Here is a 70,707-nt window from a genome sequence, read left to right as displayed (position 1 = left end):
TTAGAGTGTAGGGGTGACAGGTAGACTGGTGGTTAGAGTGTAGGGGCGGCAGGTAGACTAGCGGTTAGAGTGTAGGGGCGACAGGTAGCCTAGTGGTTAGAGTGTAGGGGCGACAGGTAGACTAGTGGTTAGAGTGTAGGGGCGACAGGTAGACTAGTGGTTAGAGTGTAGGGGTGACAGGTAGCCTAGTGGTTAGAGTGTAGGGGTGACAGGTAGCCTAGTGGTTAGAGTGTAGGGGCGGCAGGTAGCCTAGTGGTTAGAGTGTAGGGGCGGCAGGTAGACTAGTGCTTAAAGTGTAGGGGCGGCAGGTAGACTAGTGCTTAGAGTGTAGGGGCGGCAGGTAGACTGGTGGTTAGAGTGTAGGGGCGACAGGTAGACTGGTGGTTAGAGTGTAGGGGCGACAGGTAGACTGGTGGTTAGAGTGTAGGGGCGACAGGTAGACTGGTGGTTAGAGTGTAGGGGCGACAGGTAGACTGGTGGTTAGAGTGTAGGGGCGACAGGTAGACTGGTGGTTAGAGTGTAGGGGCGACAGGTAGACTGGTGGTTAGAGTGTAGGGGCGACAGGTAGACTGGTGGTTAGAGTGTAGGGGTGACAGGTAGACTGGTGGTTAGAGTGTAGGGGCGGCAGGTAGACTAGTGGTTAGAGTGTAGGGGTGACTGGTAGACTGGTGGTTAGAGTGTAGGGGCGACAGGTAGCCTAGTGGTTAGAGTGTAGGGGCGACAGGTAGCCTGGTGGTTAGAGTGTAGGGGTGACAGGTAGCCTAGTGGTTAGAGTGTAGGGGCGACAGGTAGCCTAGTGGTTAGAGTGTAGGGGTGACAGGTAGCCTAGTGGTTAGAGTGTAGGGGTGACAGGTAGCCTGGTGGTTAGAGTGTAGGGGCGACAGGTAGCCTAGTGGTTAGAGTGTAGGGGCGACAGGTAGCCTAGTGGTTAGAGTGTAGGGGTGACAGGTAGACTGGTGGTTAGAGTGTAGGGGTGACAGGTAGCCTAGTGGTTAGAGTGTAGGGGCGACAGGTAGCCTAGTGGTTAGAGTGTAGGGGTGACAGGTAGCCTCGTGGTTAGAGTGCAGGGGTGACAGGTAGACTAGTGGTTAAAATTTTGTGGCGGCAGGTAGACTGGTGGTTAGAGTGTAGGGGCGACAGGTAGCCTAGTGGTTAGAGTGTAGGGTTGACAGGTAGCCTGGTGGTTAGAGTGTAGGGGCGACAGGTAGACTGGTGGTTAGAGTGTAGGGGCGACAATTAGACTGGTGGTTAGAGTGTAGGGGTGACAGGTAGCCTAGTGGTTAGAGTGTAGGGGCGACAGGTAGACTAGTGGTTAGAATGTAGGGGCGACAGGTAGACTGGTGGTTAGAGTGTAGGGGCGACAGGTAGACTGGTGGTTAGAGTGTAGGGGCGACAGGTAGACTATTGGTTAGAGTGTAGGGGCGACAGGTAGACTAGTGGTTAGAGTGTAGGGGTGACAGGTAGCCTAGTGGTTAGAGTGTAGGGGCGGCAGGTAGCCTAGTGGTTAGAGTGTAGGGGCGGCAGGTAGACTAGTGCTTAGAGTGTAGAGGCGGCAGGTAGACTAGTGCTTAGAGTGTAGGGGTGGCAGGTAGACTAGTGGTTAGAGTGTAGGGGCGACAGGTAGACTGGTGGTTAGAGTGTAGGGGCGACAGGTAGACTGGTGGTTAGAGTGTAGGGGCGACAGGTAGACTGGTGGTTAGAGTGTAGGGGCGACAGGTAGACTGGTGGTTAGAGTGTAGGGGCGACAGGTAGACTGGTGGTTAGAGTGTAGGGGCGACAGGTAGACTGGTGGTTAGAGTGTAGGGGCGACAGGTAGACTGGTGGTTAGAGTGTAGGGGCGACAGATAGACTGGTGGTTAGAGTGTAGGGGTGACAGGTAGACTGGTGGTTAGAGTGTAGGGGCGACAGGTAGACTAGTGGTTAGAGTGTAGGGGTGACAGGTAGCCTAGTGGTTAGAGTGTAGGGGTGACAGGTAGCCTAGTGGTTAGAGTGTAGGGGCGGCAGGTAGCCTAGTGGTTAGAGTGTAGGGGCGGCAGGTAGACTAGTGCTTAGAGTGTAGAGGCGGCAGGTAGACTAGTGGTTAGAGTGTAGGGGCGACAGGTAGACTGGTGGTTAGAGTGTAGGGGCGACAGGTAGACTGGTGGTTAGAGTGTAGGGGCGACAGGTAGACTGGTGGTTAGAGTGTAGGGGCGACAGGTAGACTGGTGGTTAGAGTGTAGGGGCGACAGGTAGACTGGTGGTTAGAGTGTAGGGGCGACAGGTAGACTGGTGGTTAGAGTGTAGGGGCGACAGGTAGACTGGTGGTTAGAGTGTAGGGGCGACAGATAGACTGGTGGTTAGAGTGTAGGGGTGACAGGTAGACTGGTGGTTAGAGTGTAGGGGCGGCAGGTAGACTAGTGGTTAGAGTGTAGGGTCGACTGGTAGACTAGTGGTTAGAGTGTAGGGGCGACAGGTAGCCTAGTGGTTAGAGTGTAGGGGCGACAGGTAGCCTGGTGGTTAGAGTGTAGGGGTGACAGGTAGCCTGGTGGTTAGAGTGTAGGGGCGACAGGTAGCCTAGTGGTTAGAGTGTAGGGGTGACAGGTAGCCTAGTGGTTAGAGTGTAGGGGTGACAGGTAGCCTGGTGGTTAGAGTGTAGGGGCGACAGGTAACCTAGTGGTTAGAGTGTAGGGGCGACAGGTAGCCTAGTGGTTAGAGTGTAGGGGTGACAGGTAGACTGGTGGTTAGAGTGTAGGGGTGACAGGTAGCCTAGTGGTTAGAGTGTAGGGGCGACAGGTAGCCTAGTGGTTAGAGTGTAGGGGTGACAGGTAGACTGGTGGTTAGAGTGTAGGGGCGGCAGGTAGACTAGCGGTTAGAGTGTAGGGGTGACAGGTAGCCTAGTGGTTAGAGTGTAGGGGCGACAGGTAGCCTGGTGGTTAGAGTGTAGGGGCGACAGGTAGACTGGTGGTTAGAGTGTAGGGGCGACAATTAGACTGGTGGTTAGAGTGTAGGGGCGACAGGTAGCCTAGTGGTTAGAGTGTAGGGGTGACAGGTAGACTAGTGGTTAGAGTGTAGGGGCGACAGGTAGACTGGTGGTTAGAGTGTAGGGGCGACAGGTAGACTGGTGGTTAGAGTGTAGGGGCGACAGGTAGACTATTGGTTAGAGTGTAGGGGCGACAGGTAGACTAGTGCTTAGAGTGTAGGGGTGACAGGTAGCCTAGTGGTTAGAGTGTAGGGGTGACAGGTAGCCTAGTGGTTAGAGTGTAGGGGCGGCAGGTAGCCTAGTGGTTAGAGTGTAGGGGCGGCAGGTAGACTAGTGCTTAGAGTGTAGAGGCGGCAGGTAGACTAGTGCTTAGAGTGTAGGGGTGGCAGGTAGACTAGTGGTTAGAGTGTAGGGGCGACAGGTAGACTGGTGGTTAGAGTGTAGGGGTGACAGGTAGACTGGTGGTTAGAGTGTAGGGGCGACAGGTAGACTGGTGGTTAGAGTGTAGGGGCGACAGGTAGACTGGTGGTTAGAGTGTAGGGGCGACAGGTAGACTGGTGGTTAGAGTGTAGGGGCGACAGGTAGACTGGTGGTTAGAGTGTAGGGGCGACAGGTAGACTGGTGGTTAGAGTGTAGGGGCGACAGATAGACAGGTGGTTAGAGTGTAGGGGTGACAGGTAGACTGGTGGTTAGAGTGTAGGGGCGGCAGGTAGACTAGTGGTTAGAGTGTAGGGTCGACTGGTAGACTAGTGGTTAGAGTGTAGGGGCGACAGATAGCCTAGTGGTTAGAGTGTAGGGGCGACAGGTAGCCTGGTGGTTAGAGTGTAGGGGTGACAGGTAGACTGGTGGTTAGAGTGTAGGGGCGGCAGGTAGCCTAGTGGTTAGAGTGTAGGGGCGACAGGTAGCCTGGTGGTTAGAGTGTAGGGGTGACAGGTAGCCTAGTGGTTAGAGTGTAGGGGCGACAGGTAGCCTAGTGGTTAGAGTGTAGGGGTGACAGGTAGCCTAGTGGTTAGAGTGTAGGGGTGACAGGTAGCCTGGTGGTTAGAGTGTAGGGGCGACAGGTAGCCTAGTGGTTAGAGTGTAGGGGCGACAGGTACCCTAGTGGTTAGAGTGTAGGGGTGACAGGTAGCCTAGTGGTTAGAGTGTAGGGGTGACAGGTAGCCTGGTGGTTAGAGTGTAGGGGCGACAGGTAGCCTAGTGGTTAGAGTGTAGGGGCGACAGGTACCCTAGTGGTTAGAGTGTAGGGGTGACAGGTAGACTGGTGGTTAGAGTGTAGGGGTGACAGGTAGCCTAGTGGTTAGAGTGTAGGGGCGACAGGTAGCCTAGTGGTTAGAGTGTAGGGGTGACAGGTAGCCTCGTGGTTAGAGTGTAGGGGTGACAGGTAGACTAGTGGTTAGAGTGTAGGGGCGGCAGGTAGACTGGTGGTTAGAGTGTAGGGGCGACAGGTAGCCTAGTGGTTAGAGTGTAGGGGTGACAGGTAGACTGGTGGTTAGAGTGTAGGGGTGGCAGGTAGACTGGTGGTTAGAGTGTAGGGGCGACAGGTAGACTAGTGGTTAGAGTGTAGGGGTGACAGGTAGCCTAGTGGTTAGAGTGTAGGGGTGACAGGTAGCCTAGTGGTTAGAGTGTAGGGGCGGCAGGTAGCCTAGTGGTTAGAGTGTAGGGGCGGCAGGTAGACTAGTGCTTAGAGTGTAGAGGCGGCAGGTAGACTAGTGGTTAGAGTGTAGGGGCGACAGGTAGACTGGTGGTTAGAGTGTAGGGGCGACAGGTAGACTGGTGGTTAGAGTGTAGGGGCGACAGGTAGACTGGTGGTTAGAGTGTAGGGGCGACAGGTAGACTGGTGGTTAGAGTGTAGGGGCGACAGGTAGACTGGTGGTTAGAGTGTAGGGGCGACAGGTAGACTGGTGGTTAGAGTGTAGGGGCGACAGGTAGACTGGTGGTTAGAGTGTAGGGGCGACAGATAGACTGGTGGTTAGAGTGTAGGGGTGACAGGTAGACTGGTGGTTAGAGTGTAGGGGCGGCAGGTAGACTAGTGGTTAGAGTGTAGGGTCGACTGGTAGACTAGTGGTTAGAGTGTAGGGGCGACAGGTAGCCTAGTGGTTAGAGTGTAGGGGCGACAGGTAGCCTGGTGGTTAGAGTGTAGGGGTGACAGGTAGCCTGGTGGTTAGAGTGTAGGGGCGACAGGTAGCCTGGTGGTTAGAGTGTAGGGGTGACAGGTAGCCTAGTGGTTAGAGTGTAGGGGTGACAGGTAGCCTGGTGGTTAGAGTGTAGGGGCGACAGGTAACCTAGTGGTTAGAGTGTAGGGGCGACAGGTAGCCTAGTGGTTAGAGTGTAGGGGTGACAGGTAGACTGGTGGTTAGAGTGTAGGGGTGACAGGTAGCCTAGTGGTTAGAGTGTAGGGGCGACAGGTAGCCTAGTGGTTAGAGTGTAGGGGTGACAGGTAGACTGGTGGTTAGAGTGTAGGGGCGGCAGGTAGACTAGCGGTTAGAGTGTAGGGGTGACAGGTAGCCTAGTGGTTAGAGTGTAGGGGCGACAGGTAGCCTGGTGGTTAGAGTGTAGGGGCGACAGGTAGACTGGTGGTTAGAGTGTAGGGGCGACAATTAGACTGGTGGTTAGAGTGTAGGGGCGACAGGTAGCCTAGTGGTTAGAGTGTAGGGGCGACAGGTAGACTAGTGGTTAGAGTGTAGGGGCGACAGGTAGACTGGTGGTTAGAGTGTAGGGGCGACAGGTAGACTGGTGGTTAGAGTGTAGGGGCGACAGGTAGACTATTGGTTAGAGTGTAGGGGCGACAGGTAGACTAGTGGTTAGAGTGTAGGGGTGACAGGTAGCCTAGTGGTTAGAGTGTAGGGGTGACAGGTAGCCTAGTGGTTAGAGTGTAGGGGCGGCAGGTAGCCTAGTGGTTAGAGTGTAGGGGCGGCAGGTAGACTAGTGCTTAGAGTGTAGAGGCGGCAGGTAGACTAGTGCTTAGAGTGTAGGGGTGGCAGGTAGACTAGTGGTTAGAGTGTAGGGGCGACAGGTAGCCTGGTGGTTAGAGTGTAGGGGTGACAGGTAGACTGGTGGTTAGAGTGTAGGGGCGGCAGGTAGCCTAGTGGTTAGAGTGTAGGGGCGACAGGTAGACTGGTGGTTAGAGTGTAGGGGTGACAGGTAGCCTAGTGGTTAGAGTGTAGGGGCGACAGGTAGCCTAGTGGTTAGAGTGTAGGGGTGACAGGTAGCCTAGTGGTTAGAGTGTAGGGGTGACAGGTAGCCTGGTGGTTAGAGTGTAGGGGCGACAGGTAGCCTAGTGGTTAGAGTGTAGGGGCGACAGGTACCCTAGTGGTTAGAGTGTAGGGGTGACAGGTAGCCTAGTGGTTAGAGTGTAGGGGTGACAGGTAGCCTGGTGGTTAGAGTGTAGGGGCGACAGGTAGCCTAGTGGTTAGAGTGTAGGGGCGACAGGTACCCTAGTGGTTAGAGTGTAGGGGTGACAGGTAGACTGGTGGTTAGAGTGTAGGGGTGACAGGTAGCCTAGTGGTTAGAGTGTAGGGGCGACAGGTAGCCTAGTGGTTAGAGTGTAGGGGTGACAGGTAGCCTCGTGGTTAGAGTGTAGGGGTGACAGGTAGACTAGTGGTTAGAGTGTAGGGGCGGCAGGTAGACTGGTGGTTAGAGTGTAGGGGCGACAGGTAGCCTAGTGGTTAGAGTGTAGGGGTGACAGGTAGCCTAGTGGTTAGAGTGTAGGAGCGACAGGTAGCCTGGTGGTTAGAGTGTAGGGGCGACAGGTAGACTGGTGGTTAGAGTGTAGGGGCGACAGGTAGCCTAGTGGTTAGAGTGTAGGGGCGACAGGTAGACTAGTGGTTAGAGTGTAGGGGCGACAGGTAGCCTAGTGGTTAGAGTGTAGGGGCGACAGGTAGACTAGTGGTTAGAGTGTAGGGGCGACAGGTAGACTGGTGGTTAGAGTGTAGGGGCGACAGGTAGACTGGTGGTTAGAGTGTAGGGGCGACAGGTAGACTGGTGGTTAGAGTGTAGGGGCGACAGGTAGACTGGTGGTTAGAGTGTAGGGGCGACAGGTAGACTGGTGGTTAGAGTGTAGGGGCGACAGGTAGACTGGTGGTTAGAGTGTAGGGGCGACAGGTAGACTGGTGGTTAGAGTGTAGGGGCGACAGGTAGACTATTGGTTAGAGTGTAGGGGCGACAGGTAGACTAGTGCTTAGAGTGTAGGGGTGACAGGTAGCCTAGTGGTTAGAGTGTAGGGGTGACAGGTAGCCTAGTGGTTAGAGTGTAGGGGCGGCAGGTAGCCTAGTGGTTAGAGTGTAGGGGCGGCAGGTAGACTAGTGCTTAGAGTGTAGAGGCGGCAGGTAGACTAGTGCTTAGAGTGTAGGGGTGGCAGGTAGACTAGTGGTTAGAGTGTAGGGGCGACAGGTAGACTGGTGGTTAGAGTGTAGGGGTGACAGGTAGACTGGTGGTTAGAGTGTAGGGGCGACAGGTAGACTGGTGGTTAGAGTGTAGGGGCGACAGGTAGACTGGTGGTTAGAGTGTAGGGGCGACAGGTAGACTGGTGGTTAGAGTGTAGGGGCGACAGGTAGACTGGTGGTTAGAGTGTAGGGGCGACAGGTAGACTGGTGGTTAGAGTGTAGGGGCGACAGATAGACAGGTGGTTAGAGTGTAGGGGTGACAGGTAGACTGGTGGTTAGAGTGTAGGGGCGGCAGGTAGACTAGTGGTTAGAGTGTAGGGTCGACTGGTAGACTAGTGGTTAGAGTGTAGGGGCGACAGATAGCCTAGTGGTTAGAGTGTAGGGGCGACAGGTAGCCTGGTGGTTAGAGTGTAGGGGTGACAGGTAGACTGGTGGTTAGAGTGTAGGGGCGGCAGGTAGCCTAGTGGTTAGAGTGTAGGGGCGACAGGTAGCCTGGTGGTTAGAGTGTAGGGGTGACAGGTAGCCTAGTGGTTAGAGTGTAGGGGCGACAGGTAGCCTAGTGGTTAGAGTGTAGGGGTGACAGGTAGCCTAGTGGTTAGAGTGTAGGGGTGACAGGTAGCCTGGTGGTTAGAGTGTAGGGCGACAGGTAGCCTAGTGGTTAGAGTGTAGGGGCGACAGGTACCCTAGTGGTTAGAGTGTAGGGGTGACAGGTAGCCTAGTGGTTAGAGTGTAGGGGTGACAGGTAGCCTGGTGGTTAGAGTGTAGGGGCGACAGGTAGCCTAGTGGTTAGAGTGTAGGGGCGACAGGTACCCTAGTGGTTAGAGTGTAGGGGTGACAGGTAGACTGGTGGTTAGAGTGTAGGGGTGACAGGTAGCCTAGTGGTTAGAGTGTAGGGGCGACAGGTAGCCTAGTGGTTAGAGTGTAGGGGTGACAGGTAGCCTCGTGGTTAGAGTGTAGGGGTGACAGGTAGACTAGTGGTTAGAGTGTAGGGGCGGCAGGTAGACTGGTGGTTAGAGTGTAGGGGCGACAGGTAGCCTAGTGGTTAGAGTGTAGGGGTGACAGGTAGACTGGTGGTTAGAGTGTAGGGGTGACAGGTAGACTGGTGGTTAGAGTGTAGGGGCGACAGGTAGACTAGTGGTTAGAGTGTAGGGGTGACAGGTAGCCTAGTGGTTAGAGTGTAGGGGTGACAGGTAGCCTAGTGGTTAGAGTGTAGGGGCGGCAGGTAGCCTAGTGGTTAGAGTGTAGGGGCGGCAGGTAGACTAGTGCTTAGAGTGTAGAGGCGGCAGGTAGACTAGTGGTTAGAGTGTAGGGGCGACAGGTAGACTGGTGGTTAGAGTGTAGGGGCGACAGGTAGACTGGTGGTTAGAGTGTAGGGGCGACAGGTAGACTGGTGGTTAGAGTGTAGGGGCGACAGGTAGACTGGTGGTTAGAGTGTAGGGGCGACAGGTAGACTGGTGGTTAGAGTGTAGGGGCGACAGGTAGACTGGTGGTTAGAGTGTAGGGGCGACAGGTAGACTGGTGGTTAGAGTGTAGGGGCGACAGATAGACTGGTGGTTAGAGTGTAGGGGTGACAGGTAGACTGGTGGTTAGAGTGTAGGGGCGGCAGGTAGACTAGTGGTTAGAGTGTAGGGTCGACTGGTAGACTAGTGGTTAGAGTGTAGGGGCGACAGGTAGCCTAGTGGTTAGAGTGTAGGGGCGACAGGTAGCCTGGTGGTTAGAGTGTAGGGGTGACAGGTAGCCTGGTGGTTAGAGTGTAGGGGCGACAGGTAGCCTGGTGGTTAGAGTGTAGGGGTGACAGGTAGCCTAGTGGTTAGAGTGTAGGGGTGACAGGTAGCCTGGTGGTTAGAGTGTAGGGGCGACAGGTAACCTAGTGGTTAGAGTGTAGGGGCGACAGGTAGCCTAGTGGTTAGAGTGTAGGGGTGACAGGTAGACTGGTGGTTAGAGTGTAGGGGTGACAGGTAGCCTAGTGGTTAGAGTGTAGGGGCGACAGGTAGCCTAGTGGTTAGAGTGTAGGGGTGACAGGTAGACTGGTGGTTAGAGTGTAGGGGCGGCAGGTAGACTAGCGGTTAGAGTGTAGGGGTGACAGGTAGCCTAGTGGTTAGAGTGTAGGGGTGACAGGTAGACTGGTGGTTAGAGTGTAGGGGTGACAGGTAGCCTAGTGGTTAGAGTGTAGGGGCGACAGGTAGCCTAGTGGTTAGAGTGTAGGGGTGACAGGTAGACTGGTGGTTAGAGTGTAGGGGCGGCAGGTAGACTAGCGGTTAGAGTGTAGGGGTGACAGGTAGCCTAGTGGTTAGAGTGTAGGGGCGACAGGTAGCCTGGTGGTTAGAGTGTAGGGGCGACAGGTAGACTGGTGGTTAGAGTGTAGGGGCGACAATTAGACTGGTGGTTAGAGTGTAGGGGCGACAGGTAGCCTAGTGGTTAGAGTGTAGGGGCGACAGGTAGACTAGTGGTTAGAGTGTAGGGGCGACAGGTAGACTGGTGGTTAGAGTGTAGGGGCGACAGGTAGACTGGTGGTTAGAGTGTAGGGGCGACAGGTAGACTATTGGTTAGAGTGTAGGGGCGACAGGTAGACTAGTGGTTAGAGTGTAGGGGTGACAGGTAGCCTAGTGGTTAGAGTGTAGGGGTGACAGGTAGCCTAGTGGTTAGAGTGTAGGGGCGGCAGGTAGCCTAGTGGTTAGAGTGTAGGGGCGGCAGGTAGACTAGTGCTTAGAGTGTAGAGGCGGCAGGTAGACTAGTGCTTAGAGTGTAGGGGTGGCAGGTAGACTAGTGGTTAGAGTGTAGGGGCGACAGGTAGCCTGGTGGTTAGAGTGTAGGGGTGACAGGTAGACTGGTGGTTAGAGTGTAGGGGCGGCAGGTAGCCTAGTGGTTAGAGTGTAGGGGCGACAGGTAGACTGGTGGTTAGAGTGTAGGGGTGACAGGTAGCCTAGTGGTTAGAGTGTAGGGGCGACAGGTAGCCTAGTGGTTAGAGTGTAGGGGTGACAGGTAGCCTAGTGGTTAGAGTGTAGGGGTGACAGGTAGCCTGGTGGTTAGAGTGTAGGGGCGACAGGTAGCCTAGTGGTTAGAGTGTAGGGGCGACAGGTACCCTAGTGGTTAGAGTGTAGGGGTGACAGGTAGCCTAGTGGTTAGAGTGTAGGGGTGACAGGTAGCCTGGTGGTTAGAGTGTAGGGGCGACAGGTAGCCTAGTGGTTAGAGTGTAGGGGCGACAGGTACCCTAGTGGTTAGAGTGTAGGGGTGACAGGTAGACTGGTGGTTAGAGTGTAGGGGTGACAGGTAGCCTAGTGGTTAGAGTGTAGGGGCGACAGGTAGCCTAGTGGTTAGAGTGTAGGGGTGACAGGTAGCCTCGTGGTTAGAGTGTAGGGGTGACAGGTAGACTAGTGGTTAGAGTGTAGGGGCGGCAGGTAGACTGGTGGTTAGAGTGTAGGGGCGACAGGTAGCCTAGTGGTTAGAGTGTAGGGGTGACAGGTAGCCTAGTGGTTAGAGTGTAGGAGCGACAGGTAGCCTGGTGGTTAGAGTGTAGGGGCGACAGGTAGACTGGTGGTTAGAGTGTAGGGGCGACAGGTAGCCTAGTGGTTAGAGTGTAGGGGCGACAGGTAGACTAGTGGTTAGAGTGTAGGGGCGACAGGTAGCCTAGTGGTTAGAGTGTAGGGGCGACAGGTAGACTAGTGGTTAGAGTGTAGGGGCGACAGGTAGACTGGTGGTTAGAGTGTAGGGGCGACAGGTAGACTGGTGGTTAGAGTGTAGGGGCGACAGGTAGACTGGTGGTTAGAGTGTAGGGGCGACAGGTAGACTGGTGGTTAGAGTGTAGGGGCGACAGGTAGACTGGTGGTTAGAGTGTAGGGGCGACAGGTAGACTGGTGGTTAGAGTGTAGGGGCGACAGGTAGACTGGTGGTTAGAGTGTAGGGGCGACAGATAGACTGGTGGTTAGAGTGTAGGGGTGACAGGTAGACTGGTGGTTAGAGTGTAGGGGCGACAGGTAGACTAGTGGTTAGAGTGTAGGGGTGACAGGTAGCCTAGTGGTTAGAGTGTAGGGGTGACAGGTAGCCTAGTGGTTAGAGTGTAGGGGCGGCAGGTAGCCTAGTGGTTAGAGTGTAGGGGCGGCAGGTAGACTAGTGCTTAGAGTGTAGAGGCGGCAGGTAGACTAGTGGTTAGAGTGTAGGGGCGACAGGTAGACTGGTGGTTAGAGTGTAGGGGCGACAGGTAGACTGGTGGTTAGAGTGTAGGGGCGACAGGTAGACTGGTGGTTAGAGTGTAGGGGCGACAGGTAGACTGGTGGTTAGAGTGTAGGGGCGACAGGTAGACTGGTGGTTAGAGTGTAGGGGCGACAGGTAGACTGGTGGTTAGAGTGTAGGGGCGACAGGTAGACTGGTGGTTAGAGTGTAGGGGCGACAGATAGACTGGTGGTTAGAGTGTAGGGGTGACAGGTAGACTGGTGGTTAGAGTGTAGGGGCGGCAGGTAGACTAGTGGTTAGAGTGTAGGGTCGACTGGTAGACTAGTGGTTAGAGTGTAGGGGCGACAGGTAGCCTAGTGGTTAGAGTGTAGGGCGACAGGTAGCCTGGTGGTTAGAGTGTAGGGGTGACAGGTATCCTGGTGGTTAGAGTGTAGGGGCGACAGGTAGCCTAGTGGTTAGAGTGTAGGGGTGACAGGTAGCCTAGTGGTTAGAGTGTAGGGGTGACAGGTAGCCTGGTGGTTAGAGTGTAGGGGCGACAGGTAACCTAGTGGTTAGAGTGTAGGGGCGACAGGTAGCCTAGTGGTTAGAGTGTAGGGGTGACAGGTAGACTGGTGGTTAGAGTGTAGGGGTGACAGGTAGCCTAGTGGTTAGAGTGTAGGGGTGACAGGTAGACTGGTGGTTAGAGTGTAGGGGCGGCAGGTAGACTAGCGGTTAGAGTGTAGGGGTGACAGGTAGCCTAGTGGTTAGAGTGTAGGGGCGACAGGTAGCCTGGTGGTTAGAGTGTAGGGGCGACAGGTAGACTGGTGGTTAGAGTGTAGGGGCGACAATTAGACTGGTGGTTAGAGTGTAGGGGCGACAGGTAGCCTAGTGGTTAGAGTGTAGGGGCGACAGGTAGACTAGTGGTTAGAGTGTAGGGGCGACAGGTAGACTGGTGGTTAGAGTGTAGGGGCGACAGGTAGACTGGTGGTTAGAGTGTAGGGGCGACAGGTAGACTATTGGTTAGAGTGTAGGGGCGACAGGTAGACTAGTGGTTAGAGTGTAGGGGTGACAGGTAGCCTAGTGGTTAGAGTGTAGGGGTGACAGGTAGCCTAGTGGTTAGAGTGTAGGGGCGGCAGGTAGCCTAGTGGTTAGAGTGTAGGGGCGGCAGGTAGACTAGTGCTTAGAGTGTAGAGGCGGCAGGTAGACTAGTGCTTAGAGTGTAGGGGTGGCAGGTAGACTAGTGGTTAGAGTGTAGGGGCGACAGGTAGACTGGTGGTTAGAGTGTAGGGGCGACAGGTAGACTGGTGGTTAGAGTGTAGGGGCGACAGGTAGACTGGTGGTTAGAGTGTAGGGGCGACAGGTAGACTGGTGGTTAGAGTGTAGGGGCGACAGGTAGACTGGTGGTTAGAGTGTAGGGGCGACAGGTAGACAGGTGGTTAGAGTGTAGGGGTGACAGGTAGACTGGTGGTTAGAGTGTAGGGGCGGCAGGTAGACTAGTGGTTAGAGTGTAGGGTCGACTGGTAGACTAGTGGTTAGAGTGTAGGGGCGACAGATAGCCTAGTGGTTAGAGTGTAGGGGCGACAGGTAGCCTGGTGGTTAGAGTGTAGGGGTGACAGGTAGACTGGTGGTTAGAGTGTAGGGGCGGCAGGTAGCCTAGTGGTTAGAGTGTAGGGGCGACAGGTAGCCTGGTGGTTAGAGTGTAGGGGTGACAGGTAGCCTAGTGGTTAGAGTGTAGGGGCGACAGGTAGCCTAGTGGTTAGAGTGTAGGGGTGACAGGTAGCCTAGTGGTTAGAGTGTAGGGGTGACAGGTAGCCTGGTGGTTAGAGTGTAGGGGCGACAGGTAGCCTAGTGGTTAGAGTGTAGGGGCGACAGGTACCCTAGTGGTTAGAGTGTAGGGGTGACAGGTAGCCTAGTGGTTAGAGTGTAGGGGTGACAGGTAGCCTGGTGGTTAGAGTGTAGGGGCGACAGGTAGCCTAGTGGTTAGAGTGTAGGGGGCGACAGGTACCCTAGTGGTTAGAGTGTAGGGGTGACAGGTAGACTGGTGGTTAGAGTGTAGGGGTGACAGGTAGCCTAGTGGTTAGAGTGTAGGGGCGACAGGTAGCCTAGTGGTTAGAGTGTAGGGGTGACAGGTAGCCTCGTGGTTAGAGTGTAGGGGTGACAGGTAGACTAGTGGTTAGAGTGTAGGGGCGGCAGGTAGACTGGTGGTTAGAGTGTAGGGGCGACAGGTAGCCTAGTGGTTAGAGTGTAGGGGTGACAGGTAGCCTAGTGGTTAGAGTGTAGGAGCGACAGGTAGCCTGGTGGTTAGAGTGTAGGGGCGACAGGTAGACTGGTGGTTAGAGTGTAGGGGCGACAGGTAGCCTAGTGGTTAGAGTGTAGGGGCGACAGGTAGACTAGTGGTTAGAGTGTAGGGGCGACAGGTAGCCTAGTGGTTAGAGTGTAAGGGCGACAGGTAGACTAGTGGTTAGAGTGTAGGGGCGACAGGTAGACTGGTGGTTAGAGTGTAGGGGCGACAGGTAGACTGGTGGTTAGAGTGTAGGGGCGGCAGGTAGACTAGTGGTTAGAGTGTAGGGGCGACAGGTAGCCTAGTGGTTAGAGTGTAGGGGCGACAGGTAGACTAGTAGTTAGAGTGTAGGGGCGACAGGTAGACTAGTGGTTACAGTGTAGGGGTGACAGGTAGCCTAGTGGTTAGAGTGTAGGGGTGACAGGTAGCCTAGTGGTTAGAGTGTAGGGGCGGCAGGTAGCCTAGTGGTTAGAGTGTAGGGGCGACAGGTAGACTGGTGGTTAGAGTGTAGGGGCGACAGGTAGACTGGTGGTTAGAGTGTAGGGGCGACAGGTAGACTGGTGGTTAGAGTGTAGGGGCGACAGGTAGACTGGTGGTTAGAGTGTAGGGGCGACAGGTAGACTGGTGGTTAGAGTGTAGGGGCGACAGGTAGACTGGTGGTTAGAGTGTAGGGGCGACAGGTAGACTGGTGGTTAGAGTGTAGGGGTGACAGGTAGACTGGTGGTTAGAGTGTAGGGGCGGCAGGTAGACTAGTGGTTAGAGTGTAGGGGTGACTGGTAGACTAGTGGTTAGAGTGTAGGGGCGACAGGTAGCCTAGTGGTTAGAGTGTAGGGGCGACAGGTAGCCTGGTGGTTAGAGTGTAGTGGTGACAGGTAGCCTGGTGGTTAGAGTGTAGGGGCGACAGGTAGCCTAGTGGTTAGAGTGTAGGGGTGACAGGTAGCCTAGTGGTTAGAGTGTAGGGGTGACAGGTAGCCTGGTGGTTAGAGTGTAGGGCGACAGGTAGCCTGGTGGTTAGAGTGTAGGGGCGACAGGTAGCCTAGTGGTTAGAGTGTAGGGGTGACAGGTAGACTGGTGGTTAGAGTGTAGGGGTGACAGGTAGCCTAGTGGTTAGAGTGTAGGGGCGACAGGTAGCCTAGTGGTTAGAGTGTAGGGGTGACAGGTAGACTGGTGGTTAGAGTGTAGGGGCGGCAGGTAGACTAGCGGTTAGAGTGTAGGGGCGACAGGTAGCCTAGTGGTTAGAGTGTAGGGGCGACAGGTAGACTAGTGGTTAGAGTGTAGGGGCGACAGGTAGACTAGTGGTTAGAGTGTAGGGGTGACAGGTAGCCTAGTGGTTAGAGTGTAGGGGCGGCAGGTAGACTAGTGGTTAGAGTGTAGGGGCGGCAGGTAGACTAGTGCTTAGAGTGTAGGGGCGGCAGGTAGACTGGTGGTTAGAGTGTAGGGGCGACAGGTAGACTGGTGGTTAGAGTGTAGGGGCGACAGGTAGACTGGTGGTTAGAGTGTAGGGGCGACAGGTAGACTGGTGGTTAGAGTGTAGGGGCGACAGGTAGACTGGTGGTTAGAGTGTAGGGGCGACAGGTAGACTGGTGGTTAGAGTGTAGGGGCGACAGGTAGACTGGTGGTTAGAGTGTAGGTGTGACAGGTAGACTGGTGGTTAGAGTTTAGGGGTGACAGGTAGCCTAGTGGTTAGAGTGTAGGGGCGACAGGTAGCCTAGTGGTTAGAGTGTAGGGGTGACAGGTAGCCTCGTGGTTAGAGTGCAGGGGTGACAGGTAGACTAGTGGTTAAAATTTTGTGGCGGCAGGTAGACTGGTGGTTAGAGTGTAGGGGCGACAGGTAGCCTAGTAGTTAGAGTGTAGGGTTGACAGGTAGCCTGGTGGTTAGAGTGTAGGGGCGACAGGTAGACTGGTGGTTAGAGTGTAGGGGCGACAATTAGACTGGTGGTTAGAGTGTAGGGGTGACAGGTAGCCTAGTGGTTAGAGTGTAGGGGCGACAGGTAGACTAGTGGTTAGAATGTAGGGGCGACAGGTAGACTGGTGGTTAGAGTGTAGGGGCGACAGGTAGACTGGTGGTTAGAGTGTAGGGGCGACAGGTAGACTATTGGTTAGAGTGTAGGGGCGACAGGTAGACTAGTGGTTAGAGTGTAGGGGTGACAGGTAGCCTAGTGGTTAGAGTGTAGGGGTGACAGGTAGCCTAGTGGTTAGAGTGTAGGGGCGGCAGGTAGCCTAGTGGTTAGAGTGTAGGGGCGGCAGGTAGACTAGTGCTTAGAGTGTAGAGGCGGCAGGTAGACTAGTGCTTAGAGTGTAGGGGCGGCAGGTAGACTAGTGGTTAGAGTGTAGGGGCGACAGGTAGACTGGTGGTTAGAGTGTAGGGGCGACAGGTAGACTGGTGGTTAGAGTGTAGGGGCGACAGGTAGACTGGTGGTTAGAGTGTAGGGGCGACAGGTAGACTGGTGGTTAGAGTGTAGGGGCGACAGGTAGACTGGTGGTTAGAGTGTAGGGGCGACAGGTAGACTGGTGGTTAGAGTGTAGGGGCGACAGGTAGACTGGTGGTTAGAGTGTAGGGGCGACAGATAGACTGGTGGTTAGAGTGTAGGGGTGACAGGTAGACTGGTGGTTAGAGTGTAGGGGCGACAGGTAGACTAGTGGTTAGAGTGTAGGGGTGACAGGTAGCCTAGTGGTTAGAGTGTAGGGGTGACAGGTAGCCTAGTGGTTAGAGTGTAGGGGCGGCAGGTAGCCTAGTGGTTAGAGTGTAGGGGCGGCAGGTAGACTAGTGCTTAGAGTGTAGAGGCGGCAGGTAGACTAGTGGTTAGAGTGTAGGGGCGACAGGTAGACTGGTGGTTAGAGTGTAGGGGCGACAGGTAGACTGGTGGTTAGAGTGTAGGGGCGACAGGTAGACTGGTGGTTAGAGTGTAGGGGCGACAGGTAGACTGGTGGTTAGAGTGTAGGGGCGACAGGTAGACTGGTGGTTAGAGTGTAGGGGCGACAGGTAGACTGGTGGTTAGAGTGTAGGGGCGACAATTAGACTGGTGGTTAGAGTGTAGGGGTGACAGGTAGCCTAGTGGTTAGAGTGTAGGGGCGACAGGTAGACTAGTGGTTAGAATGTAGGGGCGACAGGTAGACTGGTGGTTAGAGTGTAGGGGCGACAGGTAGACTGGTGGTTAGAGTGTAGGGGCGACAGGTAGACTATTGGTTAGAGTGTAGGGGCGACAGGTAGACTAGTGGTTAGAGTGTAGGGGTGACAGGTAGCCTAGTGGTTAGAGTGTAGGGGTGACAGGTAGCCTAGTGGTTAGAGTGTAGGGGCGGCAGGTAGCCTAGTGGTTAGAGTGTAGGGGCGGCAGGTAGACTAGTGCTTAGAGTGTAGAGGCGGCAGGTAGACTAGTGCTTAGAGTGTAGGGGCGGCAGGTAGACTAGTGGTTAGAGTGTAGGGGCGACAGGTAGACTGGTGGTTAGAGTGTAGGGGCGACAGGTAGACTGGTGGTTAGAGTGTAGGGGCGACAGGTAGACTGGTGGTTAGAGTGTAGGGGCGACAGGTAGACTGGTGGTTAGAGTGTAGGGGCGACAGGTAGACTGGTGGTTAGAGTGTAGGGGCGACAGGTGGACTGGTGGTTAGAGTGTAGGGGCGACAGGTAGACTGGTGGTTAGAGTGTAGGGGCGACAGATAGACTGGTGGTTAGAGTGTAGGGGTGACAGGTAGACTGGTGGTTAGAGTGTAGGGGCGACAGGTAGACTAGTGGTTAGAGTGTAGGGGTGACAGGTAGCCTAGTGGTTAGAGTGTAGGGGTGACAGGTAGCCTAGTGGTTAGAGTGTAGGGGCGGCAGGTAGCCTAGTGGTTAGAGTGTAGGGGCGGCAGGTAGACTAGTGCTTAGAGTGTAGAGGCGGCAGGTAGACTAGTGGTTAGAGTGTAGGGGCGACAGGTAGACTGGTGGTTAGAGTGTAGGGGCGACAGGTAGACTGGTGGTTAGAGTGTAGGGGCGACAGGTAGACTGGTGGTTAGAGTGTAGGGGCGACAGGTAGACTGGTGGTTAGAGTGTAGGGGCGACAGGTAGACTGGTGGTTAGAGTGTAGGGGCGACAGGTAGACTGGTGGTTAGAGTGTAGGGGCGACAGGTAGACTGGTGGTTAGAGTGTAGGGGCGACAGATAGACTGGTGGTTAGAGTGTAGGGGTGACAGGTAGACTGGTGGTTAGAGTGTAGGGGCGGCAGGTAGACTAGTGGTTAGAGTGTAGGGTCGACTGGTAGACTAGTGGTTAGAGTGTAGGGGCGACAGGTAGCCTAGTGGTTAGAGTGTAGGGGCGACAGGTAGCCTGGTGGTTAGAGTGTAGGGGTGACAGGTAGCCTGGTGGTTAGAGTGTAGGGGCGACAGGTAGCCTAGTGGTTAGAGTGTAGGGGTGACAGGTAGCCTAGTGGTTAGAGTGTAGGGGTGACAGGTAGCCTGGTGGTTAGAGTGTAGGGGCGACAGGTAACCTAGTGGTTAGAGTGTAGGGGCGACAGGTAGCCTAGTGGTTAGAGTGTAGGGGTGACAGGTAGACTGGTGGTTAGAGTGTAGGGGTGACAGGTAGCCTAGTGGTTAGAGTGTAGGGGCGACAGGTAGCCTAGTGGTTAGAGTGTAGGGGTGACAGGTAGACTGGTGGTTAGAGTGTAGGGGCGGCAGGTAGACTAGCGGTTAGAGTGTAGGGGTGACAGGTAGCCTAGTGGTTAGAGTGTAGGGGCGACAGGTAGCCTGGTGGTTAGAGTGTAGGGGCGACAGGTAGACTGGTGGTTAGAGTGTAGGGGCGACAATTAGACTGGTGGTTAGAGTGTAGGGGCGACAGGTAGCCTAGTGGTTAGAGTGTAGGGGCGACAGGTAGACTAGTGGTTAGAGTGTAGGGGCGACAGGTAGACTGGTGGTTAGAGTGTAGGGGCGACAGGTAGACTGGTGGTTAGAGTGTAGGGGCGACAGGTAGACTATTGGTTAGAGTGTAGGGGCGACAGGTAGACTAGTGGTTAGAGTGTAGGGGTGACAGGTAGCCTAGTGGTTAGAGTGTAGGGGTGACAGGTAGCCTAGTGGTTAGAGTGTAGGGGCGGCAGGTAGCCTAGTGGTTAGAGTGTAGGGGCGGCAGGTAGACTAGTGCTTAGAGTGTAGAGGCGGCAGGTAGACTAGTGCTTAGAGTGTAGGGGTGGCAGGTAGACTAGTGGTTAGAGTGTAGGGGCGACAGGTAGACTGGTGGTTAGAGTGTAGGGGCGACAGGTAGACTGGTGGTTAGAGTGTAGGGGCGACAGGTAGACTGGTGGTTAGAGTGTAGGGGCGACAGGTAGACTGGTGGTTAGAGTGTAGGGGCGACAGGTAGACTGGTGGTTAGAGTGTAGGGGCGACAGGTAGACTGGTGGTTAGAGTGTAGGGGCGACAGGTAGACTGGTGGTTAGAGTGTAGGGGCGACAGATAGACAGGTGGTTAGAGTGTAGGGGTGACAGGTAGACTGGTGGTTAGAGTGTAGGGGCGGCAGGTAGACTAGTGGTTAGAGTGTAGGGTCGACTGGTAGACTAGTGGTTAGAGTGTAGGGGCGACAGATAGCCTAGTGGTTAGAGTGTAGGGGCGACAGGTAGACTGGTGGTTAGAGTGTAGGGGTGACAGGTAGCCTAGTGGTTAGAGTGTAGGGGCGACAGGTAGCCTAGTGGTTAGAGTGTAGGGGTGACAGGTAGCCTAGTGGTTAGAGTGTAGGGGTGACAGGTAGCCTGGTGGTTAGAGTGTAGGGGCGACAGGTAACCTAGTGGTTAGAGTGTAGGGGCGACAGGTAGCCTAGTGGTTAGAGTGTAGGGGTGACAGGTAGACTGGTGGTTAGAGTGTAGGGGTGACAGGTAGCCTAGTGGTTAGAGTGTAGGGGCGACAGGTAGCCTAGTGGTTAGAGTGTAGGGGTGACAGGTAGACTGGTGGTTAGAGTGTAGGGGCGGCAGGTAGACTAGCGGTTAGAGTGTAGGGGTGACAGGTAGCCTAGTGGTTAGAGTGTAGGGGTGACAGGTAGACTGGTGGTTAGAGTGTAGGGGCGGCAGGTAGACTAGCGGTTAGAGTGTAGGGGCGACAGGTAGACTAGTGGTTAGAGTGTAGGGGTGACAGGTAGACTGGTGGTTAGAGTGTAGGGGCGGCAGGTAGACTAGCGGTTAGAGTGTAGGGGTGACAGGTAGACTGGTGGTTAGAGTGTAGGGGCGGCAGGTAGACTAGCGGTTAGAGTGTAGGGGCGACAGGTAGACTGGTGGTTAGAGTGTAGGGGCGACAGGTAGACTGGTGGTTAGAGTGTAGGGGCGACAGGTAGACTGGTGGTTAGAGTGTAGGGGCGACAGATAGACTGGTGGTTAGAGTGTAGGGGTGACAGGTAGACTGGTGGTTAGAGTGTAGGGGCGGCAGGTAGACTAGTGGTTAGAGTGTAGGGTCGACTGGTAGACTAGTGGTTAGAGTGTAGGGGCGACAGGTAGCCTAGTGGTTAGAGTGTAGGGGCGACAGGTAGCCTGGTGGTTAGAGTGTAGGGGTGACAGGTAGCCAAGTGGTTAGAGTGTAGGGGCGACAGGTAGCCTAGTGGTTAGAGTGTAGGGGTGACAGGTAGCCTAGTGGTTAGAGTGTAGGGGTGACAGGTAGCCTGGTGGTTAGAGTGTAGGGTTGACAGGTAGCCTAGTGGTTAGAGTGTAGGAGCGACAGGTAGCCTGGTGGTTAGAGTGTAGGGGCGACAGGTAGACTGGTGGTTAGAGTGTAGGGGCGACATTAGACTGGTGGTTAGAGTGTAGGGGCGACAGGTAGCCTAGTGGTTAGAGTGTAGGGGCGACAGGTAGACTAGTGGTTAGAGTGTAGGGGCGACAGGTAGACTGGTGGTTAGAGTGTAGGGGCGACAGGTAGACTGGTGGTTAGAGTGTAGGGGCAACAGGTAGACTAGTGGTTAGAGTGTAGGGGTGACAGGTAGCCTAGTGGTTAGAGTGTAGGGGTGACAGGTAGCCTAGTGGTTAGAGTGTAGGGGCGGCAGGTAGCCTAGTGGTTAGAGTGTAGGGGCGGCAGGTAGACTAGTGCTTAGAGTGTAGAGGCGGCAGGTAGACTAGTGCTTAGAGTGTAGGGGTGGCAGGTAGACTAGTGGTTAGAGTGTAGGGGCGACAGGTAGACTGGTGGTTAGAGTGTAGGGGCGACAGGTAGACTGGTGGTTAGAGTGTAGGGGCGACAGGTAGACTGGTGGTTAGAGTGTAGGGGCGACAGGTAGACTGGTGGTTAGAGTGTAGGGGCGACAGGTAGACTGGTGGTTAGAGTGTAGGGGCGACAGGTAGACTGGTGGTTAGAGTGTAGGGGCGACAGATAGACTGGTGGTTAGAGTGTAGGGGTGACAGGTAGACTGGTGGTTAGAGTGTAGGGGCGGCAGGTAGACTAGTGGTTAGAGTGTAGGGTCGACTGGTAGACTAGTGGTTAGAGTGTAGGGGCGACAGGTAGCCTAGTGGTTAGAGTGTAGGGGCGACAGGTAGCCTGGTGGTTAGAGTGTAGGGGTGACAGGTAGCCTAGTGGTTAGAGTGTAGGGGCGACAGGTAGCCTAGTGGTTAGAGTGTAGGGGTGACAGGTAGCCTAGTGGTTAGAGTGTAGGGGTGACAGGTAGCCTGGTGGTTAGAGTGTAGGGGCGACAGGTAACCTAGTGGTTAGAGTGTAGGGGCGACAGGTAGCCTAGTGGTTAGAGTGTAGGGGTGACAGGTAGACTGGTGGTTAGAGTGTAGGGGTGACAGGTAGCCTAGTGGTTAGAGTGTAGGGGCGACAGGTAGCCTAGTGGTTAGAGTGTAGGGGTGACAGGTAGACTGGTGGTTAGAGTGTAGGGGCGGCAGGTAGACTAGCGGTTAGAGTGTAGGGGTGACAGGTAGCCTAGTGGTTAGAGTGTAGGGGTGACAGGTAGACTGGTGGTTAGAGTGTAGGGGCGGCAGGTAGACTAGCGGTTAGAGTGTAGGGGCGACAGGTAGACTAGTGGTTAGAGTGTAGGGGTGACAGGTAGACTGGTGGTTAGAGTGTAGGGGCGGCAGGTAGACTAGCGGTTAGAGTGTAGGGGTGACAGGTAGACTGGTGGTTAGAGTGTAGGGGCGGCAGGTAGACTAGCGGTTAGAGTGTAGGGGCGACAGGTAGACTAGCGGTTAGAGTGTAGGGGTGACAGGTAGACTGGTGGTTAGAGTGTAGGGGCGGCAGGTAGACTAGCGGTTAGAGTGTAGGGGCGACAGGTAGACTGGTGGTTAGAGTGTAGGGGCGACAGGTAGACTGGTGGTTAGAGTGTAGGGGCGACAGGTAGACTGGTGGTTAGAGTGTAGGGGCGACAGATAGACTGGTGGTTAGAGTGTAGGGGTGACAGGTAGACTGGTGGTTAGAGTGTAGGGGCGACAGGTAGACTGGTGGTTAGAGTGTAGGGGCGACAGATAGACTGGTGGTTAGAGTGTAGGGGTGACAGGTAGACTGGTGGTTAGAGTGTAGGGGCGGCAGGTAGACTAGTGGTTAGAGTGTAGGGTCGACTGGTAGACTAGTGGTTAGAGTGTAGGGGCGACAGGTAGCCTAGTGGTTAGAGTGTAGGGGCGACAGGTAGCCTGGTGGTTAGAGTGTAGGGGTGACAGGTAGCCTAGTGGTTAGAGTGTAGGGGCGACAGGTAGCCTAGTGGTTAGAGTGTAGGGGCGGCAGGTAGACTAGTGCTTAGAGTGTAGAGGCGGCAGGTAGACTAGTGCTTAGAGTGTAGGGGTGGCAGGTAGACTAGTGGTTAGAGTGTAGGGGCGACAGGTAGACTGGTGGTTAGAGTGTAGGGGCGACAGGTAGACTGGTGGTTAGAGTGTAGGGGCGACAGGTAGACTGGTGGTTAGAGTGTAGGGGCGACAGGTAGACTGGTGGTTAGAGTGTAGGGGCGACAGGTAGACTGGTGGTTAGAGTGTAGGGGCGACAGGTAGACTGGTGGTTAGAGTGTAGGGGCGACAGATAGACTGGTGGTTAGAGTGTAGGGGTGACAGGTAGACTGGTGGTTAGAGTGTAGGGGCGGCAGGTAGACTAGTGGTTAGAGTGTAGGGTCGACTGGTAGACTAGTGGTTAGAGTGTAGGGGCGACAGGTAGCCTAGTGGTTAGAGTGTAGGGGCGACAGGTAGCCTGGTGGTTAGAGTGTAGGGGTGACAGGTAGCCTAGTGGTTAGAGTGTAGGGGCGACAGGTAGCCTAGTGGTTAGAGTGTAGGGGTGACAGGTAGCCTAGTGGTTAGAGTGTAGGGGTGACAGGTAGCCTGGTGGTTAGAGTGTAGGGGCGACAGGTAACCTAGTGGTTAGAGTGTAGGGGCGACAGGTAGCCAAGTGGTTAGAGTGTAGGGGTGACAGGTAGACTGGTGGTTAGAGTGTAGGGGTGACAGGTAGCCTAGTGGTTAGAGTGTAGGGGCGACAGGTAGCCTAGTGGTTAGAGTGTAGGGGTGACAGGTAGACTGGTGGTTAGAGTGTAGGGGCGGCAGGTAGACTAGCGGTTAGAGTGTAGGGGTGACAGGTAGCCTAGTGGTTAGAGTGTAGGGGTGACAGGTAGACTGGTGGTTAGAGTGTAGGGGCGGCAGGTAGACTAGCGGTTAGAGTGTAGGGGCGACAGGTAGACTAGTGGTTAGAGTGTAGGGGTGACAGGTAGACTGGTGGTTAGAGTGTAGGGGCGGCAGGTAGACTAGCGGTTAGAGTGTAGGGGTGACAGGTAGACTGGTGGTTAGAGTGTAGGGGCGGCAGGTAGACTAGCGGTTAGAGTGTAGGGGCGACAGGTAGACTAGTGGTCAGAGTTTTTTATTTTTTTAATTTTTTTTTATTTCACCTTTATTTAACCAGGTAGGCTAGTTGAGAACAAGTTCTCATTTGCAACTGCGACCTGGCCAAGATAAAGCATAGCAATTTGACACATACAACAACACAGAGTTACACATGGAATAAACAAAACATACAGTCAAAAATACAGTAGAACAAAAGAAAACAAAAAGTCTATATACAGTGAGTGCAAATGAGGTAAGTTAAGGCAATAAATAGGCCATGGTGGCGAAGTAATTACAATATAGCATTTAAACACTGGAATGGTAGATGTGCAGAAGATGAATGTGCAAGTAGAGATACTGGGGTGCAAAGGAGCAAGATAAATAAATACAGTATGGGGATGAGGTAGGTAGATAGATGGGCTGTTTACAGATGGGCTATGTACAGGTGCAGTGATCTGTGAGCTGCTCTGACAGCTGGTGCTTAAAGCTATTGAGGGAGATATGAGTCTCCAGCTTCAGAGATTTTTGCAGTTCGTTCAAGTCATTGGCAGCAGAGAACTGGAAGTAAAGACGACCAAAGGAGGAATTGGCTTTGGGGGTGACCAGTGAGATATACCTGCTGGAGCGTGTGCTATGAGTGGATGCTGCTATGGTGACCAGTGAGCTGAGATAAGGCGGGGCTTTACCTAGCAGAGACTTGTAGATAACCTTAAGCCAGTGGGTTTGGCGACGGGTATGAAGCGAGGGCCAACCAACGAGAGAGCGTGACAAAACAGATGGCACTGTGATAGACTGCATCCAGTTTGTTGAGTAGAGTGTTGGAGGCTATTTTATAGATGACATCACCGAAGTCGAGGATCGGTAGGATGGTCAGTTTTACGAGGGTGTGTTTGGCAGCATGAGTGAAGGATGCTTTGTTGCGATATAGGAAGCCGATTCTAGATTTAATTTTGGATTGGAGATGCTTAATGTGAGTCTGGAAGGAGAGTTTACAGTCTAACCAGACACCCAGGTATTTGTAGTTGTCCATGTATTCTAAGTCAGAGCCGTCCAGAGTAGTGATGCTGGACGGGCGAGCAGGTGCGGGCAGTGATCGATTGAATAGCATGCATTTAGTTTTACCTGCGTTTAAGAGCAGTTGGAGGCCACGGAAGGAGAGTTGTATGGCATTGAAGCTCGTCTGGAGGTTAGTTAACACAGTGTCCAAAGAGGGGCCAGAAGTATACAGAATGGTGTCGTCTGCGTAGAGGTGGATCAGAGAATCACCAGCAGCAAGAGCAACATCATTGATGTATACAGAGAAGAGAGTCGGCCCGAGAATTGAACCCTGTGGCACACCCATAGAGACTGCCAGAGGTCCGGACAACAGGCCCTCCGATTTGACACACTGAAGTGTAGGGTGTAGGGGCGACAGGTAGCCTAGTGGTTAGAGCGCTGGAATAGTAACCAAACGGTAGCAAGATTGAATCCCCGACCTGACAAGGTAAAAAAGCTGTCGTCTGTCCCTGAACAGGGCAGTTAACCCACTGTTCCTAGGCCGTCATTGTAAATAAGAATTTGTTCGTAACTGACTTGCCTAGTTAAATAAAGGTAAAAAAAGAGACAATTGTCACTGTATTGATCAATTTGTTCACAGGAACAGAAGCTAATAACAACATTCAGTTGAAATAAAAGTCTGTCACATTTTGAACAATCCAAAAGAAACATTCCTTACCCCAGGACAGTTAAATCCAGGAAAATAAAGAAGAATGATAAGTCTGTGTCTGGCTGTATAGATCTGAGTTTATTCACGGGACAAATAAACAGGCTTATGTTCCGGACGCCTTCATAAGAGCCTGGTATTGTGCTCTGCCAGAGAGGTAACAACCATGATTTGGAAGGCAGCTGGAATGTTTGTTTTCCTACTCTTTATTACAAAATCATCCTCAACTTCTCTTCCTATCAGTATGACAGCATATTTCAATGACACTGTTACACTCCCCTTCTCTGGATCATGCAATGGTTATATCATTGAATGGACGTATCGTCAGAAGACTGCATCAGGAGAAATTAGGCCTACCACATTGGTGGTAGGCCTTGATCAACGGCCTTTGGTATTCACACCTTTTGAATACCTTTTTTATCGCTTTTTCCCACCATGTGCTTTTCTACGTTGTGGAATCCTCTGTGCTTCCTACATTTACAGTGGTTTTGAATGAGACTGTCACACTCCCCTTCTCTGGATCATGTGATGGTATTATTGAATGGAAGCATCGCTATGAGAGTGAATCAGCAGGTGTTACACACACCACGGTCGCTACACTGTACCAAGGAGATTTCACACCTGGAGTGGGCTTTGAGAACAGGGTTAAACACGGGGATGGAGACCTCTATCTCAACATCACCTCTGTTGTATTTAATGACATGGGGTGGTTTGACTGTCACTGTTGTAAGACTCAAGAAGATGTAGAAATAGTCCTCATTGTGGTAGGCCAACCTGCTCATGTTGTATCTAATTTTAAACTAAACTGCTACGACTTAATCGAAAAAAACATTCTCCTAACAGTGAGGTACTCGTCTATTGGAAAAGAGATGAAGAGAACGTTTTGTCTGTCAAGGGACATCATTTGACTCACAACCTTGGGTTTGAGAACAGGGTATCTGTGTCCAAAGATGCTTACCGACAGGGAGACCTTTCCATCACCCTATCTTAAGCCTGTCAGATCAGGGGACCTACCACTGCTTCTTTGGCTCTAAAGAGCGGGGAACACCAGATGCTGTCACTCTCATTGTTCAAGAAGAGTGCTGGTCAACAACATTGAAATTGGTGCTTATAATTGTAGGAGGGTTTGTAATAATCTTAGCATGGTTTGCTATTGTTAATCATGTAGACAGAGTGAGATTTGTACGTTTTCTGAGCTCTCCCTATGGTCGTCGCAACCAGTAAGTGGAATCATCACACTCAGTGCCTTGTAGATAATCCAAGGCCTTCTAGAGGAGCCCCAATAGTCTGATTATGTTCGAGCGGCTGTTAGAAATCAGTGAGGTGAATGAGCCCACATGGAAATGGAGGAACGCATGAAGGCGGGTGTGGAAGAGCTAGCCGATGCCCCCACTTTAAGGCTTAAAAATATACAAGAGATGAAACTGTTTTGAGTAGTAGAATTTGTGTTGGCCTATCGCCTGTGCAGTGCTAATTAAAGGATACGGTTAGACCATGTGCCACCGGAAATGAATGTTGTCACATGTACAGTAAGTGAAGAGGAAGTATATGCAAAATCATTTTTATCTTCCTATATTGTGCACGTTCTACAGGGGTCCACCTGTCAGTCAACCTGCGGTCTACCAATCACTGTAATGCCTTGAATGGGCCGGGGCTGGGAGGTGCTTAGGCTGGGGCTCTCCATGTTTGCTTTAAGGTTTAAACCTATATGGCTTTTCAGATATGCACTTATGTTAGGTTAAGGGAACCAGGACATTGTACATCACACATGTATTGTTATGTTATCTTCTGGAATTCATAATACTGTTATGCTAATACAGCATAATAATAATGTCATTTCTGTGCTTGTTTTTAACCTGCTATTTACTGTAGGCTTATTGTAGTTGTTAAGATCTGGCTGTTCTCAGCATCACAACAGACAAAAAGATGACGCAGAAGAGGTCTGGCCACCCCTCAGAGCCTGACTGGTTCCTGTCTAGGTTTCTTCCTAGGTTCCTGCCTAGGTTTCTTCCTAGGTTCCTGCCTTTCTAGGGTGTTTTTCCTAGCCACCGTGCTTCTACACCTGCATTGCTTGCTGTTTGGGGTTTTAGGCTGCGTTTCTGTATAAGCACTTTGTGACATCTGCTGGCATAAAAAGGGCTTTATAAATAAAATTGATTTGATACAACTACACAACGTGTATTATCAGATAGTTGAGGAAAAATGTATAACAACCCATTTACTAAACAAAAACAAACTAATAGGTAAAGTCCTCCATTTAGTGGTAAAACAGGGAAATCTTCCCCGTCTCGCAATTTTCCAATCTGTTTGCACCCATAAAGATGATTTCAAATAATGTTATTCGTAAAAAATAAAAAATAACGTCCGAAAAACGACTTAACATGGATGCAATGGTTTGGTTTTCTGAACTGATGGGGTGTGACGTATACGGAAACAAACACCGGCAACCGCATGGCTAGTTGTTTTTAAACCGATGCAAAACTTTGTAAACATATTTAACGCAGGATATTCCAGAAACTTGCAGGATTCATTTAAGCTGGAGAAAATGTGACACTTACCTGCCATGGCTTAACCGTTAACCAAACTGCTGACATCTATTGGGAAAAGGATGGAGAGACTGTGCTGAAAGTCAAGGCAGGGCATTTTTTCTTTGGCCATGGGTTTAAGGACAGGGCATCTGTATCCTTGAGTGGTTCCCAACACGGAGACCATTCCGTCACCATCACTGACTTGTGCCCCTCTGATCAGGGGGTATACCAGTGCTTCTTCAGCACCGCTACTGATAGGCTGAGACAGAGAGGACGTCCAGACTCTTTCAATCTCACTGTCAGTCCCAAAGTTGAAGAAAAGCAACCCGAGGAGGCTGTAACATGTAGCATTTATATAGTGGGTCTAGCGGTTTCGGTGGGGATCATATTTTTGGTGGGGATCTGTTTTCTCTGTCTCTCTCGCAAAAAGATTTGTTCAAAATGTCAACGATGTTACCGTCCAGAACTCAGATCACGCCCCCAGCACGAGACTGAGAGAGCAATCACTATGATTCCAGAAGAGCACCAAGAGAGTCCTGCTGATCCTAATGATGAGGGGTGTAATGAGATGTTGGAGCAAGGGGTGAATGATCCACGTGGAACAGGATAAGGAGTATGAGTCCGAAATGGAAAAAGACAAGAGTGGGACAGTGCCACGTGTTTATTTTTTTATCAGATACGCCCGCTGTCATCAGAGCTCTGGAAAGACCTCTTTCTGCCCCAGGCCAAGCCCCCAATGCCACATATTGATGTTCTGTTACTCCAGGCCTTAGCCCCAAAGCCCTGGAAGGACTTCCACCCAAAGCTACTGATAGACCTTCAGTTTCCCCAGACCCTGTCTCCAACGCTACTGAGAGACCTCCCCTCTACCCCAGACCCTGTCTCCAACGCTACTGAGAGACCTCCCTCTACCCCAGGCCCTGTCTCCAACGCTACTGAGAGACCTCCCTCTACCCCAGGCCCTGTCTCCAACGCTACTGAGAGACCTCCCTCTACCCCAGGCCCTGTCTCCAACGCTACTGAGAGACCTCCCTCTACCCCAGGCCCTGTCTCCAACGCTACTGAGGGTCCTCCCTCTACCCCAGGCCCTGTCTCCAACGCTACTGAGAGACCTCCCTCTACCCCAGGCCCTGTCTCCAACGCTACTGAGAGACCTCCCCTCTACCCCAGGCCCTGTCTCCAACGCTACTGAGAGACCTCCCTCTACCCCAGGCCCTGTCTCCAACGCTACTGAGGGTCCTCCCTCTACCCCAGGCCCTGTCCCCAACGCTACTGAGGGTCCTCCCTCTACCCCAGGCCCTGTCTCCAACGCTACTGAGAGACCTCCCTCTACCCCAGGCCCTGTCTCCAAAGCTACTGAGAGACCTCCCTCTACCCCAGGCCCTGTCTCCAACGCTACTGAGGGTCCTCCCTCTACCCCAGGCCCTGTCCCCAACGCTACTGAGGGTCCTCCCTCTACCCCAGGCCCTGTCTCCAACGCTACTGAGAGACCTCCCTCTACCCCAGGCCCTGTCTCCAACGCTACTGAGAGACCTCCCTCTACCCCAGGCCCTGTCCCCAACGCTACTGAGGGTCCTCCCTCTACCCCAGGCCCTGTCTCCAACGCTACTGAGAGACCTCCCTCTACCCCAGGCCCTGTCCCCAACGCTACTGAGAGACCTCCCTCTACCCCAGACCCTGTCTCCAACGCTACTGAGGGTCCTCCCTCTACCCCAGGCCCTGTCTCCAACGCTACCGAGGGTCCTCCCTCTACCCCAGGCCCTGTCCCCAAAGCTACTGAGGGACCTCCCTCTACCCCAGGCCCTGTCCCCAAAGCTACTGAGGGACCTCCCTCTACCCCAGGCCCTGTCCCAAAAGCTACTGAGGGACCTCCCTCTACCCCAGGCCCTGTCCCCAAAGCTACTGAGGGACCTCCCTCTATCCCAGGCCTGGCCCCAAATGCCCCGGAAGGACTGACCTATTTCCCAGGGGAGATGAATTCTCAGGATGAGGTAGTGTAGCAACCCCTGGAAACTACTTGATAGCATTACTGTTACAAAACTGTTAATTTGGACAGCCTTTAAGGCTGCTTTTTACTGTAATCTGAGTGTAATGCTCTTTACTTGATATGCTATACTGTAATCTGAGTGTAATGCTCTTTACTTGATATACTATAATCTGAGTGTAATGCTCTTTACTTGATATGCTATACTGTAATCTGAGTGTAATGCTCTTTACTTGATATACTATAATCTGAGTGTAATGCTCTTTTCTTGATATGCTATACTGTAATCTGAGTGTAATGCTCTTTACTTGATATACTATAATCTGAGTGTAATGCTCTTTTCTTGATATGCTATACTGTAATCTGAGTGTAATGCTCTTTACTTGATATGCTATACTGTAATCTGAGTGTAATGCTTTTTACTTGATATGCTATACTGTAATCTGAGTGTAATGCACTTTACTTGATATGCTATACTGTAATCTGAGTGTAATGCTCTTTACTTGATATGCTATACTGTGATATCTGGAACTTATTTTATTACTCAGGGACAACAAATTCTCAGGAGGGGGTCTGGGGTAGTGAAGAACCCCCCCAGGCCCCTGGAAACGAGTCGATATCAAATCCAAATGTATTTATGTAGCACACGTCTTATGAAGAATGCAGTTCAAAGTGCATTTTACCATGACCTGATTGTGAAGCTAATGTCTTGATATTCTATACTAATATTGTGCATTTTCCACATGGGTACACCTGCCAGCCAACCTACCTAAGGAATGCCACCTTGAATGTATAGCGCCAGGCGTCTTTGTGTTTGCTAGAGCAGCGTACACTGTGACTCACCAATGTACCTTTTAACATCACAAGATGTTTGACAATACTTCAGTCTTATTTCATCAGGTGCATTAAAGGACCAAATGGACCAGTTTTATTATTTAAGCACTAAAGCCCAAGGAGGTGTGGTATATGGTCAATATACCACGGCTAAGGGTTGTTCTTAGGCTCGACGCAACACTCTAATTACGTTGGTAACCAGTTTATAATAGCAATAAGGCACCTCGGGAGTTTGTGGTATATGGCCAATATATCACAGCTATTCTGTGATTAGAGATTGTTAGAAGGCCAAATGTTTGACTTTAGATCATGGAGATTTTGCACAGTTGTGAGGGAAATGTTCTGTTAAACCTTACTAATGCTTGTGTACTAAAATATCCTTCTTTAAGCCTAAGCATTGGGCTTGAGATTGTCATATAAGCTAAGTAACAAAGATAATTAAGATGTTTTATCTGCAGAATATGCTTATATGATTGAACTGTTGAAACTCTTGTTATTAGAATGTCTTCTTTCGGACTGGTGTTGGCAGCTGCACTTCCTCCCATATGGGCCTCAATCACCTGGGGTCCAGAGAGGGGAGAAGTCAGGCTTTTCTATCACATGTCCCTGTTGCTATGCAGAATATCAGCAAGCAGCGTGGAAAAGGAGGTCAGAAGGAAACATGCTTTCCATATGTGAACTGTGTGTCTTTATTGCAATCCATGTGAAGGGATGGCGTGATTAATGGGGAACCAATCACTTGTCTCCACAGTGTCTGTGCATCAGTCACTTCCTCCTAGGGGGAGATAGTTTTCCACCTTGAACTAGTGGAGAGAACAAAGTAACAACAAATGTGCTTAGTACTGAACAAAACAACAAGTTATTTGTATTTGGGGCCCAAGGTCTGACACAGGATGTGTGGGGTTGGTGTTTGGAACCATTGTACATCATCTCTGAGGTTGCACCTATCCTGAGACAGTATATAACCCAGAAGCTAACTCCACTCAGGGGACTCTCACTCCACCACCTGTAGGGGTGGGGCGACCAGCCTCCTTGTTAGAACAAGTATTTTAATGAAAGTAATACCTTGATTGATTATTCATTTTGCCTCTCCTCATTATTGATTAAGGGTAGCATTTCCACCACACAGTTCTGCATTTATTCTTTGCTGCTTCTTTTATAGGATACGGTGCATTCAGAAAGTATTCAGACCCCTTGACTTTTTACACATTTTGTTACTTTACAGCCTTATTCTAAAATTGATTAAATGTATCTATAAAAACCTGTTTTTGCTTTGTCATTATGGGGTATTGTGCGTAGATTGATGAGGAAAATGTTTTATTTCATACATTTTGAGAAGGGATCTGAGACCATTCCTCCATACAGAATCTCTCCAGATCCTTCAGATTCCGAGGTCCACGCTGGTGGACTCTCCTCTTCAGCTCATCCCACAGGTGTTCTATGGGGTTTAGGCCAGGGGACTGGGATGGCCATGGTAAAACATTGATTCTGGGGTCAGTGAACCATTTTTTGTGTTGATTTTGAGGTGTGCTTTGGATCATTGTCCTGCTGGAAGATCCAACCACGGCCCAGTTTAAGCTTCCTAGTAGAAGCAGTCAGGTTTTGATTTAATATCTGCTGGTACTTGATAGAGTCCATGATAATATGTATCCTAACAAGTTGTCCAGGGCCTTTGGAAGAAAAACAGGCCCACAACATAAAAGATCCACCACCATACTTCACAGTGGGGATGAGGTACTTTTCTGCATGGATATCTTTCTGTCTATGTCAAACCCACCACTGGTGTTTGTTTCCAAAAAGCTCTATTTAGGTCTCATCTGACCATAGAACCCAGTCCCATTGAAAGTTCCAGTATTGGCAAACTGTAGGCACTTGAGTTTGTTGTTTGATGACAGCAAAGTTGTTTTTTTATGGCAACCCTCCCAAACAACTTATGGTTATGTAGGCGGCGTCTGATCGTAGTTTTGGAGACTTTCTGACCCCAAGACCCAACTAACGTCTGCAATTCTCCAGCTGTGATCCTTGTAGATTTTTTTTGGCCACTCGAACCATCTTCCTCAGTGTGCGTGGCGTCAATATAGACACGTCCTCTTCCAGGCCGATTGTTAACATCTCCTGTTGCTTAACACTTCTTCATTATTGCCCTGATAGTGGAAATTTGCATTTTCAACCTTTGAGCTATTTTCTTATAGCCATTTCCTGATTTGTGCGGCTCAACAACCTTTTGTCGCACATCATTACTGTAGTCTCAGGTCTTTCCCATAGTGATGGATGACTATGGGAACTTGGCTTGTGTGTCACCTCATATTTATACCCCAGTGAAAATGCAGCAAACAGTTTGACAACTCCATTGCTCTCATTATGAAGCCATGACATGACAGTACCATTAAGGAGTTGGTAAGAGTTCAGAAACAGACTGACACCCAGGATAACTCTACACACTTTCTGTTGGATTTCAGTTTGTATCCACACACCAGTTCTAGCCTGATTAGTGTTTGAGACATTCTCATATGAAGTGTAGATGAAACAAACTTGACTTATTAAAGTGTGAAAACAGTAAGAACTGGGGGAAACAGTCCCAGATCCAAACTCAGGTCCTGTATGCCCATGTACAACCTGATGTAGAACCCCTAGTTCATCCAGACCATGCAGATGGCAGTTTATACAGTATGCCCCCCTACACACACTTCCTGCCCCGGCCAGCAGGGGGGTTCTCCACCACCTACCACATCCACCCAGTCTTCCCCAGGGACAGTAGCAGTAGCTCTGCTGGGGCATCCAGGACAGGGTCTGAGTCAGGTCGTGTCTCCCCTGATCTGTCCTTCTCCCCACCCAGCCAGAGTCCCAGTCCCTCAACCCCTCCATCCTTCATCCAATTAAGACAGACCCTGAGGAGCCTAGGAACCCTCTCACCATCCCTACAGGACTTTTAGAGGGAACCTTCCATCTAGTTTCTTTATAAACTATTTTACAGTTCATATTTTCTTTGGTTGACGTTAGAAGTATAGCCTAAGAGCAGAGGGTGTATTACCAGATTTTCTGTAGTTTTCTGTAGCAAGAGAAACAGGATATATATATTGACTTCCATATTTATCCACAGGGGGACAACAGTGTCCGACTTATCAGGGAAACTTAATTGCCAGTACACTAATGCCCTGGCATTTGCAGCCCAGTAGTAATGTTTAAAGATGGGTAAATATTCAAAAGCCCACTTTCCTTGTGCTTTTGCAAGTGAGCTTTTCAAATACGATGAGCTTGATTGTCGAGTCCAATGTTTAAAAAAAAAATGAAGAGGAGTGTCGCACTCAGCGCACCATACATCATTGGTCTCACAGCAGGAAGCGCAAACAATAGCCTATGAACCTCATAGGCAAAAAAATAGGAAAAAGAGAAAACAAATCTACACTTTGAGGACAATCTCTTCTAAATATAGAGGTAACAATATATTTAATAATGTAGCCTGTGTGTAGCCTTAATACATATTCAACTTAATCAGATATTCATTATTTGACTTAACCTGTTTGCTTGTTAACTGTAACAAATATACGTTTTAATTTGGTGAAGGGAAATTCTACTTACTCATAGTGGTTTAACTCTATGTTTTAAATGCATCTGCATTTGAATCGGGGATATTTTGAGATGATTTAGCTACGCTGTTGTTTTCTTTGAGCAGGACAACTCTAATTTTAGCATGTGATGGCAGCAATGATATGTCTATTTCAATCCTTGGATGTCAGTGGCAGAATCAAAGTGAGGATTGCTGTCTTTCAAATCTAATCAAATCAAAGTGTATTTGTCAACTGCGCCGAATACAACAACCTTACAGTGAAACGCTTACTTACAGGCTCTAACCAATAGTGCAAAAAAAGGTATTAGGTGAACAATATGTAAGTAAAGAAATAAAAACAAAGTAGCGAGCTACATACAGACACCGGTTAGTCAGGCTGATTGCGGTAGTATGTACATTAATGTTGGGGGGAGGGGTTGGGGGGTGGTACAAGCAAATAGTCCGGGTAGCCATTTGACTACCTGTTCAGGAGTCTTATGGCTTGGGGTTAAAAACTGTTGAGAAGCCTTTTTGTCCAAGACTTGGCACTCCGGTACCTCGTCCAACTTCACTATGAAATCTAAGTTAACAACTTTTCCCCCACCATCTCTTGTGATATGAAAAAGGAATTATTCATTACAATGAAAGGTTAAGTTGTCTGGCATCTCTAGTGACCTGGAGGACATATGTAACATTACACTCGCTAGAGATAGGCCATTGAGCGTCACCAGATATATTTATAACGGAGCGCCTGCTCCGGAGCCCTCTTCCTGATAGCCGAACGACAACAACTTGTTCTACTTTACGGTGAAAGGCATGTTGAACAAACGTCGTTGTCTGCTCCTATAAACGACACGATTGACATGTTGAACAAACGTCGTTGTCTGCTCCTATAAACGACACGATTGACATGTTAAACAAACGTTGTTGTCTGCTCCTATAAACGACACGATTGACATGTTGTACAAACTTATTTGTATGTATGTAACGACATAATCGACAATTGTCCAACTTCATCAGATATGAATGGTTTGACTGTGTCCTTGTTAACTGGACCAATTGAAAGTTTTAATTTAACGAAGGAATAGGCTAGGCCTTCTAATAGTGATTAAACCCCAGTCTGTGTTTTAAATGCATTCCAATTTGAATCGCTTGTTGGGACATTTCGAGATGATTTGGGCATGGAATAACAGCCTATATGCAGGTACCTTCATTTACAATGTTTTTTTTTTTTGTCGTCCATATACTAAGGACAAATACCTAAATATACGTTTAGATAGAAGTACTATCTCTAGTGGTAGGGGACACATTCGATTCAACGATAGTCAGTCTATAGATCATCTTTGTGATGATTCATTGAGAAGTGTCACCAGTAGGGTTGTGCTCAATCCAGAATTGAATTGAGAATGAGAAAAAAAAGAAAAAAGAAATGAATTGGGAATGCCTCATAAATGCGAATTAAATTATTGAATTTGAATTGGATTTGAATTGCAGTAGTAAACAGGATACATAATTGCAATTTGAATTGAAGGAAATATAATTGAATTCAGTGAAATTCAATGAAATCTAATGTCTCTTCTATTCTGTGTAGTCTGTACAAATATACATCTTGTACATAAAACATGTTGTTGTGTACATGCTTATAAAATATTGTTGAAACAATGGATTTTCAGGACAAACTCTTAAAATGAACGATCAAAGAAAATAAAATCTGTATGCAAATATTCTAAGTTATTATTTTTCATTAATCACTTACATTTTGGTCAATATGGGGAAAATACTACATTTCCCAGAATGCACTTAATGCTCAAGTTGCCCGTAAAGCCTTCTAAAACAAGCCAAAGTAATCAAATGGCTAATATAATTGGCTATTCTAGTGTTAAAAGAGTATATAAACTGTGTTTCCAGAGAAAAGTTATAAATTCTTTGGTATCTGGAAGTGTGAGACTCAATGAAGCTCTCATATTATATGACTGAGTGGAATTTCTTTGAATTGCACTTAATTAAATTCTGATTTATGTCGCTCAAACTCAAATTCAAATTCTACATAATGTGGGGTGTAGCCAATTCAATTAGAATTTTAACTCATGAGTTGAATGGGACTCAATTCAAAAATTCTGAATTAAGCACAACCCTGGTCACCAGAGATGATGCATGCTTAGGGACCGATTCAGACTTAGGAAATGTATGCCTTTCCAACACGCTTTTCAGTAGTTGGTATTCAGACTTACCTTATGCAGATGCGTCGCGTAACAGTTCCCTTGCGAGCGCTGAATAAATGTAATTCAACCACTGAAAACCCACTCACTTGCTGGCCAACAGATTTTCTCGTGGAGTTTTAATTCAATAGGGTTTTCAGTAGATTTATCTTAAACCATCCCTTTAAATTTGGTGTAGCTTTAATTTGAATATTCTTGACAGACTCACTAGAATATTTGGAGAGAACGGTTCAGAATATTATGGATCAATGAGAGAAATCAACATTAACATATTTATCTCCTTTTCAGCACCAGTTTGTAGATTTAAAAATACTTTATTTATGAGCAAGAAAAATACTGGTTTGGCGATCCTTTATGCAAAAAAATATATTAGTGAATCAAAAATAGTGGTTTGATTCCACCTGAAAGTTGCCATATTCAATTGTTTAATCCATGAAATATTGGAAGGTGAGTAACTTGTAATATAGAGGTTGAACAGTAGTCCTATAAATGTACCCTAATACTCCTTACTAATCATCACCTATAATTGTACCCTAATACTCCTTACTAATCATGGAACTGGGATGATGCCCTGCTTTTTTAACACCACACTTCACCAAGAAAGTCCTGCAGGTTCTAGTTTTGTCTTATCTTGATTACTGTATAGTCGTGTGGTCGAGTGTGGCAAAGAAAGACCTCGTTAAGCTGCAGCTGGCCCAGAACAGAGCGGCACGTCTTGCTCTTCATTGTAATCAGAGGGCTGATTGTAAGGGCTGTCTGAAGAGAGAGTGGACCAAAACGCAGCGGAGTTAGTGTTCATCATTTTTAATTATTAAAGAACACTATGCAAACAAAACAAGAAAAACCGACAGCCAACAGTCCTGTCAGGTGCAAACACTAACAGAAACAATTACCCACAAAACCCAAAGGAAAAACATGCTCCTTATGTGTGACTCCCAATCAGCAACAACGAACTTCAGCTGTGCCTGATTGGGAGCCACACGCGGCCCAAAACAAAGAAATGCAAAAACATACAAAAAGGAACATAGAACGCCCACCCAATGTAACACCCTAGCTTAACCAAAAAAAAACCCTCTATGGCCAGGGCGTTACAGTACCCCCCCCTCCAAAGGTGCGGACTCCGGCCACAAAACCTGACTCTGAAGGGGAGGGTCCGGGTGGGCCTTCTTACGGCGGCGGCTCAGGTGCGGGACGTGGTCTCTGCTCCACCTTTGGCGTCGCCCTCTTAGGTGGCGCACCTGGCCGTGCCGAAGGTCTTACACACAAGGTCCCTCAGTCGAGCAGTGATTTTCAAACACAGATTCAACCACAAAGACCAGGGAGGTTTTCCGATGCCTCACAAAGAAGGGCACCACATCAGTGGGAAAAAAAATAAACGGACATTGAATATCCCTTTGAGCATGGTGAAGTTATTAATTACACTGTATCAATACACTGAGTCACTACAAAGATACTGGCGTCCTTTCTAACTTAGTTGCCGGAGAGGAAGGAAATAGCTCAGGGATTTGACCATGAGGTCAATGGTGACTTTAAAACAGTTATAGAGTTTACTGGCTGTGATAGGAGATAACTGAGTATGGATCAATAACATTGTAGTAACTCCACAATGCTAATCTTTTTGACAGAGTGAAAAGAAGGAAGACTGTACAGAATAAAAAATATTCCAAAACATGCATCCTGTTTGCAACAAGGCACTAAAGTAACACTGCAAACAATGTGGCAAAGAAATTAAGTATTGTCTCCTGAATTCAAAGTGTTATGTTTAAAGCAAATCCAATATAACACATTACTGAGTACCATCAAGCATAGTGCTGGCTGCATTATGTTTTTTTAATTTTTTTTATTTAACTAGGCAAGTCAGTTAAGAACAAATTCTTATTTAGAATGACAGCCTACCCCGGCCAAACCCGGACGAAGCTGGGCCAATTGTGCGCTGCACTATGGGACTCCCAATCATGGCCGGATGTGGTACAGCTTGGATTCGAACCAGACTGGGAAGTTTTATAGGATCAAAAATAAACAGAATTGAGCTAAGCGAAATCTTAGAGGAAAACCTGGTTCAGTCTGCTTTCCACCAAACACTGAGAGATAAATCCACCTTTCAGCACAAATCTACACTGTAGTTGTTTACCAAGACGACAGTGAAAATTCCTGAGTGGCGAGTTACAGTTTTGACTTAAATCTGCTTGAAAATATATGGCAAGACCTGAAAATGGTTGTCTAGCAATGATCAACAACCAATTTGACAGAGCTTGAGTTTTGAAAATAATAATGGGCAAATGTTGCACAATCCAGGTGTGGAAAGCTCTTAGAGACTTACCAAGAAAGACTCACAGCTGTAATCACTGCCAAAGGGGAATCTAACATGTATTGTCTTGGGGATTGAATACTTATCTAATCAAGATATATTACTGTTTTTCATTTTTACAAATGTTAGAATTTTGACATTACAGAGTATGTGTAGATTGTTGACAAAAAATGGCATATCCATTTTAAAACCACCTTGTAACACAACAAAATGTGTAAAAGGTCAAGTGGTGTGAATACTGTCTGAAGGTACTGTACTGTATGCTCCAGAACCTCTGCCTTGCTCTGGCCTGGACTCCCCGCTCCTTTACATCAATAGGACCCTCTGTACTGACTATACATGTATGTAGGATCAGTATGTGAATGTGATTTCCGTCTATGGAGAAGACGGATGACGGGTAATAAAAATCTTGGGGAATTCATTCCCAACCAGAGGCTTACACAGAAAACCAGACCTATTACAATGAGCACCACCATGACCGCCAGCACCACCTCTATCCGTGGGGACCATGTCCCTGTGTCCTCAGAGGGCTTTTCTTGAACAGTGATGGTGAGAGTGACAGCTTCAGGGTTTCCCCTCGTCTGTTTGTCAGGGCCGACGAAGCACCGGTAGGTCCCCCGATCAGAAAGAGTTATGTTAGTGAGGGAAAGATCACCTTTACTGTAGCCATCTTTGGACACAGATGCTCTGTCCTCAAACACGGGGTCAAAGGTAGTATGCCCTGTTTCGACCTTCAGCACAGAAGGTTGAACATCTTTTTGTCAATGGAAGTTTATTTCACTGTCAGTTATGGCATGGCAGTGAAGAGTGACATTTTCTCTGACATGGGCAGATATTTTAGTGGGGACCAAAACATCTAGTTTTACATCGTGGAAAAATATTGTTGTTGCAGACACACTCATACCACCTCACATCATTGTCCCTGTCCCTCTCCTTTCTTCTGTCTCTGATTCACTTTCACTTATGGCGAAAGATGGATGCTCCCCACCCTGATCCACTACTGGACAGGGACTGAATTGAGAATAATTCACTCTAGGCCACACATGCCTTGCTTCATTCATTCTAACTACACAAAAATATATAATTACAACAACTAGGATGATCACCACCACCACCACCACCACCACCCCCAACACCACCACCACCACCCATGTTGGCCTTCCTGTGTCGTCGTCGTGTTTTTCTTTGGGAGTGACAGTGAGAATGACAGCTCCCGGATTTCCTTTCTGGTGGTCAGGGCTGAAGAAGCACCAGTATGTCCCCTGATCAGAAAGGCGTAGGTCGGTGAGGTTGAGGGAAAGGTCTCCCTGTCGGTAACCATCCATGGACACAGATACCCTGTCCTTAAAGACAGGGTCGTAGGTTACATTCCCTGCCTTAACGGTAGACACATTCTGTCCATCTTTCATCCATTAAAACCCCTCGGTCAAGTTCAGCAACCGTCTTCTTGATGATGGCCTCTGATGGACCATCCTGATAACGCCTCAACTCCATGACACCCCCATGGCATGATCCAGAGAAGGGGAGTGTGATAGGGTCATTTAAAATGACTGTCATAAAAGTAGGAAGAGACCAGGTGGATTCTGCAACAAGTGCAAGTAAGAAAACAGTAAGAACTCCAGTTGCCTTCCAAGCCATGGTTGATATCTGTCTGGCAGTGCACAATGCCTAACAGACAGATATTTAGCACCTGTTATTGTTTTCTCTTCAACAAATTGATCTGGGGGGTGATTTCACTTTTTGAAGATTCTTATTCACAAAAACAGTGGCGGCAACAGACATTTTTCACTGTGGTAGCTAAAGGGTAATTTTGCTTGGGGCTTCTAGGCTAATCTTAAAGGCGGCTTCTGCAGCGTCTCCCTGGAAACGCCTGTGTTCACAAAGCTCAAAGTCGTCCAAAGTAAGAAGCATTCCGTTGCAGTCTCCAGTATATCCAGGATGTGTTGGCTGTCTCAAGTCCTGGATGTGAAATATACATAACAGGTGAAATATAAAGCTTTCTTGCAGTCATATGAAACAAGAGCTACATCAGATGCATGTTTTGTATTTAACTGTGGCGATCACTCCACTGAACTGACATTGATGGGTGGACACTTGCACATATCAGGCTCACTAGTTACTAATTATAGCCCATGTTGTAGTGAAGGTGCCTGTAGGAGTGTTAAGTATCCACCAGCAGATGGCGCAGGTCCAGAAAGCGGGAAAACGCCCTCTTCCTATTCCTGAATCTGGGGAATTCAGTCCCAAGTTAAGGGGACGTAATTCCCTTTTAATGCACTTTTCTCTCTATGCATATTCTGACCCTGAACTTAATGATTGGTTTGGAAGGAAGCAGTAGCTAACTGCAAGCATCTCAAAGCAATCACTATTTTCTTTCCCCTGCCTGCTATTCAGTGGAGAGGATGTGTGATCCAAATCCATGTTTAAGGATTTAAAACATCTGTCATAAAGGGGCTCAAAACATGAGAATTGTGCATCACAGATAGACAACGCTGTTAAACTGGGATTACTGGCTCAGCTAGACAATTAGATGAGCCATCCACTTTCATAACCAACAAATGGAGGAGAATAGGTACGTGCTTGCCAGTTGCCAGAATTATAACGTGCATTTAAATTGTTTGGCAATTGTGAGACAGCACTGACAAGTCGGCCGACTCCTTGAACCAGCTGTATTTTTTAGACCATGTGTGAAGGAGATTACAGGCTACAAAGGCATTTTGACGACCAACCCATTTTGAAGGGTACATCAAGCGCGATCCAAAACAAACCTTTGGATTGTATGAATGAAGTGTACAGAGAAGCTATAGCTAAGGAGGTGTCTGATACCCCTTTTGCGTCTGTACAGGCAGACGAGACCACTGACGTCTCCTGTAAATCACACATGGTAATGGTGATAGTGTAATTTTTGCAGACCTATCCTTCCTTTCCACCTTTTTCACGGGCTCACCCAAAATACTAATTGACGAACAGAGGGGTCCCCAGGCCACCGGGTACACAATGGAACTTCAAAAGCAGAACCGTCAATGCTGTGTGGCAGGACGGTTGAGGCACTGACCCAGTGGATGGAGGACATCCGCACTCAGCCTGGATGGGATGAGATCACCATCAGCGAGGCTTATGTCCTGTCCATGAAACTCAAGGATCCCACATTTCTGCAACTGCTTGAGTTATTTTCCTTGGTCATGACAGAGGTGGATGTGTTGTACAATACGAACCATTGATGCAGCAGAAATCGCCGAAGCAGTCATCAACTTCAAGGTGAACATTCAAAACATTTGCGAGCAAACTAACGCACTGGCCAAAGGACATGTTAATGCCACTGAACCAAGGCGGAAACACTTAACACTGCACCTGTTACGTTACCCAGTTTCTGTGTTGATGTGGGTTTGTATGTGTGTGTGTATTTCAGGAAATGGAATCCTGGATTTCTCAAGCAGCTGATTGGTTGGTCCCATTGATGATTTGCGCTCTGAACCCTCCCTCTCGTCAGGGGTAACAGCTGTCTTCAATTACCAACTCCTTCTGCAGCTGGATAAAAGCCAGTGTTCCTTTGTCAGGATGGGAGAGTGTCTTTGATGTCCTGTGTTGGGTGTTAGTCCATGAAAGTTTTTGTTGAAAGTGGTTTGTAGCTGCTATGCCAATAGGAATTAGTGAGTTTGATTATTGAAATTGTTCACTTTAAGTTAGTAATTATTCTGTTTTATTTGTTCCTTGGGGGAGGGGAACACACCTTGGGAGTGTTGAGCTAAGAGGCCTGTGGGAATACAGAACCTGAAGTATTTAATCTGTCTGCACATTATGTAAGACCTGGGCGGACCACCCCCTGTATTTTGGTTAGCGTGCCAGGAGGTGCTAAAAGATTAGGTAAGTAGTGGGTAGGCAGGTAGGAGAGGGGTACTCTTTAACTTTTACTTCCTTTGGTTCCGTCCTGCCCGTTTTCCCCACAATACTGTGTTAGGAATAATACATTCCCTGTAACGGTAATTTTCTCTGCCTCTGTTGTCCTTCCCCTGCGCCTACGATCACATACCTTTTTCACTCCACGGGGAGTTGAGCTGTAGCAGGGTGTTGTGTTCCCTCTGCCAAGAGGTGTGTGTTCCAGCACCTGTGAGGGAGGCATGTGACAATTGCTGCTCATGTGCAAGAAAGATTTTCTGAAGGTGACCATTTAATTGCAGAAAGCTTGATGGACAGCCCATTTGTCCCGCAGTATGTACATTCCTTAATGACCACAGAGCTCCAGTGTGCTACCACGCTATGGGTTGTGGTCAACCAGGAGAAGTAGAAAATGGAGCTGTCCACACTACCGGTATCCTGAGCTGCACACTGGCAAAACAGTCATTTAAATAAAGTGCTACGAGAACAACCTGCAGGAGGCCTGGTCTGACACGGTCTCTCTTCTCAAAATCATCACCACTCTGATAACTGTCGCGTCAAACTTTTCAACCCTTAAGGATAAAAACCTTCAAACTCAACTCCATGGCCAGAAAATGTTAACTGCGCTGGCCATGCTGTCAATCCAGCATGACATCTTCCAGAGAATGCCAGACTTTGTTGAAAGTGGTTGGGTTGGTGCCCAACCACTTTGAGAAGAGAGACCGTCTCAGACCAGGCCTCCTGCAGGTTGTTCTCGTAGCACTTAAATGCTGGTCATTTATGAACATTTGAACATCTTGGCCATGTTCTGTTATAATCTCCACCCGGCACAGCCAGAAGAGGACTGGCCACCCCTCATAGCCTGGTTCCTCTCTAGGTTTCTTCCTGGGTTCTGGCCTTTCTAGGGAGTTTTTCCTAGCCACCGTGCTTCTACACCTGCATTGCTTGCTGTTTGGGGTTTTAGGCTGGGTTTCTGTACAGCACTTTGAGATATCAGCTGATGTCAGAATGGCTTTATAAATGTGATTTGAGAAGTTTGCCCAAAAGAAGGGCCACCGTGCCAACTTCCTGTTCAAGTGAGCACAGCACAACTATGGTGAGTCCATAAATATGTCTAGTATGCTGCTGCATAAGTGATGTAATACTAAGTGTATGTTGTGTAGTAAGCAGTTAGTAGCCTATGTCTCACCCTAGCTACATCCGTCTCAGCTCGCTCATGTCTTAATGGAAATGACGGCTTGCCTCTTAACCGCTTATCGTCATATATGCCGTAGTTTGTACATCTGCGTTGTGTTGCTTTTATAGGTTCATATCATTAGCATATTAATCATTTTAGGAAATGTTAGCATGTTGTATTTAATTGTTTTTCTTTGTTATAATTATTTCTGGTGCTTTTCTCCACGAGGAGGGTGGTAAGTTACAGACCCAACAACATATCTCCTCCTCGTAACCATGGTTGCCAGTGACAGTGTCTTCCCAATCAAATATTTTTGTTCAGTAATAGAACTTGGAATTACACGCGTCTAAGGGGACCACATTAGGGACCACATTCTTAGGGTGAGACACAGGCTACTAATTGTATTGTCCTTCTTTTTTAGACCACATAGGCCTAATAAAATACTTAAACTGGAGTCTGGCTCTCTCTCCGACTTAAAGAAGAGTAAAGGCCTCAACTTGTTGACATCTATCTGAACGTCTGTCGCTGTCCATTTTGAAATTGCTGAACGAATAAGCCTCCCTCATTGCAGTTTGCTTGTTCTTGCTTATACTTAGAGCTAAGTGTTAATTACATAATTATTGTGAATGTAATGATCAGAATTGTATGGTTCAAAACTCATGTCGGCATTCATTATTGAACAAGAATGTGGTTCTTGTCCAGTTAGACAAATCCACAAGGAGTCAGTAGAAACCATATTTATTTAAGCAAGTCAGCCATAAGCTCCACTCTCTGGACCGCTTTATGTAGAGCAGACCCTAAAAGTTTGTGGGCACCGTTTGTCACCGTTATAGTGCATTTAATGTATTGGTTAGAGTTGTGTATTGGTTAGCATGCATCTAAAAAATGTTTTGATTATTTGCGCCACCAAGATTGACATGCTAAAATCGCCACTGTACAGGACCCTTGGGTATTGAGGAAAGGGGATATTTTTTTAAGGCAATCACTGTGGATCCAAGGAAAAGAACATCCCCTCAGGAACAATAGAGCACCTGCAGCACCGTCGTGTCTCACCCCGCTACCAGCCACCTAGCATGCGGTGAATTGCCTCGTGCCGCTCGCTTGTGGGCGTGCTGGCAGCATATGGCAGCATGTAGCAGCTGTTCGGTCGTGCATCAAGAATTCAGCATAGCAAGTTTGTATGAAGGTATTGTTATTCAATGGGTTAATAGTTTAACCCACTCTCCATTATATTAATTTATTCACAGGTAAATAGTAGGCTAATATGCTCTGGTGACAAGTAATCTTTGCTGCCCTGTTTCCAATCGTCCACATGGCTGGGATAACCTTTTAAGTAAATGTAAAAAATAAACTATTAGCTACAGTGCAGGCTAACTCAAATAAGCGGCTAACATAGCTAGCTATCTAGTCATCTGTACATACTGTATAGCCAGCTAAGGGAAGCACAGCCGAGAGCTACACAGTGACACGAGCCTACCAGACGAGCTAAACTACTTCTATGCTCGCTTCGAGGGGAAATGACACTGAAACATGCATGAGCGCACCAGCTGTTCCGGAAGACTGGCTACGGAGAGCGTTATCACATTGTAAGACCTTTAAACAGGTCAACATTCACAGAGCCAGATGGATTACCAGGCCGTGTACTGCGAGCATGCGCTGACCAAATGGCAAGTGTCTTCACTGACATTTTCAACCTCTCCCTGTCCGAGTATGTAATACCAACATGTTCTAAGCAGACCATAGTGCCTGTGCCCAAGAACACTAAGGTAACCTGCCTAAATGACTACCGACCCGTAGCACTCACGTCTGTAGCCATGAAATGCTTTGAAAGGCTGGTCATGACTCACATCAACAACATTATCCCAGAAACCCTAGACACACTCCAATTTGCATACTGCACCAACAGATCCACAGATGATGCAATCTCTATTGCACTCCACAATGCCCTTTTCCACCTGGACAAAAGGAACACCTATGTGAGAATACCATTCATTGATTACAGGTCAGCATTCAAAACCATAGTGCCCTTAAAGCTCATCAATAAGCTAAGGACCCTGGAAATAAACATTGCCCTCTGCAACTGGGTCCTGGACTTCCTGATGTGCTGCCCCCAGGTGGTAAGGGTAGGTAACAACACATCCACTACGCTGATCCTCAACTCAGGGGTGTGTGCTCAGTCCTCTCCTGTACTCCCTGTTCACCCACGACTGCATGGCCAGGCACGACTCCAATACCATTAAGTTTTCTGATGACACAACAGTGGTAGGCCTGATCACCAACAACGAGACAGCCTATAGGGAGGAGGTCAGAGACCTGTCAGTGTGGTGCCAGGACAACAACTTCTCCCTCAACGTGATCAAGACAAAGGAGATTGTGGACTACAGGAAAAAGAGGACTGAGCACGCCACCATTCTCATCGACGGGGCTGCAGCGGCGCAGGTTGAGAGCTTGGTGTTCACATCACCAACAAACGAACATGGTGCAATCACACCAAGACAGTGGTGAAGAGGGCATGACAAAACCTATTCCCCCCCCCCCCCCTCCCCAGGGGACTGAAAAGATTTGGCATGGGTCCTCAGATCCTCAAAAGGTTCTACAACTGCACCATCGAGAGCATCCTGACTAGTTGCATCGCTGCCTGGTATGGCAACTGCTCGGCCTCCGACCGCAAGGAACTACAGAGGGTAGGTCAGTTTTGCGTTTCACCTCCTGATGATTATGACTGACTGATTTAAGCCTTGTTTTTTTGATTATCTGGTAAACATTGTTGAATTGTAACACATACAGTAACCAGTCAAAAGTTTGGACACACCTACTAATTCCAGGGTTTTTCTATATTTTTACCATTTTCTACGTTGTAGAATAATAGTAAAGACATCAAATCTATGAAATAACATGTATGGAATCATGTAGTAACCATAAAAGGGTTAAACAAGTCAAAATATGTTATATTTGAGATTCTTCAAAGTAGCCACCCTTTGCCTTAACAGCTTTGCACACTCTGGGCGTGTTAGAATCAGGAATTCCCCAGGGCAGCTGTCTAGGACCCTTATAAAAAAGCTTTACTAACGATATGCAACTGGCTTTGAGTAAAGACAGTGTCTATGTATGCGGATGACTCAACACTATACACATCTGCTACCACAGCGACTGAAATTACTTAACAAAGAGCTGCAGTTCATTTCAGATTGGTTGACAAGGAATAAGTTAGTCCTAAATATTTCCATAAACTAAAAGCATTGTTTTTAGGACAAATCATTCACTAAACCCTAAACCTCAACTAAATCTTGTAATAAATAATGTGGTAATTGAGCAAGTTGGGGTGACTAAACTGCTTGGAGTAACCCTGGAATGAAAACTGTCATGGTCAAAACATGTTGATACAACAGTAGCTAAAATGGGGGAGAAGTCTGTCTAATAAAGGTCTGCCTTCTTAGCAACACTATCAACAAGGCAGGTCCTACACCTACAGGCTCTAGTTTTGTCGCACCTGGACTATTGTTCAGTCGTGTGGTCAGGTGCCACACAGAGGGACTTCATAAAATTACAATTGGCTCAGAACAGGGCAGCAGCAACAGTGATATGCATGTCAATCTCTCATGGCTCTAAGTGGAGGAGAGATTGACTTCATCACTACTTGTTTTATAAGAAGTGTTGACAAGCTGAATGCGCCAAGCTGTCTGTCTAAACTACTAGCACACAGCTCAGACACCCATGCATACCCCACAAGACATGTCACCAGAAGTCTCTCCCCAATCCCCAAGTCCAGAACAGAATACGGGAGGCACACAGCACTACATAGAGCCATGACTACATGGAACTCTATTCCACATCAGGTAACTGATGCAAGCTGTAGAATCAGATTTTTTTTAAAATACTTATGGAACAGCGTGGACTGTGAAGAGGCACGCAGGTGCTAACACACACACTCTACACACACGTAGAGTGTGGTATTGTTGTATGGTGGTATTGTGCAATTTGTGTTGAGGATGTGTAGCAATGTTATATGGTGTACTGTTTTATGTATAATGTAAGTGTCTTGATGTGTTTGGACTCCAGGAATAGTAGTTGCTGCCTTGGCACCAGCTAATGGGGATCCCTAATAAAATACAACCAACTTGACAGAGCTTGAAACATTTTTTAAAGAACAATGTACAAATATTGTACAATCCAGGTGTGCAAATCTCTTAGACTTACCCAGAACGACTCACAGCTGTAATCACTGACAAAGGTGATTATAACATTTATTAACTCAGGGGCGTGAATACTGATGTAAATTTGTTATTTCTGTATTTCATTTTCATTAGATTTGCAAAACATTTCTAAAAACATGTTTTCACTTTCATTATGGGGTATTATGTGTAGATGGGTGAGAAAACAAATATATTTAATCAATTTTGAATTCAGGCTGTAACACAAAAAAATGTGAAATAAGTTAAGGGGTATGAATACTAATAAGGCACTGTAATACGTGTTATGAAGCAGAAAATATTAATGATGGATATGTTACTTACTAGACCACTTGTTCCTAAAAACATTTAAAAAGTCAAAACAAATAGCGTATGTAAACAAATTGGAAATAGGTGTAGGCTACAATGGAATATGTAGCACTTGCAACAACGACATATATTGCAGTACAGGGATATGTAAAAAATTTTTTTTACCGTTACACGGAAGGCCCGTGTCGGGACTAGAGTCCAATCCCTTCCAAGTGCTATTAGGGGAAGGGCAAGGCAGCAAACTCACAGAATTGACGGGTTTTCCGGGGGCTGGAACATAAAATCCAGGCGACTCGTATAATTCACGAGGTAAGTCCGTGCATATACTTTCTGTACACTGGTAATTTTCAACTTTCTATCAAATTATTTTTCAGATTAAGTTGTATTGAGGAAAGGAAGGCTATTGTAAGAATTTTCAGTGTTTGCAAGTCTAGCCCTAAGTTTTCACTAACTTCATAAGGGACAAGTCATTGTAACATTGTGTGTAGACTTTCTGAAGGCACTGTACATACATACAGGAGAGTTATAGTTCCCGCTGAAGCAACAAAGCCCCTACACCACGACAAAGCAAGGTGGAGTCCACGAGGGGAAAAAAAAAAAATTAAAATGAAGAACAGCACCCGGCGAAGCTGTGGTGGAGTCGAGGTTTCCAATGTCAAAGAAGATATTGTTCATTAGATGGTTGGAGAATGTGCCTGTTCTTTGCAGATGGTTAGAACACTGGAGAATGTGCAGACCCAGTTGAATTCAGAGATTCTTCTGGCATTTACTTAAAGCTTGTCTGGAGCTTAAACAATAAATAGACAATAGATCAAACAGGAAAAATGTGGAATAATGTATGGAAAAGTGGAGGCTCCTCAGAGGGTGAAGGGGAGGACCATCAGTGGATTTCATAAAATTAAAAATAGTGAAACATTTAAAAAAGTTATCCTTTTTAGATAAAACTATAGTAAATATATTCACATCACCAAATAATTGATTAAACACACTGTTTTGCAATGTCTACAGTAGCCTCAACAGCACTCTGTAGGGTAGCACCATGGTGTAGCCAGAGGAAAGCTATAGTATACTTAACAAAAATATAAACGTAACATGAAAAGTGTTGGTCCCATGCTTCATGAGCTGAAATAAAATATCCCAGAAATGTTCCATACTGACAAAAGCTTATTTCTCTCAAATGTTGTGCATAAATGTGTTTACAATTTGTAGCTACCACAAAACCTTTCTTTGTATTGGTGGTTACATTTCATACAGCAATCATAAAAAAATAAAATAATGTGATAACAGTTTGTTGACATCAAACGCCTGTATTCAATTGAGACATATGTCATGAATATACATAGCCATCTCGAGACAACAGCAATATAAAGTGTTTTTTCTCAGTTGCCAGGATGTGTCCTATTTGCTTCAGTACACTCATAAAATCTTAAGCATTACAAAACTTCTATTTGGTCAAATAAACCTCACGTAACAAATAAGCCATACATTTTTTTTGTTGGCCAAATTTGACACTCTCATTGACCTCCATACAAAAACTCATTGTTTGGTCGGCAAAACAACGAAAAAACGCCACCTGCTGGATGGAGACAGATTTTCCGCCTCTCAATTTTCAATTCAATTTCAATTTAAGGGCTTTATTGGCATGGGAAACAAATGTTTACAAGCAGGTGAAGTACATAATGAACAAAAGTGAAATAAACAATAAAAAATGTACAGTAAACATTACCCAAAGCCGACTCCTCCTTTGGCAGCCTTTCCTTTCAGTTCTCTGCTGCCAATGACTGGAACTAATTGCAAAAATCACTGAAGCTGGAGACTTATATCTCCCTCACTAACTTTAAGCATCAGTTGTCAGAGCAGCTTACCAATCACTACACCTGTTCACAGCCCATCTGTAAATAGCCCACCCAACTACCTCATCCGCATATTGTTATTTATTTTTGCTATTTTGCACCCAAGTATCTCTACTTGCACATCATCTTCTGCACATCTATCACTCCAGTGTTAATGCTAAATTGTAATTATTTCGCCACTATGGCCTATTTATTGCCTTACCTCCCTAATCTTACTACATTTGCACACACTGTATATAGACTTTTCTACTGTATTATTGACTGTATGTTTGTTCATTCCATGTGTAACTATGTGTTGTTGTTTGTGTCGCACTGCTTTGCTTTATCTTGGCCAGGTCGCAGTTGTAAATGAGAACTTGTTCTCAACTGGCCTACCTGGTTCAATAAAGGTGAAATAAAAAAATTTTAAACTCACAAAAGTTCCAAAAGCATTAAAGACATTTCAAATGTCATTATGAATATATACAGTGTTGTAATGATGTGCAAATAGTTAAAGTACAAAAGGGAAAATAAATAAACATAAATATAGGTTGTATTTACAATGGTGTTTGTTCTTCACTGGTTGCCCTTTTCTTGTGGCAACAGGTCACTCATCTTGCTGCTGTGATGGCACACTGTGGTATTTCACCGAATACATTTGGGAGTTTATCAAAATTGGATTTGTTTTCGAATTCTTTGTGGGTCTGTGTAATCTGAGGGAAATATGTGTCTCTAATATGGTCATACATTGGGCAGGAGGTTAGGAAGTGCAGCTCAGTATCCACCTCATTTTGTGGGCAGTGTGCACATAGCCTGTCTTCTCTTGAGATCCAGGTCTGCCTTTGGCAGCCTTTCTCAATAGCAAGGCTATGCTCACTGAGTCTGTACATAGTCAAAGATTTCCTTAATTTTGGGTCAGTCACAGTGGTCAGCTATTCTGCCACTGTGTACTCTCTGTTTAGGGCCAAATAGCATTCTAGTTTCTCAGTTTTTTTGTCAATTCTTTCCAATGTGTCAAGTAATTATCTTTTTGTTTTGTCATGTTTTGGTTGGGTCTAATTGTGTTTCTGTCCTGGGGCTCTGTGGGGTGTGTTTGTGTTTGTGTTTTTGAGTCCAGGACCAGCTTGCTTGGGGACTCTTCTCCAGGTTCATCTCTCTGTGGGTGATGGCTTTGTTATGGAAGGTGGTTGTAGTGTCTCGTAATGTCTCTTTTCTGGATTTTGATATCGGCCTAATTCTGCTCTGCATGCATTATTTGATGTTTTACGTTGTACACTGAGGATATTTTTTCAAAATTCTGCCAGTTGGCTTTTCATAGCCGATCATTCAGAGTTAGAGACAGCAGGTGCCTCTGTACTAAACATTTTACTATTATCCAAACTGCTCCATCGAGAAGATTGAAATACTGCCCCTTTTTGTCCTCATACTAGCTAACAGTAAACACAGCAGCAATTATGGAATGGCACAAAGCAGCTGATTGACTGACACTGCTATTTCAAAATGGCTGCGGAGGCTATTGCTAGCTAGCATAAGAATGGAAAGGGCAGTTTTCCAGGAAAACGAGCAGTATTTCCAGTATTTCTCGATGAAACAGTGTGGATAAAGGTCTAATTTGGAGTAACGTCTCCCATCCCTGCATTATGGTACATTTTCCGACCCATATCTCGCGCCGGCTCCATGGTGACTTAATGTAACCACGATTGTGTTCCGACCCCAGTGCAGCACAGTGTAAACAAGTGTAACGGAAGGGTCGGTATCTTTAGGCGACCATTACCTTAGCTAACCAACTGAACTTGGTGCTTGTTTCACACAGATTGTGGATGTTTGAGGAGTTGTAGTTATTCTTTTAGTTTAAAGATTCAATCAAATAGCTAGCTACCATTTTGCTCCAAAGCCAGTACCCCATTCTGAGCTCTACCTGCAGTTATAGAACAGTTCAATAACTCACTTTTGTTTATTATCTACTCCACTTGCTTTGGCAATGTGAACATATGTTTCCCATGACAATAAAGCCCCTTGAATTGAAATTGAATTGAATTGAACTCTGTAGAACAGTTCCAGAACTCTGTGTTAGCTAAGTAGATAGAATGCTTTGGAACAGTCTATCAGTGTCTGTGTCCGTCTATCTCTCTCAGTGTTGTGAAGCCCCATGTTGCGACCATTGAGGAGATGGCCAAGTTCAACACAGACGCCTACCTGGAGCACCTCCACAAAATCAGCCAGGACGGAGACAATGATGTCCCCCAGTCCGGAGACTTTGGCCTGGGTAAAAAGAGAGGGAAGGACGGGGTCCCTGGAGCTTAGTTTGACAGACATCAATAAATGAGAGGGAGAGAGAAAGATGGGAGAGAGTACCATTGTCATTTCATGTAATGTTGTTTTGCTGGCAGTAGAGGGTGCTCTAACACCCGATAAACATGACCCACATCCCATTGCCTCTACTGGGCAAAAGGTTGATTGACAACACACTAAATATCTACATTAAAATCCCTCCAGTTATATATTTGAAGATATAAATAACAGATTGATGCTGACGGCCCTCATAGGCTACTGATGTTATCTAGGTCTGTGGGTGGGAGCTTGTAGGAAGGATACCACCCCAGTCTGGTATCACTGGATGGGGAATACTCATCTTCTGCCAACCTTTCTTAGAAAAACTGCTCAATCTCACCATATGTGTTTTCTCTGTCTTCCCCATCTCTCCATGTCCCACTCCAACACCCTTCCTTTTCATTGTCTCTCCTTCTCTTCCGCCTCTCTCTTCCTCCCTTTGTTTCTCCTCCACACCTCTGTCTGGTCCTTCCTCCCATCCTTCCTCTTTCTCTCGGTCTTTGTCACTCTCACTTCTCCTCCCTCTCACCCATTCGCTCTCTCTCTCTCTCTCTCTCTCTCTCTCTCTCTCTCTCTCTCTACCACTGTCTCTCTCTCCCGCCCTACCTCTCTCTCTACCTCTCTATCTACCACTCTCTCTACTTCTCTCTCTTTATATCTCTCTCTCCCCCTTCTCCTTTTCCATCTCTTCCTCTGTCCTTTACCTTATCTCTTCCCCCCCCCCCATTCCTCTATTCCCCTGTTCCCAGGTTATGACTGTCCGGTGGTGGAGGGTTTCTATGACTATGCTGCAGCGGTGGATGGTGCCACCCTGACAGCCACCCAGTGCCTGCTGGATAAGAGGGGTGAGGTGACCATCAACTGGTCAGGAGGCTGGCACCACGCCAAGAAAGAGGACAGGGGAAGGACCAGGGGAAATGCTGATGAGTGATTTATATGAGAAAAACAGTTAAATGTTGTTGAATAAATCATGTTAGTTGGAGGTCCTATAATTGTTGGTACTTTATGTCCTCACACTCTCTCACTTCACTTCCTGTCCTTGTCTTTCTCACTGTCTCTTACCCTGTTGTCTCAGCATCTGTCTGGGCATGTTTCTCTCTCTCTGTCTGTGCCTGTTAAACCTCTCTCTTTCTCTTTCTCTTTCTCTTTCTCTCTCTCTCTCTCTCTCTCTCTCTCTCTCTCTCTCTCTCTCTACTGTAAGTGGATACAAAAGGTTCATATATGTTGATTGTCATTTTTTTGTCTGTCAATAAGATATGTTATTGTGTATTTTTAGAGAATAATGTCATGTTTCTCTCAAGTGTGGAAGTTTTACCTCTAAAGAGATGACTGCTACATGATGACCGTGACACATACACAATCACACTGTGATACCTAATAGACTTGAAAAACCCTCCCACAGTCCCATATTAACCCTACCACCCTGTTGTAGGTACTGGAGACCTGTGTGACACAGGGCTGGGTAAAGGTACACCGTCAGCGTCCCTCTGGATGACACAGGGCTGGGTAAAGGTACACCGTCAGCGTCCCTCTGGATGACACAGGGCTGGGTAAAGGTACACCGTCCACGTCCCTCTGGATGACACAGGGCTGGGTAAAGGTACACCGTCAGCGTCCCTCTGGATGACACAGGGCTGGGTAAAGGTACACCGTCAGCGTCCCTCTGGATGACACAGGGCTGGGTAAAGGTACACCGTCCACGTCCCTCTGGATGACACAGGGCTGGGTAAAGGTACGCCGTCCCTCTGGATGACACAGGGCTGGGTAAAGGTACACCGTCCACGTCCCTCTGGATGATACAGGGCTGGGTAAAGGTAGGCCGTCCACGTCCCTCTGGATGACACAGGGCTGGGTAAAGGTACACCGTCCACGTCCCTCTGGATGACACAGGGCTGGGTAAAGGTACGCCGTCCCTCTGTGTGACACAGGGCTGGGTAAAGCTACACCGTCAGCGTCCCTCTGGATGACACAGGGCTGGTTAAAGGTACGCCGTCCACGTCCCTCTGGATGACACAGGGCTGGGTAAAGGTAGGCCGTCCACGTCCCTCTGTGTGACACAGGGCTGGGTAAAGCTACACCGTCAGCGTCCCTCTGGATGACACAGGGCTGGTTAAAGGTACGCCGTCCACGTCCCTCTGGATGACACAGGGCTGGGTAAAGGTACACCGTCCCTCTGGATGACACAGGGCTGGGTAAAGGTAGGCCGTCCACGTCCCTCTGGATGACACAGGGCTGGGTAAAGGTACACCGTCCCTCTGGATGACACAGGGCTGGGTAAAGGTACACCGTCCCTCTGGATGACACAGGGCTGGGTAAAGGAACACCGTCCACGTCCCTCTGGATGACACAGGGCTGGGTAAAGGTAGGCCGTCCACGTCCCTCTGGATGACACAGGGCTGGGTAAAGGTAGGCCGTCCACGTCCCTCTGGATGACACAGGGCTGGGTAAAGGTACACGGCATCAAAGATGACGGACATTTCCAGGTCTTCGCAAAGTACAGGACAGGGCCTTTTTGAGACAAAACCATTTCCGTAACGCTTCACATTGTCAGTAACATTTATAAACAAGCTTGGGTTGCATGTTCATTGTTTTGTTGAGGTTTTGCAACTGCAGAGAAAATACAAATGTTTTTGTTTAGTAAAATTATAACATTTTCCATTCTATGGTTTATATGTTGGCGTACATATTGCATTGGATGAAGTTGTCAGTCTGCAATGATTGTAATTGTTATAGTCAGATTAATTTACAGCATATAATATGTTAGATTAACTACTAAAGGTGTGATTGTTGTTGTCATCATCAGTGTGATGAAGGAGGTGCAGGCGTTGTTTAACCCGGAAACAGTTGGGAGTTGACCCCATGTGTTCCTTCAGCATGACCCCTGTAAGGGTGGCACAGTGTTTACGACACGTACTACTGGCACCTACCCACACTACCACTGGGAGGAGGTACGTCTGACACACACACACACACACACACACACACACACACACACACACACACACACACACACACACACACACACACACACACACACACACACACACACACACACACACACAATTCTTCGATTTTTCCTCCCTTACTCTCTCCCTCATCTCTTTTTGTTGCTCTCCTTCTCCTGGTCTCTCTCTACTGCTTTTCTCCCCTTCATTCTCTCTCTCCCTCCCCTCCTCACCTCTCTGTCTCTCTTGCTCTCTTTCTCTCTCCCTCCCCCCTCTCTTGCTCTCTTTCGTTCGCTCTCTCCCTCCTCGCTCTATCCCTCCTCCCTCTCTCGCTCTCTCTCCCCTCTCTCTCGCTCTCTTTTTCTCTCTCTCCCTCCCCCCACTCTCTGTTTCTCCCCCCCTCTCTCGCTCTCTTTCTCTCTCTCTCCCTCCCCCCTCTCTCTACCCCTCCCGCCCCTTCTCTCTAGGAGGGTATAACCTAGTCAACACGACTCGTTGTTGGACCTACCTGACTGTGTCCATCCTGGGACGAACACTAGCCTCTGAGATACCTGACCACGAGGTAGGACTACATAGCACAGCCCCTAACACACACACACCTTGTGGTCCGTCTTCGCTGAGTCATTCCCTCTAATCAAAGATGGCCGCCGGCCCTCAATAAAGGGGTTTGTTTCCAGGTGAATCAGGAGGGAGGAAGGGAAGGAGGGGGAACAATACCACTCTGTCCCCTTTAGACCTGACAGAGAGGGTCTCTGTGCTTCTTTCTCTCTTCTCCTTGCTCTCCCTCTCTCTCTCTCTCTCCTTATCTTTTTTGTCTTCTTAGAGGAACCTTGTGTATTTTATTCTGGGGGGGAAGGGGCAGTTTCATATAATTAGAAAGGGAGAGGGAGAGAGGGAGGGAAGGAGGGAGGGGGATAAGGAGAGAGAGGGAGAGGGAGAGGGGGAGGGAAGGAGGGAGGGAGGGGGACAAGGAGAGAGAGGGAGGGAGGGAGGGAAGGAGAGAGAGGGAGAGGGAGAGAGGGAGGGAAGGAGAGAGAGGGAGAGGGAGAGAGGGAGGGAAGGAGGGAGGGGGACAAGGAGAGAGAGGGAGAGTGATAGGGAGAGGGAGAGAGGGAGGGAAGGAGGGAGGGAGGGGGACAAGGAGGGAGGGAGGGAGGGAGGGAGGGAGGGAGGGAGGGAGGGAGAGGGGGAGGGAGAGGGAGAGGGGGAAGGAGGGAGGGGGACAAGGAGAGAGAGGGAGAGGGAGGAGGGAGGGAGGGAGGGGGACAAGGAGAGAGAGGGAGAGGGAGAGAGGGAGGGAAGGAAGGAGGGAGGGAGGGGGACAAGGAGAGAGAGGGAGAGGGGGAGGGAGAGAGGGAGGGAAAGAGGGAGGGAGGGGGACAAGGAGAGAGGGAGAGGGAGAGGGATAGAGGTAGAGAGAGATTTTCCATGTACAGTGAGGGGTAGGTATCTATCTCTTCTGAGACAGAGGGTCTTTCTGTAGTGTGTTGGCCATGATAAAGACTCCTCTCTGAGACAGAGGGTCTTTCTGTAATGTGTTGGCCATGATAAAGACTCCTCTCTGAGACAGAGGGTCTTTCTGTAGTGTGTTGGCCATGATAAAGACTCCTCTCTGAGACAGAGGGTCTTTCTGTAGTGTGTTGGCCATGATAAAGACTCCTCTCTGAGACAGAGGGTCTTTCTGTAATGTGTTGGCCATGATAAAGACTCCTCTCTGAGACAGAGGGTCTTTCTGTAATGTGTTGGCCATGATAAAGACTCCTCTCTGACACAGAGGGTCTTTCTGTAGTGTGTTGGCCATGATAAAGACTCCTCTCTGAGACAGAGGGTCTTTCTGTAATGTGTTGGCCATGATAAAGACTCCTCTCTGAGACAGAGGGTCTTTCTGTAGTGTGTTGGCCATGATAAAGACTCCTCTCTGAGACAGAGGGTCTTTCTGTAATGTGTTGGCCATGATAAAGACTCCTCTCTGAGACAGAGGGTCTTTCTGTAGTGTGTTGGCCATGATAAAGACTCCTCTCTGAGACAGAGGGTCTTTCTGTAGTGTGTTGGCCATGATAAAGACTCCTCTCTGAGACAGAGGGTCTTTCTGTAATGTGTTGGCCATGATAAAGACTCCTCTCTGAGACAGAGGGTCTTTCTGTAGTGTGTTGGCCATGATAAAGACTCCTCTCTGAGACAGAGGGTCTTTCTGTAATGTGTTGGCCATGATAAAGACTCCTCTCTGAGACAGAGGGTCTTTCTGTAGTGTGTTGGCCATGATAAAGACTCCTCTCTGAGACAGAGGGTCTTTCTGTAATGTGTTGGCCATGATAAAGACTCCTCTCTGAGACAGAGGGTCTTTCTGTAATGTGTTGGCCATGATAAAGACTCCTCTCTGAGACAGAGGGTCTTTCTGTAATGTGTTGGCCATGATAAAGACTCCTCTCTGAGACAGAGGGTCTTTCTGTAATGTGTTGGCCATGATAAAGACTCCTCTCTGAGACAGAGGGTCTTTCTGTAGTGTGTTGGCCATGATAAAGACTCCTCTCTGAGACAGAGGGTCTTTCTGTAGTGTGTTGGCCATGATAAAGACTCCTCTCTGAGACAGAGGGTCTTTCTGTAGTGTGTTGGCCATGATAAAGACTCCTCTCTGAGACAGAGGGTCTTTCTGTAGTGTGTTGGCCATGATAAAGACTCCTCTCTGAGACAGAGGGTCTTTCTGTAGTGTGTTGGCCATGATAAAGACTCCTCTCTGAGACAGAGGGTCTTTCTGTAGTGTGTTGGCCATGATAAAGACTCCTCTCTGAGACAGAGGGTCTTTCTGTAGTGTGTTGGCCATGATAAAGACTCCTCTCTGAGACAGAGGGTCTTTCTGTAGTGTGTTGGCCATGATAAAGACTCCTCTCTGAGACAGAGGGTCTTTCTGTAATGTGTTGGCCATGATAAAGACTCCTCTCTGAGACAGAGGGTCTTTCTGTAGTGTGTTGGCCATGATAAAGACTCCTCTCTGAGACAGAGGGTCTTTCTGTAATGTGTTGGCCATGATAAAGACTCCTCTCTGAGACAGAGGGTCTTTCTATAATGTGTTGGCCATGATAAAGACTCCTCTCTGAGACAGAGGGTCTTTCTGTAGTGTGTTGGCCATGATAAAGACTCCTCTCTGAGACAGAGGGTCTTTCTGTAATGTGTTGGCCATGATAAAGACTCCTCTCTGAGACAGAGGGTCTTTCTGTAATGTGTTGGCCATGATAAAGACTCCTCTCTGAGACAGAGGGTCTTTCTGTAATGTGTTGGCCATGATAAAGACTCCTCTCTGAGACAGAGGGTCTTTCTGTAGTGTGTTGGCCATGATAAAGACTCCTCTCTGAGACAGAGGGTCTTTCTGTAATGTGTTGGCCATGATAAAGACTCCTCTCTGAGACAGAGGGTCTTTCTGTAATGTGTTGGCCATGATAAAGACTCCTCTCTGAGACAGAGGGTCTTTCTGTAGTGTGTTGGCCATGATAAAGACTCCTCTCTGAGACAGAGGGTCTTTCTGTAGTGTGTTGGCCATGATAAAGACTCCTCTCTGAGACAGAGGGTCTTTCTGTAGTGTGTTGGCCATGATAAAGACTCCTCTCTGAGACAGAGGGTCTTTCTGTAATGTGTTGGCCATGATAAAGACTCCTCTCTGAGACAGAGGGTCTTTCTGTAATGTGTTGGCCATGATAAAGACTCCTCTCTGAGACAGAGAGTCTTTCTGTAATGTGTTGGCCATGATAAAGACTCCTCTCTGAGACAGAGGGTCTTTCTGTAATGTGTTGGCCATGATAAAGACTCCTCTTGTTTCCTCTCTGCCAGGTCAGGCTGTAATCTCATACGACCTTTAACGTCATTAAGAAGGCCCCACCTCAAACAAGACTAACCAGCTGCTATAACACACACACACAAACACACACACACACACACACACACACACACACACACACACACACACACACACACACACACACACACACACACACACACACTCAAACACAACCAAAAGTCTCCACTTTTTTGTCCCTATTGCTCTGGGAATCACACACACACACACACACACACACACACACACACACACTCCACTCAGCCAGCTACCTCCTGCCACTGTTACTGTGTCTCCACACTATATAACTCTGGGCTGCTGTGGCAAGGAAGAGAGGAGGAGAGAGAGAGAGAATGACAAGGATGGAGAGGGGAGGAGAGAGAGAGTAAGACAAGGAAGGAGAGGGGAGGAGAGAGAGAGAGTAAGAAAAGGCAGGAGAGAGGAGGAGAGAGGAGGAGAGAGAGAGAAAGACAAGGAAGGAGAGAGGGAGGAGAGAGAGAGAAAGACAAGGAAGGAGAGAGGAGGAGAGAGAGAGAGAAAGACAAGGAAGGAGAGAGGGAGGAGAGAGAGAGAAAGACAAGGAAGGAGAGAGGAGGAGAGAGAGAGAGAAAGACAAGGATGGAGAGAGGAGGAGAGAGAGAGAGAAAGACAAGGAAGGAGAGAGGAGGAGAGAGAGAGAAAGACAAGGAAGGAGAGGGGAGAAGAGAGAGAGAAAGACAAGGAAGGAGAGAGGAGGAGAGAGAGAGAAAGACAAGGAAGGAGAGAGGAGGAGAGAGAGAGAGAGAGAAAGACAAGGAAGGAGAGAGGAGGAGGAGAGAGAGAAAAAGACAAGGAAGGAGAGAGGAGGAGAGAGAGAGAAAGACAAGGAAGGAGAGAGGAGGAGAGAGAGAGAGAGAGAAAGACAAGGAAGGAGAGAGGAGGAGGAGAGAGAGAAAAAGACAAGGAAGGAGAGAGGAGGAGAGAGAGAGAAAGACAAGGAAGGAGAGAGGAGGAGAGAGAGAGAAAGACAAGGAAGGAGAGAGGAGGAGAGAGAGAGAGAAAGACAAGGAAGGAGAGAGGAGGAGAGAGAGAGAAAGACAAGGAAGGAGAGAGGAGGAGAGAGAGAGAAAGACAAGGAAGGAGAGAGGAGGAGAGAGAGAGAGAAAGACAAGGAAGGAGAGAGGAGGAGAGAGAGAGAGAAAGACAAGGATGGAGAGAGGAGGAGAGAGAGAGAGAAAGACAAGGAAGGAGAGAGGAGGAGAGAGAGAGAAAGACAAGGAAGGAGAGGGGAGGAGAGAGAGAGAAAGACAAGGAAGGAGAGAGGAGGAGAGAGAGAGAAAGACAAGGAAGGAGAGAGGAGGAGAGAGAGAGAGAGAGAAAGACAAGGAAGGAGAGAGGAGGAGGAGAGAGAGAAAAAGACAAGGAAGGAGAGAGGAGGAGAGAGAGAGAAAGACAAGGAAGGAGAGAGGAGGAGAGAGAGAGAAAGAGAAAGACAAGGAAGGAGAGAGGAGGAGAGAGAGAGAGAAAGACAAGGAAGGAGAGAGGAGGAGAGAGAGAGAGAAAGACAAGGATGGAGAGCGGAGGAGAGAGAGAGAAAAAGACAAGGAAGGAGAGAGGAGGAGAGAGAGAGAAAGACAAGGAAGGAGAGAGGAGGAGAGAGAGAGAGAAAGACAAGGATGGAGAGCGGAGGAGAGAGAGAGAAAAAGACAAGGAAGGAGAGAGGAGGAGAAAGAGAGAGAAAGACAAGGAAAGAGAGAGAGAAAGACAAGGATGGAGAGAGGTGGAGAGAGAGCGAGAGAAAGACAAGGATGGAGAGGAGGATAGAGAGAAAGACAATGAAGGAGAGAGGAGGGGAGAGAAAGATAAGGATGGAGAGGGAAGGAGAGAGAAAGAGAAAGACAAGGAAGGAGAGAGGAGGAGAGAGAGACTTGCAGCATCTCTCTGTGTGTTCGTATCTATGTGTGTGTGTTTGTATCTGTAATAGTGTGTACACAAGAGAGAAATGTTTACCCACGATGACCGAGCAATGTGAGGTACAAGGAGAAGGGAAAACACAAAGCACTTTGTTCTACATGAGTCCCAGAGAGAAGCCAAAGCTCCTTGTCCCCTTCCCCAGCTGGCTGCAGCCTCTCTGGGCCCCGTCAGCCAGGACAGCCCCCTAACCACCCTGGAACAATGGAGCCAGAGCCAGACCCAGGGTTAGGGGCTATCGACCGGGCCTCCTTTCAGACCATCACACACACAGACAGACGGAAGACTAGTGACATAGCAAAAATAGCCGCCCTTTGACCCTAACAGTCACCCCGACCGTTCAAATATGATGGGGTAGATGTAGAATGTACAGAATGCCTTGGTTTGGTGTGTGTGGGGGACACGCAGGGTGGTTGTTGAAGACTGTACATAGAATATCCTATATAAAGACTGACTGAAGCCACAGGTACCTCAGGTATCATATGTCAGAGGTCAATCTGTAAAAGGAACAATGGAAGGTCATAAGGATTAAGAAATAGCCCAGAGAAATAGGCCAGAGAAATAGGCCTGAGAAATAGGACGGAGAAATAGGCCAGAGAAATAGACCAGAGAAATAAGCCAGGAATAGGCCAGAGAAATAGACCAGAGAAATAAGCCAGGAATAGGCCAGAGAAATAGGCCAGAGAAATAAGCCAGAAATAGGCCAGAGAAATAAGCCAGAGAAATAAGCCAGAAATAGGCCAGAGAAATAAGCCAGAAATAGGCCAGAGAAATAAGCCAGAAATAGGCCAGAGAAATAGGCCAGAGAAATAAGCCAGAAATAGGCCAGAGAAATAAGCCAGAAATAGGCCAGAGAAATAAGACAGAAATAGGCCAGAGAAATTCTCTCCAAGTTGTCTTAGCGCTATAGGAGTTGACAAGGCAGCACCAGCTACTCGGCCTGTATTGTCTGTTAACCATGTCCTGATATCACCAGGGGTCAAAGGTCACCTAGTCTTGATTAGCTGAGTTGCAGGTTTTGAAGGTTGTGGGATCCTCCCAAATGGCACCCTATTCCTTACGTAGTTCACTACTTTTGACCAGAGCCCTATGGGTAGTGCACTACTTTAGACCAGAGCCCTATGGGTAGGACACTACCTTTGATTAGGGCTGGGCGATATGGCCTGAAAGTCATGTCTTGATTTCTTTGTAACCCTACGGTCTACATTTTTTAAATGTTTTCTCAGCAATAATAAGGAATTCAGAGCTTGTGAAATTATACCAAGGCTAAATATAAGCCCTCCGCAACCATAAGATTCGTAAATTATTGAATTATTTAATCAAAATAGTTTAACCTGCTTTTTTTGCAATAATCGCATATCTGGCTTTCAAGCCTATGAAAATACCCTTTTCGTTACAAATTTAGCAGGAACCATGCGTAATGCACATTCACTAATAATGACCAACTTCTGGTAGCAGCCATTATAGAAAACTAACACGTCTCATAATGCACATTCACTAATAATGACCAACTTCTGGTAGCAGACATTATAGAAAACTAACACGTCTCATAATGCACATTCACTAATAATGACCAACTTCTGGTAGCAGCCATTATAGAAAACTAACACGTCTCATAATGCACATTCACTAATAATGACCAACTTCTGGTAGCAGCCATTATAGAAAACTAACACGTCTCATAATGCACATTCACTAATAATGACCAACTTCTGGTAGCAGCCATTATAGAAAACTAACACAGTTCTCCTAAACAATCTGTCAAGCACAAGCCCATGTGCTAGTGAGTTGCTAATGTTTATATTTCAAGTGTAGCCAGCTTGGCTCTATTTTCTAGCTAACGAGGTTGAACAGTTTCATTATTATGACCACCCATTTCTGTCCGTCTCCAACTGTTTGAACAGCATGCTAACCTGTCCACTTTGTTCAGATGTTGAAATCAAGTGGCCTACCTTATTTCTCAGAATGAGAGCGAGTTGCCAATTCCTTATGTAATAGTTTTATGCGTATTGCACATTTATAAAACACAGGCTAGACAGCTAGTATAACGCCCGATGTTCACCAGATGCATATGCGTTTTTGTTTTGCCGGATGTCTAGCCATATTTTTTTTACAAAAAGCTAGCTAGTTGAAGTATGTGCGTCTACTTCTGATTGTACCACCGCACGGTAAACCTGAGGGATTTGAGGAGTTGATACATAAAAAGGGTATTGCTAAAAAGGTTCACTTCTCCATTACAGTGAAATAATGTATCGATGTGTTTTGTTGTGTCCATATGACCTGTTCTGTTGGACCAAACCTTAAATGAAAATAGCAAATTAAAACTGCTTGTCAGAAAGTAACCTACATGTATACTACGGGTCAAAAGTTTTAGAACACCTACTCATTCAAAATTAGTTATTTTGGTCTGGAGTCCAAATTTGAGATTTTTGGTTCCTACCGACATGTCTTTGTGAGACGCGGTGTGGGTGAACGGATGATCTCTGCATGTGTATTTCCCACCGTAAAGCATGGGGGAGGAGGTGTGATGGTGTGGGGGTGCATTGCTGGTGACACTGTCAGTGATTTATTTAGAATTCAAGGCACACTTAACCAGCATGGCTACCACAGCATTCTGCAGCGATACACCATCCCATCTGGTTTGGGCTTAGTGGGACTATCATTTGTTTTTCAATAGGACAATGACCTAACACACCTCCAGGCTGTGTATGGGCTATTTTACCAAGAAGGAGAGTGACAGAGTGCTGCATCAGATGACCTGGCCTCCACATTCCACCGATCTCAACCCAATTGAGATTGTTTGGGATGAGTCGGACCGCAGAGTGAAGGAAAAGCAGCCAACAAGTGCTCAGCATATGTGGGAACTCCTTCAAGACTGTTGGAAAAGCATTCCAGGTGAAGCTGGTTGAGAGAATGCTAAGAGTGTGCAAAGCTGTCATCAAGGCAAAGTGTGGCTATTTGAAGATTCTCAAATATAAAATATATTTTGTTTAGTTTAACACTTTTTTGGTTACTACATGAGTCCATATGTGTTATTTCATAGTTTTGATGTCTTCACTATTATTCTACAATGTAGAAAATAGTAAAAATAAAGAAAAAACCATTGAATGAGTAGGTGTTCTAAAACTTTTGACCGGAAGTGTACATATTATCTCAATTACTTCGACTAACTGGTGCCCCCGCTCATTGACTCTGTACCGGAACCCCCTGTATATAGCCACACTATTGTTCTTGTGTTGTTTTTTCTTGAAACAGCATTGTTTGTTAAGGGCTTGTAACTAAGCATTCCACTGTAAGGTCTACTACACCTGTTGTATTCGGCGCATGTGACAAATAAAAATTGATTTGATTTGATCACTCATCTTTGTTGTTGTGAGTGGCAAGGGGCAGCAGGAAGTAAGGGTCCTGAGGGTGCTGCAGCACCCCCTGAAAAATATGAATTAAAAAAAATATGTAGACGTCAGTAGAACAGGGGACCGATGTAGACGTCAGTAGGACAGGGGATCGATGTAGACGTCAGTAGGACAGCGGACCGATGTAGACGTCAGTAGGACAGGGGTCGGATGTAGACGTCAGTAGGACAGGGGACCGATGTAGACGTCAGTAGGACAGGGGACCGATGTAGACGTCAGTAGGACAGGGGATCGATGTAGACGTCAGTAGGACAGGGGACCGATGTAGACGTCAGTAGGACAGGGGATCGATGTAGACGTCAGTAGGACAGCGGACCGATGTAGACGTCAGTAGGACAGCGGACCGATGTAGACGTCAGTAGGACAGGGGACCGATGTAGACGTCAGTAGGACAGCGGACCGATATAGAAGTCAACACTTTTTTCAGCGTGTCTGCTTGTAGAATTAGGAACAGTATCTTGCAGGACTCAATAGTTGTAATTTGTAAGAGTTGTTGCCCTGTCCTGTTCTCTGAGATGGTCATTCTAATGCAGGGTTCCTCATCTGGCAGCATTGGGAATATCACCTACAAACATTAGTTTCATGTTTCGTCCAGCCCTTCTTTTGATCACGTTCCATAGGGCTCTGGTAAAAAGTAGTGCACTCTGTAGGGAATGGGGTGTCATTTGGGATACAACCTGTGGGTTAGTTCAAGTTCAAGTCTTATCTTAGATTGAGGAAACCGTTTATTTTGGACCTAACCCACTTGAGTGGTTCTGTAGACCTGAACTTGGATTGTGTGTGTGGAACCGGTCTGTCTGTTTTCCTGCCTGTTTGTCTTCAGCCATTCAACATCTGTATGTCCTCTCTCACTCTCTCCCTTTCTCTCTCTCTCTCTCGCTCTCGCTCTCTCCCTTTCTCTCTCTCTCTCTATCTCTGTTTTCTCAGATTTTCTCCAGAACGATTCCCAGCACAGCCCCGTGCAAAAACAAACACAAAAGTCCCCTCTTTCTCTCCCTCCCTTCCTCATTAAACCCAAAAGAGTATTTTTGAATATTTTCCAGTGTTTTCTGTCTCTCTAGTAAATCCTCTGTGTTCCAATACCCACACCAAAATACCATTGAGTATGAAGCAATGTATCTGACATGCATCTGTAAGGGGTCTGCTAGTATGTACATTCAAACACAGGATAGGTCCAATAGGCTTAGCTTTGAGGACAGAGAATTGCTCTCAGTCCCTTCCCAGATTGGCAGCTGAGTCACTTCCTGTCCCGCCTCTGTACTTCCTGTTTCCTGCCTGGTACTTCCTCTCTGGTACGTGTCTCTCTTAGTCTGCCCATCAGGATGCACTGGGCTCAATCACCGGAAAACTGAACTGTGTGTGTGTGTGTGTGTGTGTGTGTGTGTGTGTGTGTGTGTGTGTGTGTGTGTGTGTGTGTGTGTGTGTGTGTGTGTGTGTAAGGTGTGTGTGTGTGTAAGGTGTTGTCAATGTCAGAGCGGCCCTGTGGAGTTGAGCAGTCAGTCAGTTCTAAATGGGACAGAAGTCTGCGTCCCAAATGGCGCCCTATTCCCTATATAGCACACTACTTTAAACTACAGCCCTATTCCCTATATAGCACACTACTTTATACTACAGCCCTATTCCCTATATAGTGCACTACTTTATACTACAGCCCTATTCCCTATATAGCACACTACTTTATACTACAGCCCTATTCCCTATATAGTGCACTACTTTATACTACAGCCCTATTCCCTATATAGCACACTACTTTATACTACAGCCCTATTCCCTATATAGTGCACTACTTTATACTACAGCCCTATTTCCTATATAGTGCACTACTTTATACTACAGCCCTATTCCCTATATAGTGCACTACTTTATACTACAGCCCTATTTCCTATATAGTGCACTACTTTATACTACAGCCCTATTTCCTATATAGTGCACTACTTTATACTACAGCCCTATTCCCTATATAGCACACTACTTTATACTACAGCCCTATTCCCTATATAGTGCACTACTTTATACTACAGCCCTATTCCCTATATAGTGCACTACTTTATACTACAGCCCTATTTCCTATATAGTGCACTACTTTATACTACAGCCCTATTCCCTATATAGCACACTACTTTATACTACAGCCCTATTCCCTATATAGTGCACTACTTTATACTACAGCCCTATTTCCTATATAGTGCACTACTTTATACTACAGCCCTATTCCCTATATAGTGCACTACTTTATACTACAGCCCTATTCCCTATATAGTGCACTACTTTATACTACAGCCCTATTCCCTATATAGTGCACTACTTTATACTACAGCCCAATTTCCTATATAGTGCACTACTTTATACTACAGCCCTATTCCCTATATAGTGCACTACTTTATACTACAGCCCTATTCCCTATATAGTGCACTACTTTATACTACAGCCCTATTCCCTATATAGTGCACAAATGTTGTCCAGAGCCATATGGGTCCTGGTGTAAAGGCGATAGGGTTCCATTTAGGACGAGCAGCGAAGGACAATGACAGGATCAGTGGGCCTTGACCTGATTACTGACTGTATTGTTTTGTTGTAGTACCTTCTATAGAGGGCCAGGCCACAGGAGAGAGGGATGGACAGACAGACAGACAGACAGACAGACAGACAGACAGACAGACAGACAGACAGACAGACAGACAGACAGACAGACAGACAGACAGACAGACACAGACAGACAGACAGACAGACAGACAGACAGACAGACAGACAGACAGAGACAGACAGACAGACAGACAGACAGACAGACAGACAGACAGACAGACAGACAGACAGACAGACAGACAGACAGACAGACAGACAGACAGACAGACAGACAGACAGACAGACAGACAGACAGACAGACAGACAGACAGACAGACGACAGACAGACAGACAGACAGACAGACAGACAGACAGACAGAGAGAGAGAAAGCGGGAGAGAGAGAGCGAGAGAGAGAGAGAGAGACAGACAGACTGACAGAGCGGGAGAGAGAAGCCTACGTGCTCTCCGGGTTGACATTTATTAGGAACTCTACATTTGTTTTGCCAGCACTTTTTCCACAAGTCAAAACATTGACTCATCATATCTGGAGCAGTAGTCCTTTCTGATATGTGGAGGAGAACTGGAACAATAAACAAGGGTCGGATTCATTTTCTAATCTGGGTCGGGCTAGTCTCTCAAAACACATACAAAAAGAGGGAGGGAGACAGAGAGAGAAAGAGAGTTGGAAGGGAGGAAAAGAGACAGAGGACAGGGAGAGAGAGAGATGGAGAGGAGGGGGAGCCATGGAGGTGAGGAGAGAGGAACAGAGAGAGAGACGGGGAGAGAGACAGAGAGAGAGAGAGGGACAGAGAGAGAGAGACAGGGAGAGAGACAGAGACAGAGAGAGAGAGGGACAGAGAGAGAGAGACAGGGAGAGAGACAGAGACAGAGAGACAGAGAGAGACAGAGAGAGAGATGGGGAGAGAGACAGAGACAGAGAGAGAGAGGGACAGAGAGAGAGAGAGACAGGGAGAGAGACAGAGACAGAGAGACAGAGAGAGACAGAGAGAGAGAGATGGGGAGAGAGACAGAAAGACAGACAGAGAGTAAGAGAGACATAGAGACAGAGAGAGAGATGGGGAGAGAGACAGAGAGAGACAGAGAGACAGACAGAGAGTGAGAGAGACAGAGCGAGAGAGAGAGAGAGAGAGAGAGAGAGAGAGAGAGAGAGAGACAGAGAGACAAACAGTGTTTACACTGTATGCCTCCTGGCCTACCTGTGTTATTCCCCTATACAGACAACATAAGGTTATTTGAAACACAACTTGAATTGATCAGTATTTTCCATGCAGGGAAACATGAACTGCTCTCTGCTTTGTTGTGTTGTTTCCAGCAGCACTACATCAGGGATTTACATGACCCCCCTGGAGGGGTCAGCCAGGGTCTTATCTTGACATTACTGACGTGTGTCTTGTTTTTCTCATGAAGAAGGAATCTCTTTTCCATCATGTCTCACTTTATCACGTCTTTCATGTGAAAAACTCCACATTCGTTCCCCAGAGTTTTCTGTGTTTGTTTGGTGTAGTTAGTCTTTCCTGGACTACTTAATTATCTCTCTGTTTGGTTTAGTTAGTCTTTCCTGGACTACTTAATTATCTCTCTGTTTGGTGTAGTTAGTCTTTCCTGGACTACTTAATTATCTCTCTGTTTGGTGTAGTTAGTCTTTCCTGGACTACTTAATTATCTCTCTGTTTGGTTTAGTTAGTCTTTCCTGGACTACTTAATTATCTCTCTGTTTGGTGTAGTTAGTCTTTCCTGGACTACTTAATTATCTCTCTGTTTGGTGTAGTTAGTCTTTCCTGGACTACTTAATTATCTCTCTGTTTGGTGTAGTTAGTCTTTCCTGGACTACTTAATTATCTCTCTGTTTGGTGTAGTTAGTCTTTCCTGGACTACTTAATTATCTCTCTGTTTGGTTTAAAGTGGTATTCAGGGTATTAACATGTCAACTTTACTGTGGTGTTTGGTGTCAGAGCAGTGGTGTTTGGTGTCAGAGGAGTGGTGTTTGGTGTCAGAGCAGTGTTACTTGGTGTAAATTGGTGGTTGGTGTCAGACCAGTGTTTGGTGTGAAGTGGTGTCTGGTGTCAGACCACTGTTTGGTGTGAAGTGGTGTCTGGTGTCAGACCACTGTTTGGTGTGAAGTGGTGTCTGGTGTCAGACCAGTTTTTGGTGTGAAGTGGTGTCTGGTGTCAAACCAGTTTTTGGTGTGAAGTGGTGTCTGGTGTCAGACCAGTGTTTGGTGTGAAGTGGTGTCTGGTGTCAGACCACTGTTTGGTGTGAAGTGGTGTCTGGTGTCAGACCAGTGTTTGGTGTGAAGTGGTGTCTGGTGTCAGACCAGTGTTTGGTGTAAAGAGGTGTCTGGTGTCAACCCAGTTTTTGGTGTAAAGAGGTGTCTGTATCAGACCAGTGATTCACAACTCTCTATGTTTGTTTGTTTGTTTGTTTGTGATGTTGCTGTTTATTTCCTGGTCCAGTCCTTCACTGTGACTAAAACTACTGTTTCCCTGTTTGTTTATTTCCTGGTCCAGTCCTTCACTGTGACTAAAACTACTGTTTCCCTGTTTGTTTATTTCCTGGTCCAGTCCTTCACTGTGACTAAAACTACTGTTTCCCTGTTTGTTTATTTCCTGGTCCAGTCCTTCACTGTGACTAAAACTACTGTATCCCTGTTTGTTTATTTCCTAGTCCAGTCCTTCACTGTGACTAAAACTACTGTTTCCCTGTTTGTTTATTTCCTGGTCCAGTCCTTCACTGTGACTAAAACTACTGTTTCCCTGTTTGTTTATTTCCTGGTCCAGTCCTTCACTGTGACTAAAACTACTGTTTCCCTGTTTGTTTATTTCCTGGTCCAGTCCTTCACTGTGACTAAAACTACTGTTTCCCTGTTTGTTTATTTCCTAGTCCAGTCCTTCACTGTGACTAAAACTACTGTTTCCCTGTTTGTTTATTTCCTGGTCCAGTCCTTCACTGTGACTAAAACTACTGTTTCCCTGTGGGTGGGGGGAGGAGGAGGAGGGAGAGGGGTGATTTCTGGTTAGAAGTTACAGAGACAAATTATCCACTCTGACACACATACTTACACACCAAGATTCTCAATTTTGATGCACGTACTATTCAGGGGTTTGTGTGTGTAAATGTTTGTGATTGTCTGTCTGCGTTTCTACGAACGTGTGTGTGTGTGTGTGTGTGTGTGTGTGTGTGTGTGTGTGTGTGTGTGTGTGTGTGTGTGTGTGTGTGTGTGTGTGTGTGTGTGTGTGTGTGTGTGTGTGTGTGTGTGTGTGTGTGTGTGTGTGTGTGTGTGTGTGTGTGTGTGTGTGTGTGTGTGTGTGTGTGTGTGTGTGTGTGTGCGTGCTGCCCTGCTACACTTCTCCAGGGGGACCAGCAGGGGTTTGTGTGAACGGGGTAGACTCAGGGTTAAAACCTGTCTTCACTATAGAGGAAGAAGAAGTTATTATCTTGGCTAGGGAATAGGAGCTGTTGTAAGAAGTAGCCATGTCTTCACTGTAGAGGGGGAGGAGGGATTTTTCAGCCATTGTAATCTTTGGGTTGGCCGCCTAAGAGTTTTTCCGAGCTTGAGAGGATCTGCAGAGAAGAATGGGAGAAACTCCCCAAATACAGGTGTGCCAAGCTTGTAGTGTCATACCCAATAAGCCTCGAGGCTGTAATTGCTGCCAAAGGTGCTT

The 70,707-nt window shown here is 47.8% G+C and overlaps 1 protein-coding gene across 1 annotated transcript; it reads left to right on the top strand.

The window, feature by feature from the left end:
• Positions 1-33,207: 33,207 nt before the first annotated feature.
• On the top strand, positions 33,208-53,328 carry LOC106578052 (histone deacetylase 8-like). The gene is made up of 3 exons (XM_045700609.1): positions 33,208-33,326; positions 52,132-52,262; positions 53,077-53,328. The coding sequence occupies exons 1-3, from the start codon at positions 33,208-33,210 to the stop codon at positions 53,256-53,258; spliced, it is 432 nt and encodes a 143-aa protein (XP_045556565.1). The 3' UTR covers positions 53,259-53,328.
• Positions 53,329-70,707: the final 17,379 nt, after the last annotated feature.

The sequence above is a fragment of the Salmo salar genome, chromosome ssa18, assembly GCF_905237065.1.
Source record: "Salmo salar chromosome ssa18, Ssal_v3.1, whole genome shotgun sequence".
Taxonomy (NCBI): Eukaryota; Metazoa; Chordata; class Actinopteri; order Salmoniformes; family Salmonidae; genus Salmo; species Salmo salar.
This window is presented reverse-complemented; position numbering and strand designations above follow the sequence as displayed.

Bases quoted from the DNA above. Each gene is read 5' to 3' on its own strand.
- LOC106578052 (XM_045700609.1), top strand. From the start codon at position 33,208: ATGCCCCCCTACACACACTTCCTGCCCCGGCCAGCAGGGGGGTTCTCC. The intron at 33,327-52,131 runs GTCTGAGTCAGG...TATCTCTCTCAG, and splicing joins GCTGGGGCATCCAGGACAGG to TGTTGTGAAGCCCCATGTTG. The intron at 52,263-53,076 runs GTAAAAAGAGAG...CCCTGTTCCCAG, and splicing joins GTCCGGAGACTTTGGCCTGG to GTTATGACTGTCCGGTGGTG.